The sequence below is a fragment of the Dipodomys merriami genome, unplaced genomic scaffold (genome assembly GCF_024711535.1).
Source record: "Dipodomys merriami isolate MVZ:Mamm:240054 unplaced genomic scaffold, mDipMer1.0.p SCAF_40, whole genome shotgun sequence".
NCBI lineage: Eukaryota > Metazoa > Chordata > Mammalia > Rodentia > Heteromyidae > Dipodomys > Dipodomys merriami.
In genome coordinates this window covers 171,453-237,917 of record NW_027205604.1, presented here as the reverse complement: position 1 = coordinate 237,917, position 66,465 = coordinate 171,453, and positions in this window count along the sequence as shown.

Sequence of the window (66,465 nt, the reverse complement as noted above, 5' to 3'; positions counted from 1 at the left end):
GTTAGGGGGAGGGTTAGGTTCAGGGTTAGGGTTAGGGTTAGGATTAGGGTTAGGGTTAGGGTGAGGGTTAGGTTGAGGTTTAGGTTTAGGTTTAGGATTAGGTTTAGGATTAAGGTTTGGGTGAGGGTGAGTGTGAGGGTTAGGGTTAGGGTTAGGGTTAGGTTGAGGCTGAGGGTGGGTGTGAGGATTAGTGTTTGGGTGATGGTTAGGGTTAGGATTAGGGTGAGGGTTAGGATGAGGGTTAGGGTTAGGATTAGGGTTTGGGTGAGGGCTATGGTGAGGGTGAGTGTTAGGGCTAGGGTTAGGCTTAGGCTTAGGTTTTGGCTGATGGTAAGGTTGAGGGTGAGGGTTAGGGTTAGGGTGATGGTTAGGGGTACGGTTAGCTTGAAGGTTAGGATGAAGTTTTGGGTTGGGGTTAGGGTTAGGGTGAGGGTGATGGTAAGGGTAAATTTGAGGGTTAGACTGAGGGTGAGGGTTAAGATAAGGGTGAGAGTTAAGGTTACGGTGAGGGTTAGTTTAAGGGTGAGGGTTAGGGGTTAGGGTGAGGGTGAGGGTTAGATTGAGGATTAGGGTTATGCTTAGTGTGAGGTATAGGGTGAGGACAATGGTTAGGGTTAGGTGAGGGTAACGGTTAGAATTAGGGTTAGGGTGAGGACTAGGGTGAGTTTGAGGGTTAGGATTAGTGTTAGGGTGAGGTTTAGGGTTAGGGTGAGAGTTACGGTTATTGTGAGGGTGAGTGTTAGGGTTAGATTTAGTGTTAGGGTGAGGGTAAGTGTTAGGGTGATGGTTAGGGTTAGGGTGAGGGTTATTGTTAGAGTGAGGGTTAGGATGAGGGCTCGGGTTAGGATTAGGGTTAGGGTGAGTACTAGCATGAGGGTGAGGGTTAGGGTTAATTTTAGGCTTAGGCTTAGGGTTACGGTGAGGCTGCGGGTGAGGGTGAGGGTTAGGGTTAGGGTTAGGGTAATGGTTGGGGTTACCGTTAGGGGGAGGGTTAGGATGAGTATTAGGGTTAGGTTGAGGGTGACGGTAAGCCTAAAGGTGAGTTTTCGGCTTAGGATGAGGGTTATGGTAAGGGTGATGGTTAGGATTAGGGTGAGGGTGAGGGTTAGATTGAGGATTATTGTTAGGGTTAGTGTGAAATTTAGGGTGAGGATGAGGGTTAGGTTGAGGGTGAGGGTTAGGGTTATGGTGAGATTTAGGGTTAGGGTGATGGTTAGGGTTAGTGTGAGTGTTAGTGTTAGGGATAGGGTTAGTGTTAGGGTGAGGGTAAGTGTTAGGGTGAGGGTTAGGGTTAGGGTGAAGGTTATGGTTAGGATGAGGGTTAGGGTTAGGGTTGGGGTTATTGTTAGGGTTAGGGTTAGGGTTAGGGTTACGTTTACGGTGAGGTTGAGGGTGAGGGTGAGGGTTAGGGTTAGGATGAGGTTTAGGTTTAGGGTAAGGGTTAGAGTTAGGGTTAGGGTGAGGGTGAGGTTTAGGATTAGAGTTAGGGTTAGCGTTAGTGTTAGGGTTAGGGTGAGGGTTAGGGTTAGGTTTAGGCTTGGGCTTTGGCTTAGGCCAAGCATGAGTGTGAGGGTTAGGGTTAGGGTTACGGTGGGGTTTAGGGTTAGGGTTAAGGTGAAGGTAAGGGTGAGAATGAGGGTTAGATATAGGGTTAGGGCGAGGTTTAGGGTGAGGGTTAGGGTTAGGGTTAGTGTTATGGTTAGGGTGAAGGTGAGCGTTAGGTTGAGGTTTAAGGTTAGGGTTAGAGTTTCAGTTAGTGTTAGGTTTAGTGTTAGGGTTAGGGTTTTTGTTAGGTTGAGGGTAAGTGTTAGGGTGAGGGTTTGGGTTAGGGTGAATGTTATGTTTAGGGTGAGGGTTAGGAGTAGGGTTAGGGTTATTGTTACGGTTAGGTTTAGGGTTACAGTTACTGTGAGGGTGGGGATGAGTGTTAGGTTTAGGCTTAGGGTGCGGTTTAGGGTTTGTGTTAGGGTTAGACAGGGTTAGGGTCAGGGTGAGTTTAGGGTTAGAGTTAGTGTTAAGGTGAGGGTTGGTGTGAGGGTTAGTGTTAGGGTTAGTGTTAGGGTTAGGGTTAGGGTGAGGGTGATGCTGAGGGATAGGGTTAGGGATAGGGTTAGGTTTAAGATTAGGGTTTGGGTGAGGGTGAGTGTGAGGGTTAGGGTTAGGGTTAGGGTTAGGCTAAGGGTTAGGGTTAGGGTGACGGTTAGGTTTAGGGTTAGGGTGAGAGTTAGGATGAGGGTTAGGTTTAGGATTAAGGTTAGGATGAGGGCTAGTTTGAGGGTGAGGTTTAGGGTTAGGGTTAGGGTGAGGTTTAGGGTTAGGGTTAGGTTTAGAGACAGGGTGAGGTTTAGGGTTATTGTTATGTTGAGGGTGAGGGGTAGGGTTAGGTTGAGGGTTAGGATTAGGGCTAGGGTTAGGGTGAGGTATAGGGTTAGGTTTAGGGTGAGGGTTAGCATGAGGGTTAGGGTTAGGATTAGGGTTAGGATGAGGTCTATGGTGATGGTGAGGGTTAGGGTTAGGTTTAGGGTGAGGTTTAGGGTTCAGGTTAGGTTTAAGGTTAGGGTTAGGGTTACGGTGAGGGTCAGGGTTAGGGTTAGCTTGAGGGGTAGAATTAGGTTTAGGGTTAGGGTGATGGTTAGGGTTAAGAATACGGTGAGGGTTAGGATGAGGGTTAGGGTTACAATTAGGGTTAAGGTGAGGGCTAGTGTGAGGGTGACGGTTAGTGTTAGTGTTAGGTTGGGTTTAGGATTAGGATTAGGGGTAGGGTTAGGGTGAGGGTTACTGTTAGGGTTATGGTGAGGGTGAGGGTTAGGTTTGGGGTGAGGGTGAGGGTGAGGACGAAGGTGAGGGTGAGGGTTAAGATTAGTGTTGGGGTTAGGGTGTGGATCAGGTTGAGGTTTAGGTTTAGGGTTAGGTTTAAGGTTAGAATTAGGGTTACGGTGAGGGTGAGTGTGAGGGTTAGGGTTAGGGTTAGGCTTAGGCTTAGGGTTAGGCTGAGGGTGAATATGGGGATGAGGATTAGGTTTAGAGTGATGATTCCGGTAATGGTTAGGTTGAGGGTTAGGATGAGGGTTAGGGTTAGGATTAGGGTTAGCGTGAGGGCTAGGGTGAGTGTGAGGTTTAGGGTTAGGGTTAGCCTTAGGCTTCGGGTTAGGCTGAGGCTGAAGGTGAGGGTCAGGGTTAAGATTAGGGTGATGGTTAGGGTTACACTTAGGGTGAGGTTTAGGGTGAGGGTTAGATTTAGGGTGAGGGTTAGGATGAGGGTGACAGTAAGAGTAAAGGTGAGGGATAGGCTGAGGTTGAGGATTATGGTAAGGGTGAGGGTTAGGGTTAGGGTGAGGGTGAGAGTTAGATTGAGGATTAGTGTTAGGGTTAGTGTGAGGTTAAGATGAGGATGAGGATTAAAGTTAGGGTGAGGGCTAGGGTGAAGTTGAGGGTTATGTTTAGGGTTAGGGTGAGGTTTAGGGTTAGGGTTAGGTTTAGGGTTAGGTTGAGGGTTAGGATTAGTGTTATGGTGAGGGTGAGGGTGAGGGTGAGGGTTAGGGTTAAGGTGAGGTCTAGGGTGAGGGTGAGGGTTAGGGTTAGTGTTAGGGTGATGTTTAGGGTTAGGGTTAGGGTGAGGGTTAGGATGAGGGTTAGGGTTATGGTGAGGGTGAGGGTTAGGGTTAGGGTGAGGGTTAGGGTTAGGATGAGGGTTACATGAGGATGAAGCTTAGGATTAGGGTTAGGGATAGGATTATTGTTAGTGTTATCGTTATGGTTATGTTTGCAGTGAGGGTGAGACTGAGGGTGGGGGTTATATATAGGATTAGAATTAGGGTTAGGTTTAGGCTTAGGATTAGTGTTATTGTTAGGGTTAGAGTTACGGTGAGGGTGAGGGTAAGGATGAGGGTTAGTGTTAGTGTCAGGGTGAGGTTTAGGGTTAGGGTTAGGATTAGGGTTAGGGTGAGTGGGAGGTTTAGGGTTAGAGTTAGGGTTAGGGGGAGGGTTAGGGGGAGGTTTAGGGTTAGGGTTAGTTTTAATGTTAGGGTTAGGGTGAGGGTTAGGTTCAGGTTTAGGGTTAGGGTAAGGGTTAGGTTTAGTGTTAGTGTTAGGGTTACTGTTATTCTAAGGCTTAGGGTTAGAGTTACATTGAGGTGGAGGGTGAGGGTGAGGTTGAGGTTGGGTGTGAGGATTAGGGTTCGGGTGATGGTTAGGTTTAGGGTTAGGTTGAGGGTTAGGATGAGGGTTAGGTTTAGGATTAGGGTTAGGGTGAGGGCTAGGGTGAGGTTGAGGGTTAGGGTTAGGGTTAGGCTTAGGGTTAGTCTGAGGGTGAGGCTGAGAGTGAGAGTTAGGGTTAGGGTGATGGTTAGGGTTATGGTTAGGGTGAGGCTTAGGATGAGTGTTAGGGTTAGGGTGAGGGTTAGGGTGAGGGTGATGGTACTGTAAAGGTGAGGGTTAGGCTGAGGGTGAGGGTTAAGATATGGGTAAGTGTTAGGGTTAGGGTTAGGGTGAGAGTTAGGGGGAGGGTTAGGGTTAGGGTTAGGATTACGGTTAGGATTAGGGTTAGGGTGAGGGTGAGGGTTTGTGCTAGGGATAGGTTTGGGGTTAGCCTTAGGGTTAGGCTGAGAGTGAGAGTGAGGGTGAGGGTGAGGGTTAGGGTTAGGGTGAGGGTTAGGATTAAGGTTAGGGTGAGGTTTAGTGTTAGGGTTAGTGTTAGAGTTAGGGTTCGGGTGAGGGAGAGGGTGAGGTTTAGGGTTAGGGTGAGGGTTAGGGTTAGGGTTAGGGTGAGGTTTAGTTTTAGGGTTAGGGTTAGATTTAGGGTTAGGGTGAGGGAGAGCGTGAGGTTTAGTTTTAGGGTTAGGGTTAGATTTAGGGTTAGGGTGAGGGAGAGGGTGAGGTTTAGGGTTAGAGTTAGGGTTAGGGGGAGGGTTATGGGAGGGTTAAGGTTAGGGTTAGTGTAAGGGTTAGGGTTAGGGTGAGGGTTAGTTTGAGGTTTAATGTTAGGGTTAGGGTTAGGTTTAGGATTAGGTTTATATTAAGGGTGAGTGTGAGGATTAGGTTTAGGCTTCGGCTTAGGCTAACGGTTAGGCTGAGGGTATGGGTGGGGATGAGGATTAGGTTTAGAATGATGGTTAGGGTTATAGTTATGTTAAGGTTTAGGATGAGGGTTAGGGTTAGGATTAGGGTTAGGGAGAGGTCTAGGGTGAGGGTGAGGGTTAGGGTTAGGTTAAGGCTTAGGCTTAGGGTTAGGCTGAAACTGAGGGTGAGGGTGAGGGTTAGGGTTAGGGTGATGGTTGGGGTTACCCTTATAGTCAGGGTTAGGATGAGGATTAGTGTTAGGGTGAGTGTTAGTGTGAGGGTGACAGTAAGGGTAAAGGTGAGGTTTAAGCTGAGTGTGAGGGTTATGGTAAGGGTGAGGGTGCTGGTTAGATTGAGAATTAGTGTTAGGGTGAGTTTGAGGTTTAGGGAGAGGATGAGGGTTAGGGTTAGGTTGAGGGCTAGGTTGACGGTGAGGGTTAGGGTTAAGGTGAGGTTTAGGGTTAGGGTGATGGTTAGGGTTAGTGTGAGGGTTAATATTAGGGTAAGGGTTAGTGTTAGGGTGAGGGTAAGTGTTAGGGTGAGGGTTAGGGATAGGTTGAAGGTTGTGGTTAGGATGAGGGTTAGGGTTAGGTTTAGGGTTTTTTTAGTGCTAGGGTTAGGGATAGGGTGAGGTTTAGGGTTAGGGTTAGGGTTAGGGTGAGGGTGAGGGTGAGGGTTTGGGTTAGGGTTAGGGTTACAGTGAGGGTGAGGGTTAGGGTTAGGGTTAGGATTAGTGTTATTTTTAGGGTTAGCATTAGAGTTATGGTGAGTGTGAAGGTGAGGTTTAGGGTTAGGGTTAGGGTGAGGTTGAGGGTGAGGTTTAGGTTTAGAGTTAGTGTTAGTGAGAGGGTTAGGGTGAGGGTTAGTGTTAGGTTTATTGTTAGGTTTAGGGTGTGGGTTAGGATGAGGGTGAGTGTTAGGCTTAGGGTTAGGATTAGGATTAGGGTTACTGTTAGGGTGAGGGTTAGGGTAAGTATGAGGGTTAAGTTTAGGGTTAAGATTAGGATTAGGGTCAGTGTGAGGGTGAGTGTGAGGGTTAGGGTTAGGGTTTTGCTTAGGGATAGGCTGAGGGTGAGGGTGAGGGTGAGGGTTAGGTTTAGGGTGAGGGTGAGGTTTAGGATTATTATTAGCATTAGGGTGAGGGTTATTGTGAGGGTTAGTGTTAGGGTTAGTGTTAGGTTTAGGGTTAGGGTGAGGGTTAGGGTGAGGGTTAGGGTTAGGGATAGGGTTAGGTTTACAATTAGGGTTTGGGTGAGGGTGAGTGTGAGTGTTAGGGTTAGGGTTATGCTTAGGGTTTGGCTGAGGGTGAGTGTGAGGGTTAGGGTTAGGGTGAGGGTTAGGGTTAGAGTTAGGGTTAGGGTTAGGGTTAGGGTGAGGGTTAGGGTTAGGGTTAGGGTGAGGGTTAGGATGAGGGTTAGGTTTCGGTTAGGGTTAGGGTGAGGGCTAGCATGAGGGTGAGGTTTTTGGTTAGGTTTAGGGTGAGGCTTAGGGTTATAATTAGGTTTAGGGATAGGGTGATGTTTCGGGTTAGGGTTATGGTGAGGGTGAGGGTTAGGGTTAGGTTGAGAGATAGGATTAGGGCTAGGTTTAAGGTGAGGGTTAGTGTTAGGCTTAGGGTGAGTGGTTACATGAGGGTTCGGGTTAGGATTAGGTTTAGGATGAGGGATAGGGTGAGGATGAGGGTTAGGGTTAGGGTTAGGTTTAAGGTTCGGATTAGGTTTAGGTTAGGGTGAGGGTTAGGGTTAGGGTTACGGTGAGGGTCAGGTTTAGGGTTAGGTTGAGGGTTAGAATTAGGTGTAGGGTTAGGTTGACGGTTAGGGTTAGGGTTAGGGTGAGTGTTTGGATGAGGGTTAATGTTGCAATTAATGTTAGGGTGAGGGCAACGGTGAGGGTGAGGCTTAGTGTTAGGCTTAGTGTGAGGTTTAGTTTTAGGGTTAGGGGTAGGGTTAGGGTGAGGGTTAGGGTTCGGGTTACGGTGAGGGTGAGTGTTAGCTTTGGGGTGAGGGTTAGGGTGAGGCCTAAGGTGAGGGTGAGGGTTAGGGTTAGGTTTAGGGTGGGGATTACGTTGAGGTTTAGGTTTAGGGTTAGGGTTAGGATTAAGGTTAGGGTGAGGGTGAGTGTGAGGGTTAGGGTTAGGGTTAGGCTTAGGCTTTGGGTTAGGCTGAGGGTGAGTGTGGGGATGAGGATTAGGTTTAGAATAATGGTTCAGGATATGGTTAGCTTGAGGGTTAGGATGAGGGTTAGGGTTAGGATTAGGTTTAGGGTGAGGGCTAGGGTGAGTGTGAGGTTTAGGGTTAGGTTTAGGCTTAGGCTTTGGGTTAGGCTGAAGCTGAAGGTGAGGGTGAGGTTTAGGGTTAGGGTGATGGTAAGGGTTACAGTTAGGGTTTGGGTTAGGATGAGGGTTAGGTTTAGGGTGAGGGTTAGGATGAGGTTGACAGTAAGAGAAAAGGTGAGGGTTAGGCTGCGGGTGAGGGTTATGGTAAGGGTGAGCATTCGGGTTAGGGTTAGGGTGAGGGTGAGTGTTAGATTGAGGATTAGTGTTAGTGTAACTGTGAGGTTTAGGGTTAGGATGAGGGTTAGAGATAGGGTGAGGGCTAGGGTGAAGTTGAGGGTTAGGGTTAGGGTTACGGTGAGGTTTAGGTTTAGGGTGAGGTTTAGGATTAATGTTAGGGTTACGGATAGGGTGAGGGTGAGTTTTAGGGTTAGAGTTAGGTTTAGGGTGAGGGTTAGGGTTAGGGTTAGTGTTAGGGTGATGTTTAGTTTGGGGGTGAGGGTTGGTGTTATGGTTAGGATTAGGATTAAGGTTAAGGTGAGGGTGTGTGTTAGGGTTAGGGTTAGGATTAGAGTTAGGGTGAGGTTGAGGGTGAGGGTTAAGGTTAGTGTGAGTGTTGGGGTTAGGGTTAGAGTGAGGGTTATGGTGAGGGTTAGGCTTAAGCTTATGGTTTGGGTATGGGCTAGGGTGAGGGTGAGGGTTAGGGTTAGGGTTTGGGTGAGCGTTAGGGTGAGGGTTAGGTTTAGTGTTAGTGTTAGGGTTGGGGTTAGAGTTAGGCTTAATGTTAGGCTGAGGCTGAGGATGAGGGTGAGGGTTAGGGTTAGGGTGATGGTTGGGATTACCGTTAAGGTGAGTGTTCAGATGAGGATTAGGATTAGGCTGAGGGTTCGGGTGAGGGTGAGGGTAAGGGTAAAGGTGAGGGTTAGGCTGAGCGTTCCGGTAAGTGTGAGGGTTAGTGTTAGGGTGAGGGTGAGGGTTAGATTGAGGATTAGTGTTAGGGTTAGTGTGAGGTTTAAGGAGAGGATGAGGGTTAGTGTTAGGTTGAGGGCTAGGTTGAGGTTTAGGGTTAGGGTTAGTGTGAGGTTTAGGGTGAGGATGAAGGTTAGGGTTAGGTTGAGGGTGATGGTTAGAATTAGGTTGAGGGTGAGGGCTAGGGTGAGGTTGAGGTTTAGGGTTAGGGTTGGGGTTAGGGTGAGGTTTAGGATTAGGGTGAGGGTTAGGGTTAGTGTGAGGGTTAGTGTTAGTGTTAGGGTTGGTGTGAGGGTTAGGGTAAGTGTTAGGGTGAGGGTTAGGGTTAGGGTGAGTGTTATGGTGAGGGTGAGGGTTAGAGTTAGGGTTAGGGTTTTTGTTAGGGTTAGGGTTAGGGTGACCCTTACAGTGAGAGTGAGGGTTAGGGTTAGGTTTAGGGTGAGGTTTAGGGTTTGGGTTATGATTAGAGTTTGGGTTAGGGTTAGGATTAAGGTGAGGGTGATGATGAGTGTGTGGGTTAGGGTTAGGTTTAGGGTTAGGCTTAGGGTTAGGGTAAGGGTGAGGTTGAGGGTGAGGGTGAGGGTCAGGTTTAGGGTGAGGGTTAGGGTTAGGTTTAGGTTGAGGGTGAGTGTGTGGGTTAGGGTTAGTGTTAGGGTTAGGCTGAGGGTGAGGGTGAGGGTTAGAGTTAGGGTGAGTGTTAGATTTAGTGTTAGGGTGAGGTTTAGTGTTAGGGTTAGGGTTAGAGTTTGGTTTAGGGTGAGGGTGAGGTTTAGGGTTAGAGTTAGGGTTAGGGTTAGGGTGAATATTAGGATGAGGATTAGGGTTAGGATTAGGGATACTGTTAGGTTTAGGATTAGGGTTAGGGTAGAGTGAGTGTGAAGGTTAGGGTTAGGGTTAGGGTTAGGCTTAGGTTTAGGGTGAGGTTTCTGGTTAGGGTTTGGGTTAGGGTGAGGGTGAAGCTGAGGATTAGGGTTAGGTTTAGGGTTAGGCTTAGGTTTAGGGTTAGGGTTAGGTATAGGGTTAGGGTTAGGGTTAGGGTTTCGGTGAGGATTAGTCTTAGGGTTAGGTTTAGGCTTAGAGTTAGGCTGAGGATGAGGGTGGGGCTGAGGATTATTGTTAGGGTTAGGGTTAGGGTTAATGTTAGTGTTATGGTTAGGGTTAAGTTTGCAGTAAGGGTGAGGCTGAGGGTGGGGTGAGGAATAGGGTTAGGGTGATGGTTAGGGTTAGGGTTAGTGTTATTGTTAGGGTTAGGGTTAGAGTTACAGTGAGGTTGAGGGTGCGGGTGAGTGTTAGGGTTAGGGTTAGGTTGGGGTTTAGGTTTAGGGTGAGGGTGAGGTTTACGTTTAGATATAGGGTTAGGGGGAGGTTGAGGGTGAGGTTTAGGGTGAGGGTTAGGATGAGATTTAGGGTTAGGATTAGGGTTACGGTGAGGGCTAGCGTGAGGGTGAGATTTAGGGTTAGGGTTAGGATGAGGTTTAGGTTTAGGGTGAGGGTTAGGATGAGGGTGAGGTTTAGGGTTAGAGTTAGGGTTAGGATGAGACTGAGGGTGAGGTTTAGGGTTAGGGTCCGTGTCACAGTTAGGGTTAAAGTGAGGGTTAGGGTGAGTGTGAGGGTTAGGTTTAGGGTTAGAATGAGGGTTAGGGTTAGGGTTTGGGTTAAGTTTAGGGTTAGGGTGAGGGTTAGGGTAAGAGTTATGGTGATGGTGACGGTTAGGGTTAGGTTGAGGGTTAGGGTTATGTTTAGGGTTAGGGTGAGGCTGAAGATGAGGTTTAGGGTTAGTGTTAGAATGAGGGTTAGGATGAGGGTTAGGTTTGGATTCGGGTTAGGGTGAGGGCTAGGGTGAGGGTGAGGTTTAGGTTTAGGGTTAGGCTGAGGTTTAGAGTTAGGGTTAGGGTTAGGGTTAGAGGGAAGGGGAGGTTTAGGGTTAGAGTTAGGGTTAGGGGGTAGCTGAGGGTGAGGGTTAGGGGTAGGGTTAGTGTTAGCGTTAGGGTTAGGGTGAAGGTAAGTGTTAGGGTGAGGGTTAGGGTTAGGGTGAAGGGTATGGTTAAGATGAGGGATAGGGTTAGGGTTAGTGTTATTGTAAGGGTTAGGTTAGGGTTATGGTTACAGTGAGGGTGAGGGTGAGGGTTAGGATTAGGGTAAGGGTCAGTTTTAGTTTTAGGGTTGGGGTTAAGTTAGGGTTAGGTTTAGGTTTAGGGTTAGGGTGAGGGTTAGGGTTATTGTTAGTGTTATGATTTGGGTTAAGTTTGCGGTGAAGGTGAGGTTGAGGGTGAGGGTTATGATTATGGTTAGGGTTAGGTTTAGTGTTAGGGTTAGGGTTAGGGTGAGGTTGAGGTTTATGTTTAGGGTTAGGGTTAGGGATACGGTTAGGATTAGGGTTAGGGTGAGAGTTAGTGTTAGGGTGAGGGCTAGGGTGAGTGTGAGGTTTAGGTTTAGGGTTAGGCTTAGGCTTAGGGTTAGGCTGAGGCTAAAGCTGAGGATGAGGTTTAGGGTTAGGGTGATGTTTAGGGTTACGGTTAGGGTGAGGGTTAGGATGAGTGTTAGGTTTAGGGTGAGGGTTTGGATGAGGGTGACAGTAAGTAAAAGTGAGGTTTAGGCTGAGGGTGAAGGTTATGGTAAGGGTGAGGGTTCACATTAGTGTTAAGGTGAGTGTGAGGGTTAGATTAAGGATTAGTGTTAGGATTAGTGTGAGGTTTTGGGTGAAGATGATTAGGGTTAGTGTGAGGGTTAGGGTGAAGTTGATGGTTAGGTTTAGGGTTATGGTGAGGTTTAGGGTTAGGTTTAGGGTTAGGGTTAGGGTTAGGGTTAGGGTTAGGGTGAGTGTGAGGGTTAGATTAGAGTTAGGCTTAGGGTTACTGTTAGTGTTATGGTTAGGGTTAAGTTTACAGTGATGGTGGGGCTGAGGGTGAGAGTTAGGGTTAGGGTTAGGGTGAGTTTTAGGGTTAGGCTTAGGGTTAGGGTTAGGGTGAGGGTTTGGGTTAGCGTTAGGGTTAAGATGAGGGTGAGGGTTAGGGTTAGGGTTAGGGTTAGGATTAGTGTTATTGTTAGGGTTAGGATTAGAGTTATGGTGAGGGTGAGGGTGAGGGTGTGTATTAGGGTTAGGGTGAGGTTTAGGGTTAGGGTTAGGGTTAGGGTGAGGTTGAGGGTGAAGTTTAGGATTAGGTTGGGAGTGAGGATTAGGCAAGGTTTAGGGTTCGAGTTAGGTTTAGAGTTATGGTTAGGGTTATTGTTAGTGATATGGTTAGGGCTAATTTTGCCATGAGGATGAGGCTGAGGGTGAGGGTTATGGTTAGGGTTAAGGTTAGGGTTAGGGTTAGGATTAGGGTTAGTCTTATTGTTAGGTTTTGGGTTAGAGTTACAGTGAGGTTGAGGGTAATGTTGAGGGTGAGGGTTAGGTTGAAGTTTATGGTGAGGGTTAGGGTTAGGGTGAGGGTAAGTTTTAGGGTTAGAATTAGCGTTAGGTGGAGGTTTAGGGTGAGGGTTAGGGTTAGGTTTATTGTTAGGGTTAGGGTGAGGGTGAGGTTTAAGTTGATGTTTAGGGATATGGTTACAGTAGAATTAGGGTTAGCGTGAGGGTGAGTGTGAGGGTTAGGTTTAGGGTAAGGCTTAGTTTAAGGGTAAGGCTGAGGGTGAGTTTGGGGGTTAGGATTAGGTTTATGGTGATGGTTAGGGTTTGGGTTAGTGTTATTCTTAGGGTTAGGGTTAGATTTGCGGTAAAGGTGAGGGTGCGGGTGAGGGTTAGGGTTAGGTTGAGGTTTAGGGTTTGGGTTTGGGTTGGGGTTAGGGTGAGGGTGAGGGTGAGGTTTAGGGTTAGTGTTAGGGCTAGGGTTATGGTGAGGTTTAGGATTAGGGTTAGGGTTATTGTTAGGGTAAGGTTTATGTTTATGGTTACAGAGAGGGTGTGGGTTAGGGTTAGGGTTACGGTGAGGTTTAGGGATTGGTTTAGGGTTAGAGTTAGTGTTAGAGTGAGGGTGAGTTTTAGGTTTAGAGTCAGGGTTAGGGCGAGGGTTAGGATGAAGTTTAGGGTTAGTGTTAGTGTTAGTGTTAGGGTTAGGGTGAGAGTTAGGGGTAGGGATAGGGTTAGGATTAGGGTTAGGGTGAGGGTGACTGTGTGGGTTAGGGTTAGGTTTAGGGTTATGCTGAGGGTTAGGTTGAGGGTGAGAAAGTTAGGGTTAGGGTGAGGGTTAAGCATAGGGTTAGGGGGAGGGTTAGGATGAGGTTTAGGGTTGGGAATAAGTTTTGGGTGATTGCTCAGGTGAAGGTGAGGGTTACGGTTTGGCTGAGGGTGAGGTTTAGGGTTAGGGTTAGGGTTCGGGTAAGAGTGACGTTTAGGGTTAGAGTTAGGGTTAGGTTGAGGCTGAGGGTGTGTGTTAAGTGTAGGGTAAATGTTAGGTTTAGGGTTAAGGTGAGGTTAGGGTGAGGGTGAGGGTTAGGTTTAGGGTTAGGATTAGGGTTAAGGTTAGGGTGAGTGTGAGTGTTAGGGTTAGGGTTAGGCTTAGCCTTAGGATTAGGCTGAGGGTGAGGGTGAAGGTGAGGGTTGGGTTTAGGGTGAGGTTTAGGGTTAGGTTTAGGGTGAGAGTTAGGTTTCAGGTTAAGTTTAGTGTTAGGGAGAGGGTTAGGGTAAGGGTTACTCTGAGGATGAGGGTTAGGGTTAGGGTTAGGCTTAGTCTTAGGGTGGGGATGAGGATTAGGTTTAGAGTGATGGTTCTGGTTATAGGTTGAGGTTTAGGATGAGGGTTAGGGTTAGGATTAGGGTTCGGGTGAGGTCTAGGGTGAGTGTGAGGTTTAGGGTTAGGTTTAGGCTTAGGTTAAGGATTAGCCTGAGGCTGAAGGTGAGGGTGAGGGTTAGGGTTAGGGTGATGTTTAGGGTTACGGTTAGGGTGAGGGTTAGGATGAGGGTTAGGTTTAGGGTGAGGGTTAGGATGAGGGTGATAGTAAGAGTAAAGGTAAGGGTTAGAGAGAGTGTGAGGGTTAGGGTTAGGATTAGGGTTAGGGTTAAGGTTAGGGTGAGTGTGAGGGTTAGGGTTAGCCTTAGGCTTAGGCTTAGGCTGAGGGTGAGCGTGAGGGTGTGGGTTAGGTTTAGGGTGAGGGTTAGGGTTAAGTTTAGGGTAAGAGTTAGGGTTTGGGTTAAATTTAGGGTTAGGGTTAGGGTGAGGGTTATGTTGAGGTTTAGGTTTAGGGTTAGGGTTAGCATTAGGATTAGGGTTCTGGTGAGGGTGAGTGTGAGGGTTAGGGTTAGGGTTCCGCTTAGGTTTAGGATTAGGCTGAGGGTGAGTGTGGGGATGAGGATTAGGTTTAGAGTGATGGTTCATATGGTTAGGTTGAGGTTTAGGATGAGGTTTAGAGTTAGGATTACTGTTAGGGTGAGGGTTAGGGTGAGTGTGAGGTTTAGGGTTAGGGTTAGGCTTAGTCTTAGGGCTAGGCTGAGGCTGAAGGTGAGGCTGAGGGTTAGGGTTAGGGTGATGTTTAGGGTTAAGGTTAGGGTGAGGGTTAGGATGAGGGTGAGGTTTAGGATGAGGGTGACAGTAAGAGTAAAGGTGAGGGTTATGCTGAGGGTGAGGGTTATGGTAAGGGTGACGGTTCGGGTTCGGGTTAGGGTGAGGGTTAGATTGAGGATTAGTGTTAGGGTTAGTGTGAGGTTTAGGGTGAGGATGATTAGGGTTGGGGTGAGAGCTAGGGTGAAGTTGAGGGTTAGTGTTTGGGTTAGGGTGAGATTTAGGGTTAGGGTTAGGTTTAGGGTTAGGGTGAGGTTTAGGGTTAGGGTTACAGTGAGGGTGATTGTTATGGTTCGGGTGAGGGTTATGGTTAGGGTTAGGGTGAGTGTGAGGGTTAGATTAGGGATAGGGTTAGGTTTATGGTTTGTGTTATGGTTAGGGTTAAGTTTACGGTGAAGGTGAGGCTGAAGGTGAGGTTTAGGTTTAGGGTTAAGGTGAGGTTTAGGGTGAGCGTTAGGGTTAGGGTTAGTGTTTGGATTAGTATTATTGTTAGGTTAGGATTAGAGTTATGCTGAGGGTGAGGGTGAGGGTGAGGGTTAGGGTTAGGGTGAGATTTAGGGTTAGGGTTAAGTTTAGGGTGAGGGTGAGGGTGAGGTTTAGGGTTAGAGTTAGGGTTAGGGTGAGGCTTAGGGTGAGGTTTAGGGTTAGGATTAGTGTTAGGGTTAGGGTGAGGGTTAGGATGAGGGTGAGGGTTAGGGTTAGGATTAGTATTAGGTTTAATTTTAGGATGAATGTTTGGGTTAGGTTTAGGTTTAGGGTTAGGCTAACGGTTAAGCTGAGGGTGAGGATAAGGGTGAGGGTTAGGGTTAGGGTTCGGGTTAGGGTTAGCGTTAGGGTGTGAATTAGCGTTCGGGTTAATTTTAGGGTTTGGTTGAGGTTTAGGGTTCAGGTTACAGTGAGGGTGAGGGTTAGGGTTAGTTTGAGGGTTAGGGTTAGGATTAGGGTTAGGGTGAGGGTTAGGGTTAGGGTTAGGGTGAGTGTTAGGATGAGGATTAGGCTTAGTATTAGGGTTAAGGTGAGGGCTAGGGTGAGGGTGAGGGTTAGGGTTAGTGTTAGGGTGAGGTTTAGGGTTAGGGTTAGGGTGAGGGTTAGGATGAGGGTTAGGATTATGGTGAGGGTTAGGATTAGGGTTAGGGTGAGGGTTAGGGTTAGGATAAGGGTTAGGGTGAGGGTGAGGGTGAGGGTTAGGGTTAGGGTTAGGATTATTGTTAGTGTTATGGTTATGGTTTCGTTTGCAGTGAGGGTGAGGCTGAGGGTGAGGGTTAGATATATGATTAGGGTTATTGTTAGGTTTAGGGTTAGGATTAGTGTTATTGTTAGGGTTATGGTTAGAGTTACGGTGAGGTTGAGGGTGAGGGTTAGGGTGAGGTTGGGTGTGAGGATTTCAGTTGGAGTGTTGGTTAGTGTTAGGGTTAGGTTGAGGGTTAGGAGGAGGGTTAGGGTTAGGATTAGGGTTAGGGTGAGGGCTAGGGTTTGGTTGAGGGTTAGGGTTAGGTTTAGGCTTAGGGTTAGTCCGAGGGTGAGGTTGAGGGTAAGGGTTCAGGTTAGGATGATGGTTAGGGTTACGGTTAGGGTGAGGGTTAGGATGAGGTTTAGGGTTAGGGTGAGGGTTAGGGTGAGGGTGACAGTACCATAAAGGTGAGGGTTAGGCTGAGGGTGAGGGTTAAGATAAGGATGAGGATTAGGGTTAGGGTGAGGGTTAGGGTTAGGGTTACGCTTAGGGTTAGGTTGAGGGTGAGGGTTAAATTAAGAATTAGGTTTAGGGTTAGTGTGAGGTTTATGGTGAGGGTTAGGATTAGGGTGAGGGTTAGGGTGACAATTAGGGTTATGGTGAGGGTGTGGGTTAGGGTTAGGGTTAGGGTGAGTTTTAGGGTGAGGTTAAGGTTTAAGATTAGTATGAGGGTTAGTGTTAGGGTTAGGCTTAGTGTAAGGGTGAGGGTAAGTGTTAGGGTGAGGGTTAGGGTTAGGTTGAGTGTTATGGTTAGGGTGAGGGTTAGAGTTAGGGTTAGGGTTATTGTTAGGGTTAGGGTTAGGGTTACCCTTACAGTGAGGGTGAGCGTTAGGGTTAGGTTTAGAGTGAGATTTAGGGTTAGGGTTAGGGTTAGAGTTTGGGTTAGGTTAGGATTAGGGTTAGGGTGAAGGCTAGGGTGAGGGTGAGGGTTAGGGCTGGGGTTAGTGTTGGGAATAGTGTTAGGGTGAGAGTTATTGTGTGGGTTAGGCTTAGTTTTAGGGTTAGGCTTAGGGTTAGGCTAAAGGTGAGGTTGGGGGAGAGAGTTTGGGTTAGGGTGAGGGTTAGGGTTAGGCTTAGGTTGAGGGTGAGTGTGTGGGTTAGGGTTAGGTTTAGGGTTAGGCTTAGGTTTAGGCTAAGGGTGAGGTTAAGTGTGAGGGTTCGGGTTAGGGTGAGGGTTAGGTTTAGGGTTAGGGTGAGGGTTTGCATGAAGGTTAAGTTTAGGATTAGGGTTAGGGTTACGGCTAGGCTGAGGGTGAGGGTGAGGGTGAGGGTTAGTGTTAGGATGAGGGTGAGATTTAGGGTTAGAGTTAGCGTTAGGGTGACGGTTAGTGTGAGGGTTAGTGTTAGGGTTAGTGTTAGTGTTAGGGTTAGTGTGAGGGTTAGAGTGAGGGTTAGGGTTAGGGATAGGGTTAAGTTTAGGATTAGAGTTTGGGTGAGGGTGAGTGTGAGGGTCAGAGTTAGGGTTAGGATTAGGCTTATGGTTAGGCTGAGGGTGAGGGTAAGGGTTAGGTTTAGGGTGAGGGTTAGTGTTAGGGTTAGAATGAGGGTTAGGATGAGTGTTAGGTTTAGGATTATGGTTAGGGTGAGGGCTAGGGTGAGGGTGTGGGTTAGGGTTACGGTTAGGGTGAGGTTTAGGGTTAGGTTAAGGTTTAAGATTAGTGTGAGGGTTAGTGTTAGGGTTAGGTTAGTGTAAGGGTGAGGGTAAGTGTTAGGGTGAGGGTTAGGGTTAGGGTGAGTGTTATGGTTAGGGTGAGGGTTAGAGTTAGGTTTAGGGTTATTGTTAGGTTAAGGGTTAGAGTTACCCTTACAGTGAGGGTGAGGGTTAGGGTTAGGTTTAGGGTGAGGGTTATGGTTAGAGTTTGGTTAGGGTTAGGATTAGGGTTAGGGTGAAGGCTAGGGTGAGGGTGAGGGTTAGGGTTGGTGTTAGGGTTAGGAATAGAGTTAGGGTGAGGGTGAGTGTGTGGGTTAGGTTTAGGTTTAGGATTAGGCTTAGGGTTAGGCTAAAGGTGAGGTTGGGGGTGAGAGTTTGGGTTAGGTTGAGGGTTAGGATTAGGGTTAGGTTGAGGGTGATTGTGTGGGTTAGGGTTAGGTTTAGGGTTAGGCTTAGTTTTAGGCTAAGGGTGAGGTTAAGTGTGAGGGTTAGTGTTAGGGTGAGGGTTAGGTTTAGGGTTATGGTGAGGGTTAAGATGAGGGTTAATGTTAGGATTAGGGTTAGAGTTACGGCTAGGCTGAGGGTGAGAGTGAGGGTGAGGGTTAGGTTTAGGGTGAGGTTTAGGGTTATGGTTAGGTTCAGGGTTCGTGTGCGTTTTCGCCTTAGGGTTATGGTTAGGGTTAGGTTGAGGATTAGGATTAGTGCTAGGTTTAGGGTGAGGGTTAGGGTTAGGGTTAGGGTGAGGGTTAGCATTAGGGTTAGGGTTAGGATTAGGGTTATGACGAGGGATAGGGTGAGGGTTATGGTTCTGGTTAGTGTTAGGGTAAGGTTTAGGGTTCGGTTTAGGTTTAGGATTATGGAGAGGGTTAGGGTTAGGGTTACGGTGAGGGTCAGGGTTATGGTTAGGTTGAGGGTTAGAATTAGGTTTAGGGTTAGGTTATGGGTTAGGGTTAGTGTTTGGATGAGGGTTAGGGTTGCAATTAGGGTTAGGGTGGGGGCTCAGGTGAGGGTGAGGGTTAGTTTTAGGCTTAGGGTGAGGTTTAGGTTTAGGGTTAAGATTCGGGTTAGGGTGAGGGTTAGGGTTCGGGTTATGGTGAGGGTGAGGGTTAGGTTTGTGGTGAGGGTTAGGGTGAGGACTAAGGTAAGGATGAGGGTTAGGGTTAGGGTTAGGGTGAGGATTAGGTTGAGGTTTAGGTTTAGGGTTAGGGTTATGATTAAGGTTAGGGTGAGCGTGAGTGTGAGTGTGAGGGTTAGGGTTAGGGTTAGGCTTCGGCTTTGGGTTAGCCTGAGGGTGAATGTGGGAATTAGAATTAGGTTTAGAGTGATGGTTCAGGTTATGGTTGGGTTGAGGGTTAGGATGAGGGTTAGGGTTAGGATTAGTTTTAGGGTGAGGGCTTGGGTGAGTGTGAGGTTTAGGGTTAGTTTTAGGCTTAGGCTTAGGTTTAGGCTGAGGCTGAATGTAAGCGTGTGGGTTAGGGTTAGTGTGATGGTTAGTTTATGGTTAGGGGGAGGGATAGCATGAGAGTTAGGTTTAGGGTGTGGGTTAGGATGAGGGTGACAGTAAGAGAAAAGATGAGGGTTAGGCTGAGGGTGAGGGTTATGTTAAGGGTTCAGGTTCAGGTTAGGTTTAGGGTGAGGGTGAGGGTTAGATTGAAGATTAGTGTTAGGGTTAGTGTGAGGTTTGGGGTTAGGATGAGGGCTATGGTGAAGTTGAGGGCTAGGGTTAGGGTGAGGTTTAGGTTTAGGTTGATGGTTAGCCTTAGTGTGAGTGTTAGTGTTAGGGTTAGTGTTAGTGTTAAGGTGAGGGTAAGTATTAGGGTAAGGTTTAGGTTTAGGGTGAGGTTTAGGATTAGGGTTAGCTTTATGGTTAGGGTGAGGGTGAGGTTTAGGGTTAGAGTTAGGGTTAGGGTTAGGGTTAGGGTTAGTGTGAGGTTTAGTGTGGGGGTGAGCATTGGTATTAGGGTTAGGATTAGGATTAGGGTTAAGGTGAGGGTGAGTGTTAGGGTTAGGGTTAGGATTAGAGTGAGGGTTAGGGTGATGGTTAGGCTTAGGCTTAGAGTTTGGGTATGGGCTAGGGTGAGGTTGAGGTTTAAGCTTAGGGTTAGGGTGAGTGTTAGAATGAGGGTTAGGGTTAGTGTTAGGGTTAGGGTTGGGGTTAGGGTTATGCTTAATGTTAGGCTGAAGCTGAGGGTGATGGTGAGGGTTAGGGTTAGGGTGATGTTTGGGGTTACCGTTAGTGGAAGGCTTAGTATGAGGACTAGGGTTAGGTTGAGGGTTAGGGTGAGGGTGATGGTAAGGGTAAAGTTGAGGGTTAGGCTGAGCATGAGGGTTACGGTAAGTGTGAGGGTTAGGGTTAGCGTGAGGGTGAGGGTTAGATTGAGGATTAGTGTTAGGGTTGGTGTGAGGTTTAGGGTGAAGATGAGGGTTAGGGATAGGTTGAGGGCAAGGTTGAGGGTGAGGGTTAGGGTTAAGGTGAGGTTTACGGTTAGGGTGATGGTTTGGGTTAGTGATAGGGTTAGGGTTAGTGTTAGGGTGAGGGTAAGTGTTAGTGTGAGGGTTAGGGTTAGGGTGTGTGTTATGGTTAGGATGAGGGTTAGAGTTAGGTTTAGGGTTATTGTTAGGTTTAGGGTTAGGGTTACCCTTACAGTGAGGGTGAGGGTTAGGGTTAGGTTTAGGGTGAGGTTTAGGTTTAGGGTTATGGTTAGAATTTGGGTTAGGTTTAGGATTAGGGTTAAGGTGAAGGCTAGGTTGACGGTGAGGTTTAGGGTTAGGGTTAGGGTTAGGATTAGGGTTAGGGTGAGGGTGAGTGTGTGGGTTAGGGTTAGGTTTTGGGTTAGGCTTATTTTTAGGCTCAGGGTGAGGTTAAGCTTGAGGGTTAGGGTGAGGGTGAGGGTTAGGTTTAGGATTAAGCTGAGGGTTAGGATCAGGTTTAAAGTTAGGATTAGCCTTAGTGTGAGGGCTAGGGTGAGGGTGAGGTTCAGGGTTAGGGTTAGGGTTAGGGTGAGGGTCAGGTTTAGGGTTAGAGTTAGGGTTAGGGTGAGGGATAGGTTGAGGTTTAGGGTTAGGGTTAGTGTTAGGGTTAGGGTGAGTGTTAGGGTTAGGATGAGGCTTAGGTTTAGGGTCAGGATTAGGGTTAAGGTGAGGATGAGTGTGAGAGTTAGGGTTAGGGTTAGGCTTAGGGATAAGCTGCGGGTGAGAGTGACGGTGAGGGTTAGCGTTAGGGTGAGGGTGAGGTTTAGGGTTAGAGTTAGTGTTAAGGTGAGGGATAGTGTGAGGGTTAGTGTTAGGGTTAGAGTGAGGGTTAGGGTTAGGGATAGGGTTAGTTTTAGGATTAGGGTTTGGGTGAGGGTGAGTGTGAATGTTAGGGTTAGGGTTGGGGTTTGCTTAGGGTTAGAGGTAGGTTTATCGTGAGGGTGAGGGTTAGGGTTAGGGTTTTAGGGTTAGGGTGAGGGTTAGGATAAGGTTTAGGCATAGCATTAGGGTTAGGGTGAGGGTTAGAGTGAGGGTGAGGGTTAGGGTTAGCGTTAGGGTGAGGTTTAGGGTTAGGGTTCGGATTAGGATTATGGTGAGTGTGAGAGTTAGGGTTAGGGTGAGTGTTATGGTTAGGGTTAGGGTGAGGGTGAGGGTTAGGATTAGGGATAGGGTTAGAGTTACAGTGAGGGTGAGGATGAGGGTTAGGATCAGGGTTAGGGTGAGGTTTATGGTTAGTGTTATGGTTAGGGTTAGGGTGTGATTTATTGTTAAGTTAGAGGTATGGGGAGGGTTAGGGTGAGGGTTAGGGTTAGGGTTAGTGTTAAGGTTAGGTTTAGGGTGATGTTAGGTTGAGGTTTAATGTTAGGGTTAGGGTTAGGTTTAGGATTAGGTTTACGGTGAGAGTGAGTTTGAGTGTTAGGGTTAGGGTTCGCCTTAGGCTTAGGGTTAGGCTGAGGGTATGGGTGGGGATGAGGGTTAGGTTTAGAAAGATGTTTAGGGTTATGGTTAGTTTAAGGGTTAGGATGAGGGCTAGGTTTAGGATTAGGGTTAGGATGAGGGCTAGGTTGAGTTTGAGGGTTTGGGTTAGGGTTAGGCTTAGGGTTAGGGTTAGGCTGAGGCTGAGTGTGAGGGTGAGGGTTAGGGTTAGGGTGAGGGTTGGGGTTAACATTAGGGTGAGTGTTAGGATTAGGGTTAGGGTGAGGGTTAGTGTGAGGGTGATGGTAAGGGTAAAGGTGAGGGATAGGCTGAGGGTGAGGGTTACGTTAAGGGTGGGGGTTAGGGTTAGGTTGAGGGTGAGGGTTAGATTGTGGATTAGTGTTAGGGTTAGTGTGAGGTTTAGGGTGAGGTTGAGAGTTAGGGTTAGGTTGAGGGCTAGGTTGAGGGTGAGGGTTAGGGTTAGGGTGAGGTTTAGGATTAGGGTGATGGTTAGGGTTAGTGTTCCTGTTAAGTTTAGGGTTAGGGTGAGAGTTATGGGGAGGGTTAGGGTTAGGGTAAGGATTAGTGTTAGGGTGAGGGTGAGTGTGTTTGTTAGGGATAGGTTTAGGCTTAGGCTTAGGGGTAGGCTGAGGGTGAGGGTGAGGGTGTGGGTTAGGGTTAGGGTTAGGGTGAGGTTTAGTGTTAGGGTTAGAGTTAGGGTTAGGGTGAGGGTGAGGTTTAAGGGTAGAGTTAGGGTTAGGGTGAGGGTTAGTGTTAGGATAGGGTTAGGGTGAGGGCTAGGGTGAGGGTTACGGTGAGTGTTAGGTTTAGGGATACTGTTAGGTTTAGGATTAGGGTTAGGGTAGAGTGAGTGTGAAGGTTAGAGTTAGGGTTAGGATTAGGCTTAGGGTTAGGGTTCAGGTTCAGGTTCGGGTTTGGTTTAGGGTGAGGGTGAAGGTGAGGATTAGGGTTAGGTTTAGGGTTAGGGTTAGGTTTAGGGTTAGGGTTAGGGTTAAGGTTAGGGTTAGGGTTTCGGTGAGGGTTAGCCTTAGGGTTAGGGTTATGCTTAATGTTAGGCTGAGAATGAGGGTGGAGGTGAGGATTAGGGTTAGGGTTAGGTTTAGGTTTAATGTTAGTGTTATGGTTAGGGTTAAGTTTGCTGTGAGGTTGAAGCTGAGGGTGGGAGTGAGGATTAGGGTTAGGGTGATGGTTAGGGTTAGGGTTAGTGTTATTGTTAATGTTAGGGTTAGGGTTACGGTGAGGTTGAGGGTTTGAGTGATGGTTAGGGTTAGGGTGGGGTTTACGGTTAGGGTTAGGGTTAGGGTGAGGGTGAGGTTTACGGTTAGATATAGGTTTATGGGGAGGGTGAGGGTGAGGTTTAGGGTAGGGTTAGTGTTAGTGTTAGCATGAGGGTGAGGGTTACGTTGAGGTTTAGGGTTAGTGTTAGGGTTAGGGTTAGTGTGAGGGTTAGTTTTAGGGTTAGGGTTAGTGTTAGTGTGAGGGTAAGTGTTTGGGTGAGGGTTTGGGTTAGGGTGAGGGTTATGGTTAGGGTGAGGGTTAGGATTAGAGTTAGGGTTATTGTTAGGGTTAGGTTTAGGGTTACATTTACGGTGAGGGTGAGGGTTAGGGTTAGGGTTAGGGTGAGGTTTAGGGTTTGGGTTAGGGTTAGAGTTAGGTTTAGGGTGAGGGTGAGGTTTAGGGTTAGAGTTAGGGTTAGGGTGAGTGTTAGGTTGAGGATTAGATTGAGGGTTAGGGTTAGGGTTAGTGTTAGGGTTAGGGTTAGGGTGAGAGTTAAGGGGAGGCTTAGGGTTAGGGTTAGGTTTAGGGTTAGGATTAGGTTAAAGGTGAGGGTGCATGTGTGTGTTAGGTTTAGGTTTTGGGTTATGCTTAGGGTTAAGCTGAGGGTGAGGTTGAGGGTGAGGATTAGCGTTAGGGTAAGGGTTTGGTTTAGGGTTAGAGGGAGGGTGAGGATGAGGGTTAGGGTTAGGATTAGGGTTAGTGTGAGGGCTAGGGTGAGGGTGAGGTTTAGTGTTAGGGTTAGGATGAGGTTTAGGGTTAGGGTTAGGGTTAGGAAGAGGGTGAGGTTTAGGGTTACAATTAGGGTTAGTTTTGAGGTTGAGGGTTAGGATTAGGGTTAATGTTAGAGTTAGGGTTAAGTTGAGGATTACTGTGAGGGTGAGAGTTAGGGTTAGGATTAGGATTAAGTTTAAGGTTAGGGTGAGATTTAGGGTTAATATTAGGGTTAGGGTTAGGGTTTGGGTTAAGTTTAGGGTTAGGGTGAGGGTTAGGGTGATGGTGATGGTTGTGGTTAGGTTGAGGGTTAGGGTTAGGTTTAGGGTTAGGGTGAGTGTTAGTGTTAGGGTTAGTGTTAGTGTGAGGGTTAGGATGAGGGTAAGGTTTAGAATTCGGGTTAGCATGAGGGCTAGGGTGAGGGTTATGTTTAGGGTTAGGATTAGGGTGAGGTTTACGGTTGGGGTTAGGGTTAGTGGGAGCGTGAGGTTTAGGGTTAGAGTTAGGGTTAGGGGGAAGCTGAGGGTGAGGTTTAGGGTTAGCGTTAGTGTTATAGTTAGGGTTAGGGTGAGGATTAGGGTGATGGTGAGGGTTAGTCTTAGGGTTAGAATTTGGATTAGGGTAAGGGTTAGGGTGAGTGTGAGGGTTAATGTTAGGGTTAGGGTGAGGGTTAATGTTACTGTGAGGGTTAGGTTTAGGTTGAAGTATATGTTTACGATGAGGGATAGGGTTAGGGTTAGGGTTATTGTAAGGGTTAGGATTAGGGTTATGTGTACTGTGAAGGTGAGGGTGAGGGTTAGGATTAGTGTTAGGGTCAGATTTAGGTTTAGGTTTAAGGTTAGCGTTAGGTTTATGGTTAGAGTGAGGGTTTGGGTGAGGGTTAGGGTTATTGTTAGTGTTATAGTTTGGGTTGTTTGCGCTGAGGGTAAGGCTCATGGTGAGGGTTACGGTTAGGGTTAAAGTTAGGGTTAATGTTAGGGTTAGGGTTAGGCTGAGGTTTAGGGCGAGGGTGAGAGTTAGCATTAAGTTTAGGATTAGGTCTAGGGTTAAGGTGAGGGTGAGTGTGAGGATTAGGGTTAGGGTTAGGATTAGAGTTAAGGTGAGGGTTGGGGTTAGGGTTAGAGTGAGAATTAGGGTGAGGCTTAGGCTTAGGCTTAGGTTTAGGATGTGGGCTTGGGTGAGTTTGAGGGTTAGGGTGAGGGTAAGGGTGAGGGTTAGGGTTAAGGTTAATGTTAGGGTTAGGGTTGGAGTTAGGGTTAGGCTTAGTGTTAGGCGGAGGGTGAGGGTGAGGGTGAGGTTGAGGGTTAGGGTTAAATGAGGGTGAGGTTTAGGGTTATATTTAGCTAGTGTGATGGTTAGGCTTTTAGGGTTAGAGTGAGGGTTAGGATGAGGTTTAGGGTTAGGATTAGTGTTAGGGTGAGGGCTAGAGTGAGGGTGAAGTTTATGGTTAGCATTAGGATGAGGTTTAGTGTTACGGTTAGGGTTAGAGTACGGTGAGTGTGAGGATTAGGGTTAGGTTTATGGTTAGGGTTATTGTTAGGCTTAGGGTTAGAGTTAAGTTGGGGTTAAGGGTGAGGGTGAGGATTAGGTTTAGGGTTAGGGTGAGGTTTAAGATAAAGTTTAGGGTTAGGATTAGGGTTTGTTTGAGGGCTAGGGTGAGGGTTAGGTTTAGGGACAGTGTTAGGTTTAGGATTAGGGTTAGGGTGAGGTTTAGGGTTTGGGTTAGGGTTAGAGTTAGGGTTAGGGTGAGGGTGAGGTTTAGGGTTAGAGTCAGGGTTAGGGTGAGTGTTAGGTTGAGATTTAGGGTTAGGGATAGTGTTAGTGTTAGGGTTAGGGTGAGAGTTAGGGGGAGTTATAGTGTAAGGGTTAGGGTTAGGATTAGGGTTAGGGTGAGGGTGAGTGTGTGGGTTAATGTTAGTTTTAGGTTTAGGCTTAAGGTTATGCTGAGGGTGAGTGTGTTAGCGTCAGGTTTAGTAGTTTAGGCTTAGGGTTAGGCTGAGGGTGAGGTTGAGGGTGTGAAAGTTAGCGTTAGGGTGAGGGTTAGTCATAGGGTTAGGAGGAGGGTTAGGATGAGGTTTAGGGTTAGGATTAGGGTTTGGGTGAGCGCTAGGGTGAGGGTCACGGTTAGGGTTAGGGTGAGGGTGAGGTTTAGGGTTAGGGTTAGGGTTAGGGTGAGGCTGAGGGTGTGCGTTAGGGTTAGGGTTAATGTTAGCGTTAGGGTTAAGGTGAGAGTTAGGGTGAGCGTGAGGGTTAGGGTTAGGTTTAGGGTTAGGATTAGGGTAAACGTGAGGGTGAGTATGTGTGTTAAGGTTAGGTTTAGGGTTAGGCTTAGGGTTAGAATGAGGGTGAGGTTGAGGGTGAGGGTTAGCATTAGGGTGAGGGTTAGGGTTAGGGTTAGGGGGAGGGTTAGGATGAGGGTTAGGGTTAGGATTAGGGTTAGGGTGAGGGCTAGGGTGAGGGTGAGTTTTAGGGCTAGGGTTAGGATGAGGTTTAGGTTTCGGGTGAGGGTTAGGGTTAGGGTTAGGGTGAGGTTTAGTGTTAGGATTAGAGTTATGGTTATGGTGATGGTTAGGGTGAGGGTAGTGTTTAGGGTTAGTGTTAGGCTTAGGCTTAGGGTTAGGCTGAGGGTGAGGGTGAGGGTGAGGGTTAGGGTGAGGGTTAGGGTTAGGGTTAAGGTGAGAGTTAGGGTTTGGGTTAAGTTTAGGGTTAGAGTGATGGTTAGGGTAAGGGTTTTTTGAAGGTGACGGTTAGGGTTAGTTTGAGGGTTAGGGTGAGGGTTAGGATAAGGGTTAGGATTAGGGTTAGGGTGAGGGCTAGGGTGAGGGTGAGGTGTAGGGGTAGGGTTAGGGTGAGGTTTAGGGTTAGGGTTAGGGTTAGGGTTAGGGGGAGTGGGAGGTTTAGGGTTACAATTAGGGTTAGGGGGTGGCTGAAGGAGAGGGTTAGGGGTAAGGTTAGTGTTAGGGTTAGGGTGAGGGTTAGGGTGAGGGTGAAGGTTAGGCTTAGGGTTAGAATTAGGATTAGGGTAAGGGTTAGGGTGAGTGTGAGGGTTAGGGTTAGGGTTAGGGTTGAGGGTAAGTGTAAGGGTGAGGGTTAGGGTTAGGGTGAAGGATTTGGTTAAGATGAGGGATAGGTTTAGGGTTAGGGTTATTGTAAGGGTTAGGGTTAGGGTTATGGTTACTTTGAGGGTGTGGCTGAGGGTTAGGATTAGGGTTAGGTTTAGGTTTAGGTTTAGGATTAGGGTTCGGGTTAGGGTTAGTTTTAGGGTTAGGGTTTGGGTTAGGGTGAGGGTTAGGGTTATTGTTAGTGTTATGTTTCGGGTTAAGTTTGCAGTGAGTGTTAGGCTGAGGGTGAGGCAGATGATGAGGGTGAGGGTGAGGGTTAGGGTTAAGGTTAGGATTAGGTCTAGGGTTAAGGTGAGGGTGAGTGTGAGGGTTATGGTTAGGGTTAGGGTTAGGATCAGAGTTAGGGTGAGGGCTAGGGTGAGGTTGAGAGTTAGGGTGAGGGTTAGGGTAAGGGTTAGTGTTAGGGTTAGGGTTGGAGTTAGGGTTAGGCTTAGTGTTAGGCAGATGATGAGGGTGAGGGTGAGGGTTAGGGTTAGGGGAGGGGGAGGTTTAGGGTTAGATTTAGTGTTAGGTGGAGGGCTAGTGTGAGGGTTATTGTTTTAGGGTTAGGGTGAGGGTTAGGATGAAGTTTAGGGTTATGATTAGGGTTAGTATTAGGATTAGGGTAAGGGCCAGAGTGAGGGTGAGGCTTATGGTTAGCGTTAGGGTCAGGTTTAGTGTTAGGGTTAGGGTTAGAGTTTCTGTGAGTGTGAGGGTTAGGGTTAGGTTTAGGGTTAGGGCTATTGTTAGGGTTAGGGTTAGAGTTAAGTTGAGGGTAAGGGTTAGGGTTAGGTTTAGGGTTTGGGTTTCTTGTTAGGGTTAGGGTTAGAGTTAAGTTGAGGGTAAGGTTGAGGGTGAGGTTTAGGTTTAGGGTTAGGGTGAGGGTTAGGGTGAGGGTTAGTGTTATTAGTGTTATGGTTTGGGTTAAGTTTGCGGTGATGTTGAGGCTGAGGGTGAGGGTTATGATTTTGGTTAGGGTTAGGGTTAGTGTTAGGGTTAGGGTTAGGGTGAGGTTTAGGGTTTGGGTTAGGGTTAGCCTTAGGGCTAGGCTGAGGGTGAGGTTGAGGGTGAGAAAGTTAGGGTTAGGGTGAGGGTTAGTCATAAGTTTAGGTGGAGGTTTAGGATGAGGTTTAGGGTTAGGATTAGGGTTTGGGTGAGGGCTAGGGGGAGGGTGAGTGTTATGGTTCGGGTGAGGGTGAGGTTTAGGGTTAGGGTTAGGTTGAGGGTTAGGGTGAGGGTTAGGGTTAGCGTTAGGGTGAGGGTGAAGTTTAGGGTTAGAGTTAGGGTTATAGGGTGAGGCTGATTGTGAGGGTTAGGGTTAAGGGTTAGTGTTAGAGGTAGGGATAGGTTGAGGGTTAGGGTGTGGGTGAGGGTTAGGCTTAGGGTTAGGATTAGGTTTAGGGTAAGGTTTAGGGTGAGTGTGAGGTTTAGGGTTAGGGTTAGGGTTAGGTTTAGGGTAGGATGAGGGTGAGGGTGAGGGTTAGGGTTAGGGTGAGTGCTAGGGTTAGGGTTAGGGTGAGAGTTAGGGTTCAGGTTAAGTTTAGGGTTAGGATGAGGGTTATGGTTAGTGTTAGGGTGAGGGTTAGGGTTAGGTTTAGGGTGAGGGTGAGGATTAGGATGAGGATTAGGGTTAGGATTAGGGTTAGGGTGAGGGCTATGATGAGGGTGAGGGTTAGGGTTAGTGTTAGCATGAGGTTTAGGTTTAGGGTTACGGTGAGTGTTAGGATGAGGGTTAGGGTTACAGTGAGGGTGAGGGTTAGGTTTAGGTTTAGGGTTAGGATTAGGGTAAGGGTTAGGGTGAGTGTTTGGATTAAGGTTAGGGTTAGGGTTATATTTAGGGTTAGGATTATTGTTATTTATATTGTTAGGGTTAGAGTTAAGATGAGGGTGAGGGTGAGGGTGATGGTGTGGGTTAGGGTGAGGTTTAGGTTTAGGGTTAAGATTAGGGTTAGGGTGAGGGTGAGGTTCAGGGTCAGATTTAGGATTAGGGGGAGGGTTAGATCGAGGGTTAGGGTTAGGGTTAGTGTTAGGGTTAAGGTTAGGGTGAGGGTTAGCTTGAGGTTTAGGGGTAGCGTTAGGTTTAGGATTAGGGTTAGGGTGAGTGTGAGTGTGAGGGTTAGGGTTAGGGTTAGGCTGAGGGTGAGGCTGGGGGTGAGGATTAGGGTTAGGCTAATGGTTAGGGTTAGGGTGAGGGTGAGGGTTAGTTTGAGGGTTAGAGTTAGGATTAGTGTTAGGGTGAGGGCTAGGGTGAGGGTGAGGGTTAGGGTAAGGCTTAGGCTTAGGCTTAGGCTTAGGCTGAGTGTGAGGTTGAGGTTGAGGGTTAGGGTTAGGGTGATGGTTAGGTTTACGGTTAGGGTATTGGTTAGGATGAAGTTTAGGTTTAGGGTGAGGGTTAGTGTGACGATGATGGTAAGGGTAAACGTGAGGTTCAGGCTGAGGGTGAGGGTTAAGATAAAGGTGAGTGTTAAGGTTAGGTTTAGGGTTAGGGTAAGGGTTAGGTTTAGGGTTAGGGTGAGGTTTAGATTAACGATTAGGGTTAGGGTTAGTGTGAGGTTTAGGGTGAGAATGAGGGTTAGGGTTAGGGTGAGGGTGAGGGTTAGAACTAGGGTTTAGGTGAGGGCTAGGGTGAGGGTGAGGGTTAGTGTTATGCTTAGTGTTAGTGTTAGGGTGAGTGGAAGTGTTAGAGTGAGGGTTAGGGTTACAGTGAGGGTTATGGTTAGGGTTAGGGTTAGAGTTTGGGTTAGGGTTATTGTTAGGGTTAGGGTTACGGTTACGGTTAAGGTGAAAGTGAGGGTGAGGTTTAGGGTTAGTTATAGTGTTAGGGTTAGGGTGAGGGTTACGTTGAGGGTTGGGTTTAGGGTTAGTGTTAGTTTTAGATTTAGGGTGAGAGTTAGGGGGAGGTTGAGGGTTAGGGTTAGGGTTAGGGTTAGGATTAGTGTTAGGGTGAGGATGAGTGTATGTGTTAGGGTTAGATTTAGGGTTAGGGTTAGATTTAGGTTAGGGTTAGGCTTAGGGTTAGACTGAGTGTGCGGTTCAGGGTGAGGGTAAGGGTTAAGGTGAGGGTTAGGTTTAGGTTTAGGTTGATGGTTTGGATGAGGGTTAGGGTTACAGTGAGGGTGAGGTTTAGGGTTAGTGTGAGGGTTAGGGTTAGGATTAGGGTTAGGTTGAGGGTAGGTTTTAGGATTAGTGTTAGGTTTAGGGTTAGGGTTTGGTTTAGGGTTAGGATTAGTGTTATTGTTAGGGTTACATTTAGAGTTATTGTGAGGGTGATGGTGAGGGTGAGCGTTAGGGTTAGGTTTAGGGTGAGGTTTTGGGTTAGGGTTAGGATTAGGGCTAGGGTAAGGGTTAGGTTTATGGTTAGACTTAGGGTTAGGGGGAGGGTTATGATGCGTGTTAGGGTTAGGGTTATTGTTAGGGTTAGGGTTAAGGTGAGGGTTAGGTTGAGGTTTAGGGTTAGGGTTAGGGTGAGGTTTAGGGTTAGGGTTAGGGTTAGGGTGAGGGTTGGGTTTAGGGTTAGAGTTAGGGTTAGGGTGAGGCTGAGGGTGAGGGTTAGGGTTAGGGTTAGTGTTAGAGTTAGGGATAGGGTGAGGATTAGGTTGAGGGTGAGGGATAGGCTTAGGGTTAGGATTTGGTTTAGGATAAGGATTAGGGTGAGGGTTAGGGTGAGGGTTAGGGTTAGGGATAGGGATAGGTTTAGGATTAGGGTTAGGGTGAGGGTGAGTGTGAGGGTTGGTTTAGGGTTAGTGTTAGGTTTTGGGTTAGGGTTAGTGTTAGTGTTACGGTGAGGGTTAGGGTTAGGTTTATGTTTAGGATTAGGCTTAGGTTTAGGCTGAGGGTGACAGTGGGGGTGAGGATTAGGTTTAGGGTTATGGTTAGGGGTAGGGATAAGGTTATTGTTAGTGTTATGGTTTTGGTTAAGTTTGTGGTGAGGGTGATGCTGAGGGTGAGGGTTATGTTTAGGTTTAAGGTTAGGGTTAGGATTATGGTTAGGCTTAGGCTTAGGCTGAGGGTAATGGTGGGGGTGAGGATTAGAGTTAGGGTTAGGGTTATTTTTAGTGTTATGGTTAGGGTTAAGTTTGCGGTGAGGGTGAGGCTGAGGGTGAGGGTTATGTTTAGGGTTAGGGTTAAATTTAGACTTAGTGTTATTGTTAGGGTAAGGGTTAGAGTTATGGTGAGTTTGAGGGTGAAGGTGAGGGTTAGGTTTAGGGTGAGGTGTAGGGTGAGGTTTAGGGTTAGTGTTAGGGTTAGGGTGAGGGTGAGGTTTAGGGTTAAACTTAGGGTTAGGGGGAGGGTTAGGGTGAGGTTTAGGGCTAGGGTTAGTGTTAGGGTTAGAGTGAGGGAAAGGGTTAGGTTCAGGTTTAGGGATAGGGTTAGGTTTAGGAGTAGGCTTAGGGTGAGGGTGAGTGTGAGGGTTAGAGTGAGGGTTAGGTTTAGGGTTATGGTGAGGGTTTGGATGAGGGTTAGGGTTAGAGTGAGGGTGAGGTTTAGGGTTAGTGTGAGGGTTAGGGTTAGGATTAGGGTTAGGGTGATGTAGGTGTTAGGATTAGGGTTAGGCTTAGGGTTAGGGTTAAGTTAAGGGTTAGGATTAGTGTTATTGTTAGGGTTAGGATTAGTTACTGTGAGGTTGAGGCTGAGGGTGAGGGTTAGGGTTAGGTTTAGGGTGAGGTTTAGGATTAGGGTTAGCATAAGGCTGAGGTTTATGGTTAGACTTAGGTTTAGGGGGAGGGTTAGGGTTTGGGTTACTGTTAGGGTTAGGGTTAAGGTGACGGTTAGGTTGAGGTTTAGGGTTCGGGTTAGAGTGAGGGTTAGGGTTAGGGTGATGGTTAGGGTGAGGGTGCGGTTTAGGGTTAGAATTAGGCTGAGGGTGAGGGTTAGGGTTAGGGTTAGTGTTAGTTAGGGATAGGGTGAGGGTTAGGGTGAGGGTGAGGGTTAGGCTTAGGGTTAGGATTAGGTTTAGGATAAGGGTTAGGGTGAGGGTTAGGGAGATGGTGAGGGTTAGGGATAGGGTTAGGTTTAGGATTTGGGTTAGGGTGAAGGTGAGTGTGAGGATTAGGGTTAGGTTTAGGTTTAGGCTTAGGGTTAGGGTGAGGGTTAGGGTTAGGGTTTGGGTTAGGGTGAGGGTGAGGCTGAGGATTATGGTTATGTTTAGGGTTATGGTTATGTTTAGGGTTAGGGTTAGGTTTAGTGATAGTGTTACGGTGAAGTTTAGGGTTAGGTTTAGGGTTTGGATTAGGCTCTAGGTTTAGGCTGAGGGTGAGAGTGGGGGTGAAGATTAGGGTTAGGGTTAGGGTTAGGGATAGGGTTATTGTTAGTGTTATGGTTAGGATTAAGTTTGCAGTGAGGGTGACCCTGAGGGTAAGGGTTATGTTTAGGGTTAAGGTTAGGGTTAGGATTAGGGATAGGCTTAGGGTTAGACTGAGGGTGATGGTGGAGGAGAGGATGAGAGTTAGGGTTAGGGTTATTGTTAGTGTTATGGTTAGGGTTAAGTTTGCGGTGAGGGTGAGGCTGAGGGTGAGGGTTATGTTTAGGGTTACGGTTAAGTTTAGGGTTAGTGTTATTGTTAGGGAAAGGTTTAGATTTACGGTGAGTTTGAGGGTGAGGGTGAGGGTTAGGGTTAGGGTGAGGTGTAGGGTGAGGTTTAGGGTTAGGGTTAGGGTGAGGGTGAGGTTTAGGGTTAGACTTAGGGTTAGGGGGAGGGTTAGGGTGAGGTTTAGGGCTAGGGTTAATGTTAGGGTTAGGGTGAAGGAAAAGGTTAGGTTGAGGTTTAGGGATAGGGTTAGGTTTAGGATTAGGCTTAGGGTGAGGGTGAGTGTGACGTTTAGGGTGAGGGTTAGGCTTAGGCTTAGGTTGAGGCTGAAGCTGAGGGTGGGGGTTAGGATTATGGTTACGGTGATGGTTAGGTTTAGGGTTAGGTTGAGTGTTAGGATGAGAGTTAGGGTTAGGATTGGGATTAGGGTGATGGCTAGGGTGAGGGTGAGGGTTAGGGTAAGGCTTAGGCTTAGGCTTAGGGTTAGGCTGAGTGTGAGGTTGAGGGTGAGGGTTAGGGTTAGGGTGATGATTAGGTTTATGGTTAGGGTGAGAATTAGGACGAGGTTTACTGTTAGGTTGAGGGTTGGTTGAGGATGATGATAAAGGTAAAGGTGAGGTTTTGGCTGAGAGAGAGGGTTTCGTTAAGGGTGAGTGATAGGGTTAGGTTTAGGGTTAGGATAAGGGTTAGGGTTAGGGTTAGGGTAAGGGTTAAATTGAGGATTAGGTTTAGGGTTAGTGTGAGGTTTAGGGTGACGATGAGGGTTGGGGTTAGGGTCAGGGTGAGGGTTAGAATTAGCGTTTGGGTGAGGGCTAGGGTGAGGGTGAGGGTGAGGGTTAGGGTTTTGGTTAGGCTGAGGTTTAGGGTTTGGGTTAGGGTTAGAGTTAGGTTTACTGTGAATTGTGAGGTTTAGGGTTAGAGTAAGGGTTAGGGTTATGGTTAGGGTTAGAGATAGGGTGAGGTTTAGGATTAGGATGAGGGTTAGGGTTAGTGTGAGGGCGAGTGTTAGTGTTAGGGTTAGTGTTACGGTGAGGGTAAGCGTTTTGGTGAGGCTTAGGGTTAGGGTGAGGGTGTTGGTTAGGGTGAGGGTTAGGGTTAGGGTTAGCGTAAGGGTGTGGTTGAGGTTTAGGGTTAGATATAGGGTTAGAGGGAGGGTTAGGGTGAGGGTGAGTGTTAGGGTTAGTGTGAGGGTGAGGTTTAGGTTGAGGTTTAGGGTTAGGGTTAGGGTTAGGGTTAGTGTGACAGATAGTGTTAGGTTCAGGGTAAGTGTTAGTGTGAGGGTTAGGGTTAGGTTGAGTGTGATGGTTAGGATGAGGGTTAGTATTAGGGTTAGTGTTATTGTTAGGGTTAGGTTTAGGGTTACGTTTACAGTGAGGGTGAGTGTTAGGGTTAGGGATAGGTTGAGGTTTAGGTTTGGGGTTAGAGTTAGATTTAGGTTTAGGGTAAGGGTTAGGGTGAAGGTTAGTTTGAGGGTTAGCGTTAGGGTTAGTGTTAGGGTTAGGGTCAGGGTGAGATTTAGGGGGAACGTTAGGGTTAGTGATAGGGTTAGGATTAGGGTTAGGGTGAGGGTGAGTGTGTATGTTACGGTTAGGTTTAGTGTTAGGCTTAGGGTGTGGGTGAGGGTGAGGTTGAAGGTGAGGGTTAGGTTTAAGGTGAGGGTTAGGGTTAGGGTGAGAGTTAGGGTTCGTGTTAAGTTTAGGGTGAGGGTGAGGGTTAGTGTAAGATTTAGGGTGAGGTTGAGGGTTAGGTTTAGGGTTAGTGTTAGGGTGAGGTTTAGGATGAGGGTTAGGGTTAGGATTAGGGTTAGGGTGAGGGCTAGGATGAAGGTGAGATTTAGGGTTAGGGTTAGGGTGAGGTTTAGGGTTAGGGTTAGGGAGAGGGTGAGGGTGAGGTTTAGGGTTAGAGTTAGGGTTAGGGTGAGGTTGATTGTGAGGTTTAGCGTTAGGGTTTGTGTTGGAGTTAGGGTTAGGGTGAGGGTGAGTGTTAGGCTTAGCATTAGGATTAGGATTAGGATTAGGGGTAAGGTGAGTGTGAGGGTTAGGGTTAGGGTTAAGCATAGGGTTAGGCTGAGGGTGAGGGTGAGGTTTAGGGTTAGGGTTAGGGTGAGGGTTAGGGTTAGGGTTAGGGTAAGTGTTAGGGTTCGGGTTAAGTTTAGGGTTAGGATGAAGGTTAGGGATAGGTTGAGGGTTAGTGTTAGGGTTAGGGTTAAGGTGAGCGTTAGGGTTAGGGTTAGTGTTATTGTTAGGGTTATGGTTAGATTTTCGGTGAGGGTGAGGGTGAGGGTTAGGGTTAGGGTTAGGGTGAGGTGTAGGTTTATGGTTAGGATTAGGATTAGGATGAGGGTGAGATTTAGGGTTAGGGGGAGGGTTAGTTCTTGGGTTAGGGTTAGGGTTAGTGTTAGGGTTAAGGTTAGGGTGAGGGTTAGGTTGAGGTTAAGGGTTAGAGTTAGGGTTAGGTTTAGGATTAGGGTTAGGATGAGGGTGAGTGTGAGGGTTAGGGTTAGGGTTCGGTTTAGGCTTAGGGTTAGGCTGAGGGTGAGGGTGGGGTTGAGGATTAAGGATGATGGTTAGGGTTAGGGTTAGGTTAAGTGTTAGGATGAGGGTTTGGGTTAGGATTAGGGTTAGGGTGAGGGCTAGGGTGAGGGTGAGGGTTAGGATAAGGGTTAGGCTTAGGCTTAGGGTTAGGCTGAGCATAAGGTTGAGGATGAGGTTTAGGGTTAGGGTGATGTTTTGGTTTTCGGTTAGGGTGAGGGTTAGGATGAGGTTTAGGGTTAGGGGGAGTGTTAGGGTGAGTATGATGGTAAGGGTAATGGTGAGATTTAGGCTGAGGCTGAGGATTAAAATAAGGGTGAGTGTTAGGGTTAGGTTTAGGGTTAGGGTAAGGGTTAGGGTTAGGGTTAGGGTGAGGGTTAAATTGAGGATTAGGGTTAAGGTTAGTGTGAGGTTTAGGGTGAGGATGAGGGTTAGGGTTAGGGTGAGCATGAGGGATAGAATTAGGGTTAAGGTGAGGGCCAAGGTGAGGGTGAGGGTTAGGGTTAGTGTTAGGGTTAGGGTAAGTGTTAGGATGAGGGTGAGGGTTAGGGTTAGTGTGAGGGTGAGTGTTTGGTTTAAGGTTAGTTTTAGAGTGAGGGGAAGTGTAATGGTGAGGGTTAGGTTTAGGGTGAGGTTAGTTTTTAAGTTGAGGCTTAGGGTTAGTGCTAGTGTGAGGGTGAGGGTGAGGTTTAGGGTTAGATTTAGGGTTAGGGGAGGGTTAGGGTGAGGTTTAGTGTTAGGGTTATTGTTAGGGTTAGGGTGAGGGTGAGGTTTAGGTTGAGGTTTAGGATTAGGGTTAGGGTTAGTGTGAGGGTTTGTGTTAGGATTAGGGTTATGCTTAAGATTAGGCTGAGGGTGAGGGTGAGGGTGAATGTTAGAGTTAGGGTGAGGGTTAGGGTTAGGGTTATGGGGAGGTTTAGGATGAGGGTTAGGGTTAGGATTAGGGTTAGGGTGAGGGCTAGGGTGAGGATGAGGTTTAGATTTAGGGTTCAGGTGAGGGTGAGGTTCAGGGTTAGAGTTAGGTTTACATTGAGGCTGATTGTGAGGGTTAGGGATAGAGTTAGTGTTAAAGTTAGGGTTAGGGTGAGGGTTAGGTTGAGGGTGAGGGTTAGGCTTAGGGTTAATATTAGAATTATGGTAAGGTTTAGGGTGAGTGTGAGGGTTAGGGTTATGGTTAGGCTTAGGGTTATGTTGAGGGTAAGGGGGAGGTTTAGTGTTAGGGTGAGTGTTAGTGTTAGGTTTAGTTTGAGAGTTAGGGTTCGGGTTAAGTTTAGGGTTAGCGTGAGGGTTAGGGTTAGACTTACGGTGAGCATGAGGGTTAGGGTTAGGCTGAGGGTTAGAGTTAGGTTTACGGTTAGGATGAGGGTTAGGGTTAGGGTTAGGCTGAGGGTTAGGATGAGGATTAGGGTTAGGATTAGGGTTAGGGTGAGGGCTAGGGTGAGGGTGAGGTTTAGGGTTAGTGTTAGGTTGAGGTTTAGGGTTAGGGTAAGGGTAAGGGTTTGAATGAGGGTTAGTGTTATAGTGAGGGTGAGGGTGAGGGTTAGGGTTCGGGTGAGGGTTAGGGTTAGGATTAGGGTTAGGGTGAGGGTGAGTTTTAGGATTAGGGTTAGGGTTAGGTTTAGGTTTAGGGTTAGGATTAGTGTTATTGTTATGGTTGTGGTTTCATTCATGCTGAAGGTAAGGGTGAGGGTGAGGGTTAGGGTGAGGGTTAGGGTATGGATTAGGGTTAGGGTTAGGATTAGGGTTAGGGTGAGGGGGAATTTTAGGGTTAGATTTAGAGTTAGGGGGAGGGTTAGTTCGTGGGTTAGTGTTAGTGTTAGTGTTAGGGTTAAGGTTAGGGTGAGGGTTAGATTGAGGTTAAGGTTTAGGTTTAGGATAAGGCTAGGTTGAGGGTGAGTGTGAGGGTTAGAGTTAGGGTTAGGTTGAGGCTGATTTTGAGGGTTAGGGTTCGTGTTAGATTTAGTGTTAGAATGAGGTTTAGGGTGAGTGTGAGGCTTAGGCTTAGGGTTAGGATTGAGATTAGGATAAGGCTTAGGGTTATTGTGAGCTTTAGTGTTAGGGTTAGGGTGAGGGTGAGGGTGAGGGTGAGGGTTAGGGTGAGGGTTAGGCTTAGGGTTAGGGTGAGAGTTAGGGTTCAGGTGAAGTTTAGAGTTTGGATGAGGAGTAGGGTTAAGGTTATGGTGAGTGTGAGGGCTAGGGTTAGGTTGAGGGTTAGGGTTAGGTTTAGGGTTAGGGTGTGGGTTTGTGTTAGGTTTAGTGTGAGGGTTAGGGTTAGGGTGAGGGTTTGGATGAGGGTTAAGTTTATGGTGAGAGTGAGGGTTAGTGTTATGGTTAGGATTAGGGTTAGGGTGAGGGTGTGTGTTAGGATTAGGGTTATGGTTAGGGTTAGGGTTAGGTTTAGGGTTAGGATTAGTGTTATTGTTAGGGTTAGAGTTAGAGTTCAAGTGAGGGTGAGGGTGAGGGTTAGGGTTCGGGTTAGGGTGAGGTTTGGTTAGGGGTAGGATTAGGGCTAGGGTGAGGGTGAGGTTTATGGTTAGATTTAGGGTTAGGGAGAGGGTTAGTTCGTGGGTTAGGGTTAGAGTTAGAGTTAGGGTTAAGGTTACGGTGATGGTTAGGTTGAGGTTAAGGTTTAGGGGTAGGGGTAGGTTTATGATTAGGGTTAGGGTGAGGATGAGTGTGAGTGTTAGGCTTAGGGTTAGGCCTCGGCTTAGGTTTAGGCTGAGGGTGAGTGTGGGCGTGAGGATTAGGGTTAGGGTGAGGGTTAGGTTTAAGGTTAGGGTGACGGTTAAGATGAGGGTTAGGGTTAGGATTAGGGTTAGGGTGAGGGCTAGGGAGAGGGTGAGGGTTAGGGTAAGGGTTAGGCTTAGGCTTAGGGTTAGGCTGAGTTTGAGTTTGAGGGTGAGGATTAGGGTTAAGGTGATGTTTAGGTTTATGGTTAGGGTGAGGGTTAGGATAAGGTTTAGGGTTAGGGGGAGGTTTAGGGTGAGGATGATCATAAGGGTAAAGGTGAGGTTTAGGCTGAGGGTGAGGGTTAGGATAAGATTGTGGGTTAGGGTTGTTTAGTGTTAGGGGAAGGGTTAGGGTTAGGGTTAGGGTGAGGGCTAGATTGAGGTTTAGGGTTAGGGTTAGTGTGAGGTTTAGGGTGAGGATGAGGGTTAGGGTTAGGGTGAGGGTGATGGTTAGAATTAGGGTTAGGGTGAGGGCTAGGGTGAGGGTGAGGTTTTGGGTTAGGGTGTGGCTTAGGATTAGGGTGAGGGTTAGGGTTAGTGTGAGGGTTAGTGTTAGGGTTAGTGTTAATGTTAGGGTGAGGGTAAGTGTTAGGGTAAGGGTTAGGGTTAGGGTGAGGGTTATGGTTAGGGTGAGGGTTATGGTTAGGTTTGTTGTTAGGGTTAGGGTTACTTTATCAATGAGCGTGACGGTTAGGGTTAGGGGGAGGGGGAGGCTTATTATTAGAGTTAGGGTTAGGGTGAGGCTGAGGGTGAGGGTTAGGGTTAGGGTGAGGGATAGGGTTAGGGTTAGGGTGAGGGTTTGGATAAGTTTTAGGGTTAGGATTAGTGTTAGGGTGAGGGCTATGCTGAGGGTTAATGTGAGGGTTAGGTTTAGGGATAGGGTTAGGTTTAGGATTAGGGTTAGGGTGAGGGTGATTGTGAGGGTTAGGGTTAGGGTTAGGCTTAGGGTTAGGGTGAGGGTAAGGGTTAGGTTTTGGGTTAGGGTGAGGGTGAGGCTGAGGATTAGGGTTTGGTTCAGGTTTTGGGTTAGGGTTAGGGTTAGGTTTAAGGTGATGGTTAGGGTTAGGGTTAGGGTTAGGCTTAGGGTTAGGCTGAGGGTGAGGGTGTGGGATAGGGTTAGGGTTTGGGTTAGGGTGAGGGTGAGGCTGTGGATTAGTGTTACATTTAGGCTTAGGGTTAGGGTTAGGGTTATGCTTAGGCTTAGGGTTAGGGTTACCGTGAGGTTTATGTTTAGATATAGGGTTAGGCAAGGGTTAGGAATAGGGTTATTGTTAGGGTTAGGGTGAGGGTGAGGGTTAGGTTGAGGTTTAGGGTTAGGGTTAGTGTTAGGGTTAGTGTGAGGGTTAGTGTTAGGGTTAAGGTTAGTGTTAGTGTGAGGGTAATTGTTAAGGTGAGGGTTTTGTTTAGGGTGAGGGTTATGGTTAGGGTGAGGGTTAGGATTAGCTTTAGGGTTATTGTTAGGGTTAGGTTTAGGGTTATGGTTACAGTGAGGGTGAGTGTGAGGGTTAGGGTTAAGTTTAGGGTGATGTTTAGTGTTTGGGTTAGGATTAGAGTGAGGGTTAGGGTGAGGGTGAGGTTTAGGGATAGAGTTAGGGTTAGGCTGAGGGTTAGGTTGAGGTTTAGGGTTAGGGTTAGTGTTAGAATTAGGGTTAGGGTGAGGCTGAGTGTGAGGGTTAGTGTTAGGGTTAGTGTTAGGCTTAGGGTGAGGGTTAGGGTGAGGGTGAGGTTTAGGTCTAGGGTTAAGATTAGGATTAGCTTTAGGGTTAGGGTGAGTGTGATGGTTAGGGTTAGGGTTTGGGTTAGCCTTAGGTTTAGGCTGAGGGTGAGGTTGAGGTTTAGGTTTAGGGTGAGGGTTAGGGTTAGGGTTAGGGTAAGGTTTAGTGTTAGGTTTAGAGTTAGGATGATGGTGAGGTTTAGGGGTAGAGTTAGGATTAGGGTGAGGTTGAGTATGAGTGTTAGGGTTAGGGTTAATGTTAGGCTTAGTTTAGGCTGAGGGTGAGGGTGAGTTTTTGGGTTAAGTTTTGGATGAGGTTTAGGTTTTGTCTTAAGGTTAGAATTAGTGTTATGGTGAGATTTAGTTTTAGGGTTAGAGTTAGGGTCAGTGTTAGGGTTAGGGTTAGGGTGAGTGTTAGGGTTAGGCTTAGGCTTAGGCTTAGTCCGAACATGAGGGTGAGGGTTAGGGTTAGGGTTAGGGTGGGGTTTACGGGTAGGGTTAGGGTTAGGGTTAGGGTGAGGGTTATGGTTAGGATTATGGTTAGGGTGAGGGCTAGGGTGAGGTTGAGGGTTTGGGTTAAGTTTAGGCTTAGGCTTAGGGTTAGTCTGAGGGTGAGGGATAGGTTTAGGGTAATGGTTAGGGTTAAGGTTAGGGTGAGGGTAAGGATGAGGGTTAGGGTTAGGGTGAGGGTTAGAGTGAGGGTGATGGTAAGTGTAAAGGTGAGGATTAGGCTGCGGATTAGGGTTAAGATAAGGGTGAGGGTAATTGTTAGGGTGAGGGTTAGAGTTAGGGTGAGTTTTATGGTTAGGGTGACGGTTAGAGTTAGGGTTACGGTTATTGTTAGGGTTAGGATTAGAGTTACCCTTACAGTGAGGGTGAGTGTAAGGGTTAGGTTTAGGGTGAGGTTATGGTTAGGGTTATGGTTAGAATTTGGGTTAGGTTTAAGGTTAGGGTTAGGGTGAAGGCTAGGGTGAGGATGAGGGTTAGGGTTAGGGTTAGAGTTAGGGTTAGAATTAGCTTTAGGGTGAGGGTGAGTGTGTGGGTTAGGGTTAGGGTTAGGGTTAGGCTTAGGGTTAGACTAAGGGTGAGGTTAGGGGTGACTGTTAGGGCTGGTTAGGTTTAGGGTTAGGGTGAGGGGTAGAATGAGGATTAAGGTTAGGATTAGGGTTAGGGTGAAGACTAGGGTGAGGGTGAGGTTGAGGGTCAGGGTGAGGGTTACCATGAGTGTCAGGTTTAGGGTTAGAGTTAGGGTTAGGGTGAGGTTTAGGGTTAGGATTAGTGTTAGGGTTAGGGTGAGGGTGAGGGCTAGTTTTAGGATGAGGGTTAGGTTTAGGGTGAGGGTTAGGGTTAGGGTTACAGTGGGGTCGGGGTTAGGGTTATTTTGAGGGTTAGAATTAGGTTTAGGGTTAGGTTGAGGGTTAGGGTTAGGATTAGGGTGAGGGTTTGGATGGGGGTTAAGGTTGCAATTAGTTTTAGGGTGAGTCCTAGGGTGAGGGTGAGGGTGATTGTTAGGGTTAGGGTGAGGATTAGGGTTAGGTTTAGGGTTAGGTTTACAGTGATGGTGAGGGTTAGGGTTAGGGTTAGAGTTACATTGAAGGTGAGGGTAAGGATCAGGGTTAGTGTGAGGTTTAGGGTTAGGGTTATGGTTAGGGTGAGGGTGAGGTTTAGGGTTAGAGTTAGGGTTCGGGGGAGGGTTAGGGTGAGCGTTAGAGTTAGGGTTAGTGTTAGGGTTAGGGTTATCGTGAGTGTTAGATTGAGGTTTAATGTTAGGGTTTGGGTTATGTTTAGGATTGGGTTTACGGTGAGGGTGAGTGTGAGGGTTAGGGTGAGGTTAAGGGTTATGGTTAGGGTTACAGTGAGGGTGAGGGTTAGGGTAAGGGTGAGAGTTAGGGTTAGGGTCAGGGTGAAGGTGAGAGTTAGGATTAGGGTTAGGTTTAGAGTTACAGTGAGGGTGAGGGTGAGGGTAAGGATCAGGGTTAGGGTGAGGTTTAGGGTTAGGGTTATGGTTAGGGTGAGGGTGAGGTTTAGGGTTAGAGTTAGGGTTAGGGGGAGGGTTAGGGTGAGGGTTAGGGTTAGGGTTAGTGTTAGGCTGAGAGTTAGATTGAGGTTTAATATTAGGGTTAGGGTTACGTTTAGGATTAGGATTACGGTGAGGGTGAGTGTGAGGGTTAGGGTTAGGGTTCAGCTTAGGCTTAGGGTTAGGCTGAGGATATGGTTGGGGATGAGGATTAGGTTTAGAAAGATGGTTAGGTTTATGGTTACGTTAAGGGTTAGGATGAGGGTTAGGGTTAGCATTAGGGTTAGGGTGAGGGCTAGGGTGAGGGTGAGGGTTAGGGTTAGGTTTAGGCTTAGGCTTAGGTTTAGGCTGAGGCTGAGGGTGAGAGTGAGTGTACGATTAGGGTGATGGTTGGGATTACCATTAGGGTGAGGGTTAGGATGAGATTAGGGTTAGGGTGAGGGTTAGTGTGAGGGTGACGGTAAGGTTAAAAGTTATTGTTAGGCTGAGGGTGAGGGTTATGATAAGTGTGAGGGTTAGGGTTAGGGTGAGGTTGAGGGTTAGGGTTAGCATGATGGTTAGGGTTAGTGTGAGGGTTAGTGTTAAGGTGAGTGTTAGTGTTAGGGTGAGGGTAAGTGTTAGGGTGAGGGTTAGGGTTAGGGTGAAGGTTATCCTTAGGATGAGGATTCGGGTTAGGGTTAGGGTTATTGTTAGGGTTAGGGTTAGGTTTACGGTTAAGTTGAGGGTGAGGGTGAGGGTGAGGTTTAGGGTTAGGATGAGGTTCAGGTTTAGGGTTAGGGTTAGAGTTAGGGTTAGGGTGTTGTTTAGGGTTTGAGTTAGGATTAGTGTTATTGTTGGGGTTAGGGTGATGTTTAGGGTTAGTGTTAGGATTAGGCTTAGGCTTAGGCTTAGGCTGAGCATGAGGGTGAGGGTTAGGGTTAGGGTTAGGGTGGGGTTTAGGGTTAGGGTTAGGGTGAGGGTGAGGTTGAGGGTTGGATATAGGGTTAGGGGGAGGGTTAGGGGGAGGGTTAGGGTTAGTGTTAGGGTGAGGGTAAGTGTTAGGGTGTGGGTTAGGAATAGGGTTAAGGTTATTCTTAGGGTTAGGTTTAGGGTTACGGTTACCTTGAGGATGAGGATGAGGGTTAGGGTTAGGGTTAGGGTGAGGTTTAGGGTTTGGGTTAGTGTTAGAGTTAGTTTTAGGGTGAGGGTGAGGTTTAGGTTAGAGTTAGGGTTAGGGTGAGGGTTAGGTTGAGGGTTAGGGTTAGTGTTCCTTTTTAGGTTAGGGTTAGGGTGAGAGTTAAGGGGAGGGTTAGACTTAGGGTTAGGATTAGGAATAGAGTTAGGGTGAGGGTGAGTGTTATGTTTAAGGTGAGTATTGGTGTTAGGTTTCAGAGTGAGGGTTAGGGTGAGGGTTAGGCTTAGGCTTAGGGTTTGGTTCTGGGCTATGGTGAGGGTGAGGGTTAGGGTTAGTGTTAAGGTGAGGGTTAGGGTGAGGGTTTGTCTTAGTGTTAGGGTGGGGGTTGGGGTTAGGTTTAAGTTTAATATTAGGTAGAGGGTGAGGGTGACTGTGAGGGTTAGGGATAGGGTGAGGGTGAGGTTTAGAGTTAGAGTTAGCGTTAGGGTGAGGGTTAGTGTGAGGGTTAGGGTTAGGGTAAGTGTTACAGTTAGGGTTAGGGTGAGGGTGAGTGTGACGGTCAGTGTTAGTCTTAGGCTTAGGCTTAGGCTTAGGCCGAGCATGAGGGTGAGGGTCAGGTTTAGGGTTAGCATTACGGTTAGGGTGAGGGTTAGAGTGAATGTGAGGGTTAGGGTTAGCGTTAGGGTGAGGTTTAGGGTTAGGGTTAGGGTTATGGTGAGGGTGAGAGTTAGGGTTAGGGTTAGGGTGAGGGTGAGGGTGAGGGTTAGGATTAGGGAAAGGGTTAGAGTTACAGTGAGGGTGAAGGTGAGGGTGAGGTTAGGATCAGGGTTAGGGTGAGGTTATGGTTTAGGGTTATTTTTAGGGTTATGGTTAGGGTGAGGGTGTTGTTTAGGGTTAGATTTATGGTTAGGGGGTGTGTTAGGGTGAGGGTTAGGGTTAGGGTTAGTGTTAGGGTTAGGGTTAGGGTGAGGGTTAGGTTGAGGTATAATGCTAGGATTAGTGTTAGGTTTAGGATTAGGTTTACGGTGAGGGTGAGTGTGAGGGTTAGGGTTAGGGTTTGGCTTAGGCTGAGGGTATGGGTGGGGATGAGGATTAGGTTTAGAAAGATGGTTAGGGCTATGGTTAGGTTAAGGGTTAGGATGAGGGTTAAGAGTTAGGATTAGGGTTAGGGTGAGGGCTAGGGTGAGGGTGAGGGTTTGGTTTAGAGTTAGGCTTAGGCTTAGGGTTAGGTTGAGGCTGAGGATGAGGGTGAGGGTTAGGATTAGAGTGATGGTTGGGGTTACCGTTAGGGTGAGGGTTAGGATGAGGATTAGGGTTAGGGTGAGGGTTAGGTTGAGGCTGAAGGTAAGGGTAAAGGTGAGGGTTAGGCTGAGGGTGAGGGTTAGGGTAAGGGTGAGGGTTAGGGTGATGGTGAGGGTTAGATTGAGGATTAGTATTAGGGTTAGTGTGAGGTTTAGGGTGAGGATGAGGGTTAGGGTTAGGTTGAGGGCTAGGTTGAGGTTGAGGGTTAGGGTTAGGGTAAGGTTTATGTTTAGGGTGAGGTTTAGGGTTAGTGTGAGAGTTAGTGTTAGGTTTAGGGTTAGTGTTAAGGTGAGGGTAAGTGTTAGGGTGAGGGTTAGGTTTAGGGTGAAATTTATGGTTAGGATGAGGGTTAGGGTTAAGGTTAGGTTTATTGTTTGCTTTAGGGTTACGGTTACGGTTACGGTGAGGGTAAGGGTGAGGGTGAGGGTTAGGGTTAGAATGAGGCTTAGGTTTAGGGTTAGGGTTAGAGTTAGGTTTAGGGTGAGGGTGAGGTTTAGGTTTAGAGTTAGGGTTTGTGTTAGTGTTGGGGTTATGGTGAGGGTTAGGGTTAGGGTTAAGCTTAGGCTTAGGCTTAGGCTGAGCATGAGGGTGAGGGTTAGGGTCAGGGTTAGGGTGGGGTTTAGGGTTAGGGTTAGGGTGAGGGTAAAGTTGAGGTTGAGGGTTAAGTATAGTTTGAGGGGGAGGGTTATGGTGAGGGTTATGTTTAGGGTTATTGTTAGGGTTAGTGTGAGGGCGAGGGTTAGGTTGAGGTTTAGGGTTAGGGTTAGGGCTTCGCTTAGTGTGAGGGTTAGTGTTAGGTTTAGGGTTAGTGTTAGGGTGAGGGTAAGTGATAGGGTGATGGTTTGGGTTAGGGTGAGGGTTATGGTTAGGGTGAGGGTTAGGAATAGGGTTAGGGTTATTGTTAGGGTTAGGTTTAGGGTTAGGGTTAATGTGAGGGTGAGGGTGAGGGTTAAGTTTAGGGTAAGGGTGAGGTTTAGGTTTTGGCTTAGGGTAGAGTAAGGGTTAGGGTTATGGTTAGGTTGAGGGTTAGGGTTAGTGTTCCTGTTAAGGTTAGGGTTAGGGTGAGAGTTAGGGGGAGGGTTAGGGTTAGGGTGAGGGTTAGGGTTAGTGTAAGTGTGAGGATTAGGATGAGGGTTAGGTTTAGGATTAGGGTTAGGGTGAGGTTTAGGTTTAGGGTGAGGGTAAGTGTGTGTTAGGGATAGGTTTAGGGTTAGGCTTAGGGTTAGGCTGAGGGTGGGTTTGAGGGTGAGGTTTAGGGTTAGGGTGAGGGTTAGGGTTAGGATTAGGGTGAGGTTTAGTGTTAGTGTTAGGGTTAGAGTTAGGGTTAGGGTGAGGTTGAGGTTTAGGGGTAGGTTTAGGTTTAGGGTGAGGTTTAGCGTTAGTATTACGGTTAGGGTGAGGGCTAGGGTGAGGGTTACGGTGAAGGTTAGGTTTAGGGGTACTGATAGGTGTACGGGTAGGGTTAGTGTTATGGTGAGGGTTCAGGTGAGGGTTCGGGTGAGTGTGATGGTAAGCCTAAAGGTGAGGATTAGGCTGAGGCTGAGGGTTAAGATAAAGGTGAGTGTAAGTGTAAGGGTGAGGGTTAGGGTTAGGGTGAGTGTTATGGTTATGGTGAGGTTTAGAGTTAGGGTTACGGTCATTGTTAGGGTTAGGGTTAGGGTTACCCTTACAGTGAGGGTGAGGTTTAGGGTTAGGTTTAGGGTTAGAATTTGGGTTAGGGTTAGGATTAGGGTTAGGGTGAAGGCTAGGGTGAGGGTGAGGGTTAGGGTTAGGGTTAGGGTTTGGATTAGGATTAGGGTTAGGGTGAGGGTGAGTGTGTGGGTTCGGGTTAGGTTTAGGGTTAAGCTTAGGGTTAGGCTAAGGGTGAGGTTGAGGGTGAGGTTTAGGGTTAGGGTGAGGGTTAGGTTTAGGGTTAGATTGAGGGTGAGTGTGTTGGTTAGGGTTAGGTTTAAGATTAGGCTTAGGGTTAGACTAAGGGTGAGGTTAACGGTGAGGATTAGGGTTAGGGTGAGGGTTCGGTTTATGGTTAGGGTTCGGGTTACGATGAGGGTTAAGTTTAGGATTACGGTTAGGTTGAAGGGTAGGGTGAGGGTGATGTTTAGGGTTAGGGTTACGGTTAAGGTGAGGGTCAGGTTTAGGGTTAGAGTTATGGTTAGGGTGAGGGATAGGGTGAGGTTTAGGGTTAGGATTAATGTTAGGGTTAGGGTGACTGTGAGGGTTAGGGTTAGGAGAGTGTTAGGTTTAGGGTTAGGGTTAGGGTTAGGGTTACGTTGGTGTTTGGGTTAGGGTTAGGTTGAGGGTTAGAATTAGGTTTAGGGTTAGGTTGAGGGTTAGGTTTAGGGTTAGGGTGAGGTTTAGGGTTAGATATAGGGTTAGGGGAGGGTTAGGGTAAGGGTTAGGAATAGGGTTAGTGTTAGGGATTGGGTGAGGGTGAGGGTTAGGTTGAGGTTTAGGGTTAGGGTTAGTGTGAGGGTTAGTGTTAGGGTGAGGGTAAGTGTTAGGGTGAGGGTTTGGGTTAGGGTGAGGGTTATGGTTAGGGTGAGGGTTAGCATTAGCTTTAGGGTTATTGTTAGGGTTAGGTTTAGGGTTACGGTTACTGTGAGGGTGAGTGTTAGGGTTAGGGTTAGGGTTAGGGTGAGGTTTAGTGTTAGGTTTAGGGTTAGGTTGAGTGTGAGGTTTAGGGGTAGAGTTAGGTTTAGGGTGAGGGTGAGTGTGAGGGTTAGGGTTAGGGTTAATGTTCAGCTTAGGTTTAGGCTGAGGGTGAGGGTGAGTGTTAGGGTTAGGGTTAGGGTGAGGTTTAGGTTTAGGGTTATGGTTAGAATTAGTGTTAGGGTGAGAGTGAGGTTTAGGGTTAGAGTTAGGGTTAATGTTAGGGTTAGGGTTAGGGTGAGGGTTTGGGTTATGGTTAGGCTCAGGCTTAGTCTTAGTCCGAGCATGATGGTGAGGTTTAGGGTTAGGGTGAGGGTGCTGGTTCAGGTTAGGGTTAGTGTTATTGATAGGTTTAGGGTTAGAGTTACCGTGAGGGTGAGGGTGCGGGTCACTGTTAGGGTTAGGGTTACGGTGGGGTTTATGGGTAGGGTTAGGGTTAGGGTTAGGGTGAGGGTTAGGGTGAGGGTTCGGGTGAGTGTGATGGTAAGCCTAAAGGTGAGGATTAGGCTGAGGCTGAGTGTTAAGATAAGGGTGAGTGTAAGTGTTAGGGTTAGGGTTAGGGTGAGTGTTTGGATGAGGGTTAGGGTTACAATTAGGTTTAGGGTGATTGCTAGGGTGAGGGTGAGGGTTATCCTTAGGGTTAGTGTGAGGTTTAGGATTAGTGTTAGGGTTAGGGTTAGAGTTACAGTGAGGGTGAGGGTGAGTGTAAGGATCAGGGTTAGGGTGAGGTTTAGGGTTAGGGTTATGGTTAGGGTTAGTGTGAGGGTTAGTGTTAGGGGGAGGGTTAGTGTTAGGGTGAGTGTAAGTGTTGGGTGAGGGTTAGGTTTAGGGTGAAGATTATGGTTAGGATGAGGGTTAGGGTTAGGGTTCGGGTTATTGTTAAGTTTAGGATTAGAGTTACAGTGAGGGTGAGGGTGAGGGTGAGGGTGAGGGTTAGGTTGAGGTTTAGGGTTTCAGTTAGGGTTACAGTTAAGTTTAGGGTGAGGGTGAGGTTTAGGATTAGAGTTATGGTTAAGGTGAGGGTTAGGTTGAGGGTTAGGGTTAGGGTTAGTGTTAGGTTAATTTTTAGGGTGAGAGTTAGGGGGAGGCTTAGGGTTAGGGTTAGGTTTAGGGTTAGGATTAGGGTACAGCTGAAGGTGATTGTGTGTGTTAGGGTTAGGGTTAGGGTTAGGCTTAGGTTTAGGCTGAGTGTGAGGTTGAGAGTGAGGGTTAGGGTTAGCTTGCGGGTTAGGTTAGGGTTAGGGGGAGGGTTAGGATGAGGGTTAGGATTAGGATTAGGGTTAGGGTGAGGGCTACGATAAGGGTGAGGTTTAGGGTTAGGGTTAGGATGAGGTTTAGGTTTGGATTAGCGTTAGGATGATGGTGAGGTTTAGGTTTAGAGTTAGGTTTAGGATGAGGCTGAGGGTGAGGGTTAGGGTTAGGGTTAGTGTTAGGGTTAGGGTTAAGGTGAGGGTTAGGGTGAGGTTGAGGGTTAGGGTTAGGGTTAGGATTAGGATTAAGAATAGGGTTAGGGTGAGGTTTAGGGTTAGGGTTAGGGTTAGGGTGAGGGAAATGTTTAGGGTTAGGTTTAGGGTTAGGGTTAGGCTGAGGGTGAAGGTGAAGGTGAGGTTTAGGGTTAGGGTGAGGTTTAGGGTTAGGGTTAGGGTGAGAGTTAGGGTTCGGGTGAATTGTAGGGTTAGGGTGAGGGTTAGGGTAAGGGTTATGGTGAGGGTGACAGTTAGGGTTACGGTTAGGTTTAGGGTTAGTGTGAGGGTGAGAATGAGGGTTAGGGTTAGTGTTAGGATGAGATTTAGGATGAGTGTTAGGTTGAGGATTCGGGTTAGGGTGAGGGCTCGGGTGAGGGTGAGGTTTATGGTTAGTGTTAGGGTGAGTTTTAGAGTTATGGTTAGGTTTACGGTTGTGGTGAGGGTGAGGTTTAGGGTTAGAGTTAGGGTTAGGTTGAGGCTGAGAGCTAGCGTTAGGGTTAGGGTTAGTGTTAGAGTTCGGGTTAGGGTGAGGGTTAGGGTGAGGGTGAGGGTTAGGCTTAGGGTTAGGATTAGGATTAGGGTAAAGGTTAGGGTGAGTGTGAGGTTTAGGGTTCGTGTTAGTGTGAGGGTAAGTGTTAGGGTGAGGGTTAGGGTTAGGGTGAAGGATATGGTTAGGATGAGGGTTAGGGTTAGTGTTAGGGTTATTGTAAGGGTTAGGGCTAGAGTTATGGTTACGGTGAGGGTGAGGGTTAGGATTAGGGTTAAGGTGAGGTTTAAGTTTAGGGTTAGTGTTAGTGTTAGGTTTAGGGTTAGGGTTAGGGTGTGGGTTACAGTTATTTTTAGTGTTATGGTTAGGGTTAAGTTTGCGGTGAGGTGAGGCTGGGGGTGAGGGTTATGGTTAGGTTTAGGGTTAGGATTAGGGTTAGTGTTAGGGTTAGGGTTAGGGTGAGTTTTAGGGTGAGGGTGAGGGTTAAGAGGAGAATTAGGGTTACCATTATGGTGAGGTTGAGGGTTAGGGTTAGTGTTAGGGTGAGCTTTAGGGTTAGGGTTAGGTTTAGTTTGAGGGTTTGGTTGAGGGTTAAGGTTAAGTTGAGGGTGAGGGTTAAGGTTAGGGTGAGGTTGAGGGTTAGACTGAGGATTAGTGTTAGGGTTAGTGTGAGGTTTAGGGTGAGGATGAGGGTTAGGGTTAGTGTGAGGGCTAGGGTGAAGTTGAGGGTTAGGGTTAGGTTTAGGGTGAAGTTTAGGTTTAGGGTGATGGTTACCATTAGTGTGAGGGTTAGTGTTAGGGTTAGTGTTAGTTTTAAGGTGAGTGTTAGTGTTAGGGTAAGGTTTAGATTTTGGGTTAGGTTTGGATTACGGTTAGGGTTAGGGTTAGGGTGAGGGTGAGGTTTAGGGTTAGAGTTAGGGTTTGGGTGAGGGTTAGGGTTAGGGTTAGTGTTAGGCTTAGGGTGAGATTTAGTGTGGGGTTGAGGGTTGGAGTTAGGGTTAGGATTAGGATAAGTGTTAAGGTGAGGGTGAGTGTTATGGTTAGGGTTAGAGTTAGGATTAGAGTTTGGGTGAGCTTGAGGGTGAGGGTTATGATTAGGGTGAGCGTTGGGGTTAGGGTTAGAAGAGGGTTAGGGTGAAGGATAGGCTTAGGCTTAGGGTTTGGGTATGGGCTATGGTGAGGGTGAGGGTTAGGGTTAGGTTTAGGGTGAGCGTTAGGGTCGGGGTTAGGGTTAGTATTAGGGTTAGGGTTGGGGTTAGGGTTAGGCTTAATGTTAGGCAGAGGGTGAGGGTGAGGGTGAGGTTTAGGTTTAGAGTTAGCGTTCGTGTGAGGGTTAGTGTGAGGGTTAAGGTTAGGTTTAGGGTTACGGTTAGGATTAGGGTGAGGGTGAGTGTGAGGGTCAGGGTTATTCTTAGGCTTAGCCTTAGGCTTAGGCTGAGCATGAAGGTTTAGGGTTAGCATTAGGTTTAGGGAGAGGGCTAGAGTGAGGATGAGGATTAGGGTTAGCGTTAGGGTGAGGTTTAGGGTTAGGGTTACAGTGAGGGTGAGGATTAGGTTTAGGGTTAGGTTTAGGATTAAGGTGAGGGTTTGGGTTAGGGTTAGGGTTAGGGTGAGGGTAAGGGTTAGGGTTAGGGTTAGGGTTAGTGTAATATTTAGGGTTAGGGTTAGAGTTACAGTGAGGGTGAGGGTGAGGGTGAGGATTAGGATCAGGGTTAGGGTGAGGTTTAGGGATAGGGTTATGGTTAGAGTGAGGGTGAGGTTTAGGGTTAGATTTAGGGTTTCCGGGAGGGTTAGGGTGAAGGTTAGGATTATGGTTAGTGTTAGGCTTGGGGTTAGGGTGAAGGTTCGGTTGAGGTTTAATATTAGGGTTAGGGTTAGTTTTAGAATTAGGTTTACGGTGATGATGTGTGTGAGGGTTAGGGTTAGGGTTCGTTTAGGCATAGGTTTAGGCTGAGTGTATGGGTGGGGATGAGGATTAGGTTTAGAATGATGGTTAGTGTTCTGGTTAGGTTAAGGGTTAGGATGAGGGTTAGGGTTAGGATTAGGGTTAAGGTGAGGGCTAGGGTGAGGGCTAGTGTGAGGGTGAGGGTTAGGGTTAGGGTTAAACTTAGGCTTAGGGTTAGGCTGAGGCTGAGGGAGAGGTTGAGGTTTAGGGTTAGGGTGATGGTTGGGTTTACCTTTAGGGTGAGGGTTAGGATGTGGATTAGGGTTAGGGTGAGTTTTAGGGTGAGGGTGACAGTAAGGGTAAAGGTGAGGGTTGGGCTGAGGGTGAGGGTTATGGTCAGGGTGAGGCTTAGGGTTAGGGTGAGGGTGAAGGTTAGATTGAGGATTAGTGTTAGGGTTAGTGTGAGGTTTAGGGTGAAGATGAGGTCTAGGGTTAGGTTGAGGGCTAAGTTGAGGTTGAGGGTTAGGGTTAGGGTGAGGTTTAGGGTTAGGGTGAGGGTTAGGGTTAGTGTTAGGATAAGGGTGAGGGTTAGGGTTAGGGTGAGGGTGAGGGTTAGATTGAGGATTAGTGTTAGGGTTAGTGTGAGGTTTAGGGTGAGGGTTAGTGTTATGGTTAGGATTATTGTTAGGGTGAGGGTGTGTGTTAGGATTAGGTTTAGGGTTAGTGTTAGGGTTAGGTTTACGTTTAGGATTAGAGTTATTGTTAGGGTTGAGTTAGAGTTAAAGTGAGGTTGAGGGTGAGGGTGAGGGTTAGGGTTAGGGTTAGGGTTACTATTAGGACAACTTTTAGGGTTAGGGTTAGGGTGAGGGTGAGGGCTAGGCTGAAGGTTAATGTGAGGGTTAGGTTTAGGGATAGGGTTAGGTTTAGGATTATGGGTAGAATGAGGGTGAGTGTGAGGGTTAAGGTTAGGGTTAGGCTTAGGGTTAGGGTGAGGGTTAGGGTTAGGGTTTGGGTTAGGGTAAGGGTGAGGCTGAGGTTTAGGGTTTGGTTCAGGGTTAGAGTTAATGTTAGGGTTAGGTTTAAGGTGATGGTTAGGGTTAGGGTGAGTGTTAGGCTTAGTGTTAGGCTGAGGGTGAGGGTGTGGGCTAGGATTAGGGTTTCGGTTAGGGTGAGGGTGAGGCTGAGGATTAGGGTTACGTTTGGGGTTAAGGTTAGGGTTAGTGTGAGGTTTAGGGTGAGGATGAGGTTTAGGGTTAGGTTAAGGACTAGGTTGAGGGTGAGGGTTAGGGTTAGAGTGAGGTTTAGGGTTAGGGTTATGGTTAGGGTTAGTGTGAGGGTAAGTGTTAGGGTGAGGGTTAGGTTTAGGGTGAAGGTTATGGTTAGGATGAGGGTTAGGGTTAGGGTTCGGGTTATTGTTAGGTTTAGGGTTAGGGTTACAGTGAGGGTGAGGGTGAGGGTGAGGGTGAGGGTTAGGTTTAGGTTGAGGTTTAGGGTTTCAGTTAGGGTTAGAGTTAGGTTTAGGGTGAGGGTGAGGTTTAGGATTAGAGTTATGGTTAAGGTGAGGGTTAGGTTGAGGGTTAGGGTAAGGGTTAGTGTTAGGTTTATGGTTAGGGTGAGAGTTAGGGGGAGGCTTAGGGTTAGGGTTAGGTTTAGGGTTAGGATTAGGGTACAGCTGAAGGTGATTGTGTGTGTTAGGGTTAGGTTTAGGGTTAGGCTTAGGGTTAGGCTGAGTGTGAGGTTGAGGGTGAGGGTTAGGGTTAGGTTGAGGGTTAGGGGGAGGGTTAGGATGAGAGTTAGGATTAGGATTAGGTTTAGGTTGAAGGCTACAGTGAGGGTGAGGTTTAGGGTTAGGGTTAGGATGAGGTTTAGGTTTGGATTAGCTTTAGGATGAGGGTGAGGTTTAGGGTTAGAGTTAGGGTTATGATGAGGCTGAGGGTGAGGGTTATGGTTAGGGTTAGTGTTAGGGTTAGGAGTAAGGTGAGAGTTAGGGTGAGGTTGAGGGTTAGGCTTAGGGTTAGGATTAGGATTAAGTTTAGCGTTAGGGTGAGGTTTAGGGTTAGGGTTAGGCTTAGTGTGAGGGTAATATTTAGGGTTAGGGTTAGAGTGAGGGTTAGGGTGTGAATTAGTGTTCGGGTGAAGTGTAGGGTTAGGGTGAGGTTTAGGGTAAGGGTTTTGGTGAGGGTGACAGTTAGGGTTAGGTTTAGTGTTAGGTTTAGGGTGAGGGTGAGAATGAGGGTTAGGGTTAGTGTGAGGGTGAGGTTTTGGATGAGGGTTAGGGTGAGGATTCGGGTTAGGGTGAGGGCTAGGGAGAGTGTGAGGTTTATGATTTGTGTTACGGTGAGTTTTAGAGTTATGGTTAGGTTTACGGTTATGGTGAGGGTGAGGTTTAGGGTTAGAGTTAGGGTTAGGTTGAGGCTGAGAGCTAGCGTTAGGGTTAGGGTTAGTGTTAGAGTTCGGGTTAGGGTGAGGGTTAGGCTTAGGTTTAGGATTAGGATTAGTGTAACGGTTAGGGTGAGTGTGAGGTTTAGGGTTCGGGTTAGTGTGAGGGTAAGTGTTAGGGTGAGGGTTAGGGTTAGGGTGAAGGGTATGGTTAGGATGAGGGTTAGGGTTAGGGTTAGGGTTATTGTAAGGGTTAGGGCTAGAGTTATGGTTACGGTGAGGGTGAGGGTTAGGATTAGGGTTAAGGTGAGGTTTAGGTTTAGGGTTAGGGTTAGGGTTAGTGTTAGTGTTAGGTTTAGGGTTAGGGTTAGGGTGTGGGTTACAGTTATTTTTAGTGTTATGGTTAGGGTTAAGTTTGCGGTGAGGTGAGGCTAGGGGTGAGGGTTATGGTTAGGTTTAGGTTTAGGGTTAAGTTTAGTTTTAGGGTTAGGGTTAGGGTGAGGTTCAAGGTGAGGGTGAGGATAGGGTTAAGGTTAGGATTGGGACTAGTGTTAAGGTGAGGGTGAGTGTGAGGGTTAGGTTTAGGGTTAGGGTTAGGATTAGAGTTAGGGTGAGGGTGAGGGTGAGGGTGAGGGTTAGGGTTAGGATTAGGGTTAGGGTGAGGTCTAGCATGAGGGTGAGGGTTAGGGTTAGGGTTAGGTGAGGTTTAGGGTTAGGGTTAGGTTTAGGGATAGGGTTTAGGTTTAGGGTTATGGTGAGGGTGAGGGTTAGGGTGAGGTTGAGGGTTAGGATTAGGGCTAGGTTTAGGGTAAGGTTTAGGGTTAGGGTGAGGGTTAGCATGAGGGTTAGGGTTAGGATTAGGGTTAGGATGAGGGATAGGTTGAGGATGAACGTTACTGTTATACTTAGGGTGAGATTTAGGGTTCGGGTTAGGTTTAGGGTTAGGTTGAGGTTTAGGGTAGGTTACGGTGAGGTTAGGGTTAGGGTTAGGTTGAGCATTAGAATTAGGTTTAGGGTTAGGTTGAGGATTAGGTTTAGGGTTAGTGTGAGGGTTAGGATGAGGTTTAGGGTTACAATTAGGGTTAGGGTGAGGGCTAGGTTTAGGGTGAGTGTTAGTGTTAGGGTTAGGGTGTGCTTTAGGGTTAGGATTAGGGTTAGGGTGAGGGCTAGAGTGAGGGTGAGGCTTAAGTTTAGCGTTAGGGTGTGGTTTACTGTTAGGATTAGGGTTAGAGTTACAGTGAGTTTGAGGGTTAGGCTTAGGTTTAGGGTTAGGTTTATGATTAGGGTTAGGGTTAGAGTTAAGTTGAGGTTAAGGGTGAGTGTGAGGATTAGGTTTAGGGTAAGGGTGAGGTTTAGATTTAGGGTCAGGGTTAGTTTGAGTGTTACGGTTAGGGTTAGGGTGAGGTTTAGGATGAGGTTTAGGATTAGGATTAGGGTTAGTTTGAGGGGTAGGGTGAGGGTTAGGGTTAGGGATAGGGTAAGGTTTACGATTAGGGTTAGGGTGAGGGTGAGTGTGAGGGTTAGTGTTAGGCTTAGGCTTAGGGTTTGGCTTAGGCTTAGGGTTAGGGTGAGGGTTAGGGTTAGGGTTATTGATTGGGTAAGCATGAGGTTGAGGGTCAGGATTAGTGTTAGGGTTAGGGTTAGGGTTAGGTTTGGGGTTAGGGTTAGTGTTTTGGTTAGGGTTAGGGTTACGGTTAGGGTTTGGGTTACAGTGAGGGTTAGGGTTATGGTTAGGGTTAGGCTTCGGTTTAGGCTGAGGGTGAAGTTGGTCGTGACGAGTAGGTAAGGGTTAGGGTTAGGGTTAGGTTTATAGTTACGGTTAGGTTTATTGTTAGTGTTATGGTAAGGGTTAAGTTTGCAGTCAGGGTGAGGATAAGGGTGAGGGTTATGGTTAGTGTTAGGTTTAGGGTTAGGATTAGTGTTAGTATTATTGTTAGGGTTTGGGTTAGAGTTACAGTGAGATTGAAGGTGAGGGTGAGGGTGAGGGTTAGGGTGAGGTTTATGGTGAGGTTTAGGGTTAGGGTTGGGCTTAGGGTGAGTGTAAGGTTTAGGGTTAGAGTTAGGGTTAGAGGGAGGGTTAGGGTGAGGGTTAGGGTTAGGTTTAGTTTTAGGGTTAGGGTGAGGGTGAGGGTTAGGTTGACGTTTAGGGACAGGGTTAGGGTTAGGGTGACGGTGAGTGTGAGGGTTAGGGTTAGGCTTAGGCTTAGGCTTAGGGTAAGGCTGAGGGTTAGTTTGGTGGTTAGGATTAGGGCTAGGGTGATGGTTAGGGTTAGGGTTAGGGTTAATGTTAGGGTTAGGGTTAGAGTTACAGTGAGGGTGAGGGTGCAGGTGAGGGTTAGGGGTAGGGTGAGGTTTAGGGTTATGGTTAGGGTTAGGATGAGGGTGAGGTTTAGGTTTAGAGTTAGGGTTAGGGGAGGGTTAGGGGGGGGTTTACGGTTAGGGTTAATGTAAGGGTTATGGTGAGGCTTAGGATTAGAGTTAGGGTTATTGTTAGGGTAAGGTTTATGTTTACGGTTACGGTGAGGGTGTGGGTTAAGGTTAGGGTTAGGGTGAGGTATAGGTTTTGGGTTAGGGTTAGAATTAGGGTTGGGGTGAGCGTGAGGTTTAGGGTTACAGTGAGGGTTAGGTTGATGGTTAGGGTTAGGGTTAGTGTTAGGTTTAAGGTTAGGGTGAGAGTTAGGGGGAGGGATAGGGTTTGGGTTAGGGTTAGGATTAGGGTTAGGGTGAGGGTGAGTGTGTGGGTTAGGGTTAGGTTTAGGTTTAGGCTTAGGGTTAGGCTGAGTTTGAGTGTGTGTGTTAGGCTTAGGTTTATGGTTAGGCTTAGGGTTAGGCTGAGGGTGAGGTTGAGGGTGAGAAAGTTAGGGTTCGGGTGAGGGTTAGGCTTAGGGTTAGGAGGAGGGTTAGGATGAGGTTTAGGGTTAGGATTAGGGTTAGGGTGAGGGCTAGGGTGAGGGTGAGTGTTAGTGTTAGGGTTAGGGTGAAGTGTAGGGTTAGGGTGATGGCTAAGGTGAGGGTGAGTGATAGTGTTAGGGTTAGGGTGAAGTTTAGGGTTAGGGTTTGGGTGAGGGTGAGATTTAGGTTTAGAGTTTGGTTTAGGGTGATGCTGAGGGTGAGTGTTAGGGTTAGGGTTAAGGTGAGGGTTAGGGTGAGGGTGAGGTTTAGTGTTAGTGTTAGGATTAGGATTAGGGTAATAATTAGGGTGAGTGTGAGGGTTTGGGTTAGGGTTAGGTTTAGGCTTAGGGTTAGGCTGAGTCTGAGGATGAGGGTGAGTGTTAGGGTTAGGGTGAAGGTTAGGATTAGGGTTAGGGTGAGAGTTAGGGTTCGGGGTCAGTTTAGGTTTAGGATGAGAGTTAGGGTTACAGTTACGGTGAGCGTGAGAGTTAGGGTTAGGTTGAGGGTTAGGGTTAGGGTGAGGGTTAGGGTTAGGGTTAGGGTGAAGGTTAGGATGAGGATTCGGGTTAGGATTAGGGTTAGGGTGGGGGCTAGGGTGAGGTTGATGGTTAGTTTTAGTGTTAGGGTGAGGTTTAGGTATAGGGTTAGGGTTAAGGTGAGGGTTTGGTTGAGGTTTAGGGTTAGGCTTAGGCTTAAGCTTAGGTTGAGGGTGAGGGTGAGGGTTAGGCTTAGAGTGAGGGTGAGGGTTAGGGTTAGGGTGAGGGTTAGGCTTAGGGTTAGGGTGTGAGTTAGGGTTCAGGTTAAGTTTAGGGTTAGGGTGTGTGTTAGGTTAAGTGTTACGGTGAGGTTGAGTGTTAGGGTTCGGTTGAGCGTTAGGGTTAGGGTTACGGTTAGGGTGATGGTGAGGGTTAGGTTTAGTGTTAGAGTGAGGGTTAGGATGAGGCTTAGGTTTAGGATTAGGGTAAGGGTGAGGGCTACGTTTAGGGTGAGGTTTAGGGTTAGGGTTGGGGTGAGGTTTAGGGTTAGGGTTAGGGTTAGAGTTAAGGTTAGGGTGAGGGTTAGGGTTAGTGTTAGATTTAGGGATAGGGTGAGGGCTAGGGTGAGGGTGAGGGTTACACTTAGCCTTATGATTATTATTAGGGTAAGCGTTAGGGTGAGTGTGAAGGTTAGGATTAGGGTTAGGGTTAGGGTTAGGCTGAGGGTGAGGTTGAGGTTGAGGGTTAGGATTATGATGAGGTTTAGGGATAGGGTTATTGTGTGAGTTAGGTTTTGGGGAAGTTTAAGATTAGGGTGAGGGTAAGGGTTAGGGTTACGGTGAGCATGAGGGTTAGGGTTAGGTTGAGAGTTAGGGTTAGTGTTAGGGTTAGGGGGTGGGTTAGTGTTTGGTTTAGGGTGAGGGTTAAGAGGAGAATTAGGGTTACCATTATGGTTAGGGTGAGGTTGAGGGTTAGGGTTAGTGTTAAGGTGAACTTTAGGGTTAGGGTTAGGTTTAGTGTGAGGGTTTGGTTGAGGGTTAAGGTTAAGTTGAGGGTGAGGTTTCGGGGTAGGTTGAGGGTGAGGGTTAGATTGAGGATTAGTGTTAGGGTTAGTGTGAGGTTTAGGGTGAGGATGAGGATTAGGGTTAGGGTGAGGGATAGGGTGAAGTTGAAGGTTAGGCTTAGGTTTAGGGTGAAGTTTAGGTTTAGGGTGATGGTTACCGTTAGTGTGAGGGTTAGTGTTAGGGTTAGTGTTAGTTTTAAGGTGAGGGTAAGTGTGAGGGTAAGGTTTAGGTTTAGGGTTAGGTTTAGGATTAGGGTTAGGGTTAGGGTTAGGGTGAGGGTGAGGTTTAGGGTTAGAGTTAGGGTTAGGGTGAGGGTTAGGGTTAGGGTTAGGGTTAGGTTTAGGGTGAGATTTAGTGTGGGAGTGAGGGTTGGAGTTAGGGTTAGGATTAGGATGAGTTTTAAGGTGAGGGTGAGTGTTAGGGTTAGGGTTAGGGTTAGGATTAGAGTTAGGGTGAGCATGTGGGTGAGGGTTATGGTTAGGGTGAGCGTTGGGGTTAGGGTTAGAGCAAGGGTTAGGGTGAAGGTTAGGCTTAGGCTTAGGGTTTGTGTATGGGCTATGGTGAGGGTTAGGGTTAGGGTTAGGGTTAGGGTGAGCGTTAGGGTTGGGGTTATGTTTAGTATTATGGTTAGGGTTGGGGTTAGGGTTAGGCTTAATGTTAGGCAGAGGGTGAGGGTGAGGGTGAGGTTTAGGGTTAGGGTGAGGGTGAGGTTTAGGTTTAGAGTTAGCGTTCCTGTGAGGGTTAGTGTGAGGGTAAGGTTAGGGTTAGGGTTACGGTTAGTGTTAGGGTGAGGGTGAGTGTGAGGGTCAGGGTTATTCTTAGGCTTAGGCTTAGGCTTAGGCCGAGCATGAAGGTTTAGGGTTAGCATTAGGTTTAGGGTGAGGGCTAGAGTGAGGATGAGGGTTAGGGCTAGCGTTAGGGTGAGGTTTATGGTTAGGGTTACGGTGAGGGTGAGGGTTAGGGTTAGGGTTAGGGTTAGGTTTAGGGTTAAGGTGAGGATTTAGGTTAGGGTTAGGGTTAGGGTTAGCGTGAGGGTCAGGGTTAGGGCTAGGGTTAGTGTTAGTGTAATAGTTAGGGTTAGGGTTAGAGTTACATTGAGGGTGAGGGTGAGGGTGAGGATTAGGATCAGGGTTAGGGTGAGGTTTAGGGATAGGGTTATGTTTAGGGTGAGGGTGAGGTGTAGGGTTAGATTTAGGTTTTCCGGGAGGGTTAGGGTTAGGGTTAGGTTTAGGGTTAGTCTTAGGCTTGGGGTTAGGTTGAAGGTTCGGTTGGGGTTTAATATTATGGTTAGGGTTAGTTTTAGAATTAGGTTTACGGTGAGGAAGTGTATGAGGGTTAAGTTTAGGGTTCGTTTAGGCATAGGGTTAGGCTGAGTGTATGAGTGGGGATGAGGATTAGGTTTAGAATGATGGTTAGTGTTCTGGTTAGGTTAAGGGTTAGGATGAGGGTTAGGGTTAGGATTAGGATTAGGGTGAGGGCTAGGGTGAGGGCTAGTGTGAGGGTGAGGTTTAGGGTTAGGCTTAGGCTTAGGCTTAGGGTTAGGCTGAGGCTGAGGGAGAGGGTGAAGTTTAGGGTTAGGGTGATGGTTGGGTTTACCCTTAGGGTGAGGGTTAGGATGAGGATTAGTGTTAGGGTTATCGGGAGGGTTAGGATGAGGGTTAGGATTAGGATTAGGTTTAGGCTGAGGGCTACAGTGAGGGTGAGGTTTAGGGTTAGGGTTAGGATGAGGTTTAGGTTTGGATTAGCGTTAGGATGAGGGTGAGGTTTAGGGTTAGTTTTAGGGTTAGGATGAGGCTGAGGGTGAGGGTTAGGGTTAGGGTTAGTGTTAGGGTTAGTGTTAAGGTGAGGGTTAGGGTTAGGGTGAGAGTTAGGTTGAGGGTGAGGATTAGGGATAGGGTTAGGATTAGTGTTAGGTTGAGCCTGAGTGTGTGTGTTAGGGTTAATTTTAGGGTTAGGCTTAGGGTTAGGCTGAGGGTGAGGTTGAGGTTGAGGCTTAGGGTTAGGGTTAGGGGGAGGGTTAGAATGAGGGTTAGGATTAGGATTAGGGTTAGGTGGAGGGTTATGGTGAGGGTAAGGGTGAGGTTTAGGGTTAGGGTTAGGGTGAGGTTTAGTGTTAGGGTTAGGGTGAGGGTGAGATTTAGGTTTAGAGTTTGTTTTAGGGTGAGGCTGAGGGTGAGTGTTATGGTTAGGTTTTGTGTTAGAGTTAGGGTTAAGGTGAGGGTTAGGGTGAAGGTGAGGGTTAGGATTAGGGTTAGGATTAGGATTAGGGTAATAGGGTGAGTGTGAGTGTTTGGGTTAGGGTTAGGCTGACTGTGAGGGTGAGGATGAGGGTTAGGGTAAGGGTGAGGGTTAGAGTTAGGGTTAGGGTTAGGGTGAGAGTTTGGGTTCAGGGTCAGTTTAGGGTTAGGATGAGAGTTAGGGTTACAGTTATGGTCAGCGTGAGGGTTAGGGTTAGGTTGAGGGTTAGGGTTAGGGTGAGGGTTAGGGTGAGGTTAGGATGAGGATTAGGGTTAGGATTAGCGTTAGGATGAGGGCTAGGGTGAGGATGAGGTTTATTGTCAGTGTTAGTGTGAGGTTTAGGTTTAGAGTTTGGGTTAGGGTGAGGTTTTGGATGAGGGTTAGGGTTACGATGAGGGTCAGGTTTAGGGTGAGGGTGAAGGTTAGGGTTAGGATTAGGTTTAGGGTGAGGGTGAGTGTTAGGATTAGGGTTAGGGTTAGGTTTAGGGTTACCATTAGTGTTATTGTTAAGGTTATGGTTAGAGTTACGGTGAGGGTGAGGGTCAGGGTCAGGGTGAGGTTTAGAGTTAGGGTGAGGTTTAGGGTTAGTGTTAGGGTGAGGGTGAGGTTTAGGGTTAGATTTAGGGTTAGAGGGAGGGTTAGTTCGTGGGTTAGTGTTAGGGTAAAGGTTAGGTTGAGGTAAAGGGCTAGGGTTAGGATTAGGCTTAGGGTGAGGGTGAGTGTGAGGTTTAGTATTTGGGTTAGGTTTAGGCTTAGGGTGAGGCTCAGGGTGATTGTGGGGCTGAGGATTAGGGTTAAGGTGATGGGTATTGTTTGGGTTAGTGTTAGAGTTAGGTTTAGGGTGAGGTTGAGGTTTATTGTTAGAGTTACGGTTAGGGTGAGGGTTAGGTTGAGGGTTAGGGTTAGGGTTATTTTTAGGGTTATGTTTAGGGTGAGATTTAGGGGTAGGGTTAGGGTTAGGGATAGGGTTAGGATTAGGGTTACAGTGAGGGTGAGTGTGTATATTTGGGTTAGGTTTAGGGTTAGGCTTAAGGTTAGGCTGAGGTTGAGGTTGAGGGTGAGGGTTAGGGATAGAGTGAGGGTTAGGGGGAGGGGGAGGTTTAGGGTTAGAGTTGGGGTTAGGGTGAGGGTGAGCGTGAGGGTTAGGGTTAGTGATAGAATTAGGGTTAAGATGAGGGTTAGGGTGAGTGTCCTATTTAGTGTTAGGATTAGGATTAGGATTAGGCTTAGGGTTAGTGAGAGGATTAGGTTTAGGGTTAGGCTTAGGCTTAAGCTTAGGCTGAGGGTGAGGTTGAGGGAGAGGGTTAGGGTTAGGGTGAGGGTTAGGGTTAGGGTTAGGGTGTGAGTTAGGGTTCAGGTTAAGTTTAGGGTTAGGGTGAGGGTTGGGGTAAGGGTTATGGTGAGGTTGAGGGTTAGGGTTCGGTTGAACGTTAGGGTTAGGGTTAGGGTTAGGGTGACGGTGAGGGTTAGGTTTAGGATTAGGGTTAGGGTGAGGGTGTGTGCTAGGATCAGGATTAGGGTTGTGGTTAGGGTTAGGTTTATGGTTAGGATTAATGTTATTCTTAGGGTTAGAATTAGAGTTAAGGTGAGGGTGATGGTCAGGGTTAGGTTTAGGTTTAAGTTGAGGTTTAGTTGTAGGGGTAGGATTAGGGTTAGGGTGAGGGTAAGGTTATGGTTAGATTTAGGGTTAGGGGGAGGGTTAGTTAGTGGATTAGGTTTAGAGTTAGTGTTAGGGTTAAGGTTAGGGTGAGAATTAGGTTGAGGTTAAGGGATAGGGGTAGGGGTAGGGTTAGGATTAGGGTTAGGGTGGGGGTGAGTGTGAGGGTTAGGGTTAGGGTTAGGATTATGCTTAGGGTTAGGCTGAGGGTGAGGGTGGGAATGAGGATTAGGGTTAGGGTGATGGTTAGGGTTTGGGTTAGGGTTAGTGTTAGGATGAGGGTTAGGGTTAGGATTAGGGTTAGGGTTAGGGCTAGGGAGAGGGTGAGGTTTAGGGTTAGGGTTAGGCTTTGGCTTAGGGTTAGGCTGAGCTTGAGGTTGAGGGAGAGGGTTAGGGTTAGAGTGATCGTTAGGTTTATGGTTAGGGTGAGGGTTAGGTTGATGTTTAGGATTAGGGGGAGGGTTAGGGTTAGGATGATGGTAAGGGTAAAGGTGAGGTTTAGGCTGAGGGTGAGGGTTAAGTTAAGGGTGAGAGTTAGGGTTAGGTTTAGGCTTAGAGTAAGGGTTAGGGTTAGGGTTAGGGTGAGGGTTAGATTGAGGATTAGGGTTAGGGTTAGGGTTAGTGTGAGGTTTAGAGTGAGGATGCCGGTTAGGATTATGGTGAGGGTGAGGGTTAGAATTAGTGTTAGTGTGAGGGCTAGGGTGAGGGTGATGTTTAGCATTAGGGTGAGGTTTAGGATTAGTGTGAGGGTTAGGGTTAGTGTGAGGATTAGGGTTAGGTTTAGTGTTAGTGTTAGAGTGAGGGTAAGTGTTAGGGTGAGGGTTAGGGTTAGGGTGAGGGTTATGGTAAGGGTGAGGGTTAGGGTTAGGTTTAGGGTTATTGTTAGGGTTAGGGTTAGGGTTAGGGTTATGGTTAAGTTGCGGGTGAAGGGTAGGATTAGGGTAAGGGTTAGGATGAGGTTTAGGTTTAGAGTTAGGGTTAGGGTGAGAATAAGGTTTAGGGTTAGATTTTGGGTTAGTGTTAGGGTTAGTGTTAGGGTGATGGTTAGGGTTAGGTTTCGGCTTAGGCTTAGACTTAGGCTTAGGCCTAGCATGAGGGTGAGGGTTAGGGTTAGGGTGAGGGTTACAATGAGGTTTAGGGTTAGGATTAGTGTTAGGGTGAGGGCTAGGGTGAGGGTTAGGGTGAGCATTAGGGTTAGGGATAAGGTTAGGTTTAGGATTAAGGTTAGGCTGAGGGTTAGGTTTAAGGTTTTGGTTAGGGTGTGGGTGAGGCTGAGGATTATGGTTAGGTTTAGGGTTAGGGTTATGGTTAGGGTTAAGATGAGGTTTAGGGTTAGGGTTAGGGTTAGGATTAGGCTTAAGGTTAGGCTGAGGTTGACAGTGGGGGTGAGGATTCGGGTTAGGTTTAGGGTTAGGGTTATTGTTAGTGTTATGGTTAGGGTTAAGTTTGCTGTGAGGGTGTGGCTGATGGTGAGGTTTATGGTTAGGTTTAAGGTTAGGGTTAGGGTTAGGGTGAGGCTTAGGGTTAGGCTGAGGGTGAGGGTGGGGGTGAGGATTTGGGTTAGGATTAGTGTTAGGGTTATTGTTAGTGTTATGGTTAGGGTTAAGTTTGCGGTGAGGGTGAGGCTGAGGGTGACGATTATGGTTAGGGTTAGGGTTTGGGTTAGATTTAGGGTTATTTTTAGGTATAGGGTTAGAGTTACAGTGAGGTTGAGGGTGAGTGTGAGGGATAGGGTTACGGTGAGTTTTAGGGTGAGGTTTAGGGTTAGGGTTAGGGTGAGGGTGAGGGTGAGGTTTAGGGTTAGACTAGGGTTAGGGGAAGGGTTAGGGGGAGGTTTAGGGCTTTGGTTAGTGTTAGGGTTAGGGTGAGGGAGAAGTTTAGGATGAGGTTTAGGGTTAGGGTTAGGGTGAAGTTTAGGGTTTGGGTTACTTTAGAGTTAGGTTTAGGGTGAGAGTGTGGTTTAGGGTGAGAGTGTGGTTTAGGGTTAGATTTAGGGTTAGGGTGAGGGTTATGGTGGGGATTAGGGTGAGGGTTAGGATTAGGGTGAGGGTTAAGTTGGGGGTGAGGTAAGGGTAAAGGTGAGGGTTAGCCCTAGGGTGAGGGTTACGGTAAGAGTAAGGTTTAGCTTTAGGGTGAGGGTTAGGGTTAGGCTTAAGCTGAGGCTGAGGTTTAGATTTAGGATTAGTTTTAGGATTAGTGTGAGATTTAGGGTGAGGATGAGGGTTAGGGTTAGGGTGAGGGCTAGGGTGAGGGTGAGGATTAGGGTTAGTGTTAGGGTGATTTTAGGGTTTGGGTGGGAGTTATGGTTAGGGTGAAATTTAGTGTGTATGTTAGGATTAGGTTTACGGTTAGGCTTAGGGTTAGGCTGAGGGTGAGGTTGAGGGTGAGGGTTAGGGTAAGGGTGAGTGTTAGGGTTAGGGTTGGGGGGGTTAGGATGAAGGTTAGGGTTAGGATTAGGGTTAGGGTAAGGGGTAGGGTGAGGGTGAGGTTTAGAGTTACAGTTAGGGTGAGGTTTAGGGTTAGGGTTAGGGTAAGGGTTATGGTGAGGATGAGGTTTAGGGTTAGAGTTAGGGTTAGGGTGAGGCTGTGGGTGAGGGTTAGGGTTAGGCTTAGTGTTAGGTTTAGGGTTAGGGTGAGGGTGAGGGTTAAGGTGAGATTGAGGGTTAGGTTTAGGGTTAAGATTACGATTATGGTTAAGGTTAGGGTGAGTGTGAGGGTTAGGGTTAGGGTTAGGATTAGGGCTAGGGTGAGGGCTAGGGTAAGGATGAGGTTTAGGGTTAGGTTTAGGGTGAGGTTTAGGGTTAGGGTTAGGGTGAGAGTTAGGATGAGGGTTAGGTTTAGGATTAGGGTTAGGGTGAGTCCTCGGGTGAGGGTGAGGGTTAGAGTAAGCTTTAGGCTTAGGCTTAGGTTTAGGCTGAGCATGCGGTTGAGGTTGAGATTTAGCGTTAGTGTTAGGCTGAGGTTTAGTGTTAGGGTTAGGGATAGAGTTCGGGTTAGGGTGAGGGTGAGGTTTAGGGGTAGAGTTAGGGTTAGGATGAGGGTTAGGTTTAGGGTGAGGGTTAGGGTGAGGGTGACGGTAAGGGTTAAGTTGAAGGTTAGGCTGAGGGTGAGGGTTATGGTAAGGGTGAGGATTAGGGTTAGGGTTAGGGTTAGGGTTAGGGTTAGGTTGAGAGTGAGGTTTGGATTGAGGATTAGTGTTAGGGTTAGTGTAGGTTTTAGGGTGAGGATGAGGGTTAGGGTTAGGGTAAGGGTTGGGTGAATGTGAAGGTTAGGGGTAGTGTTAGGGTGAGGTTTAGGGTTAGGGTGTTGGTTAGGGTTAGTGTTAGGGTGAGGTTTAGGGTTAGGGTTAGGGTTAGGATTAATGTTGGGGTTAGGCTTAAGGTGAGGGTTATGGTTAGGGTGAGAGTCAGGGTTAGGGTTTGATTAGGATTAGGGTTAGGGTGAGTGTGAGAGTTAGGGTTAGGGATAGGGATAGGCTTAGGGTTTGGCTGAGGGTGAGGGTGAGCGTGAGGGTGAGGGTTAGGGTTAGGTTGAAGGATAGGGTTAGGGTTAGGGTGAGATTTAGGGTTTGGGTTAGGTTTAGGGTTAGGCTGAGGGTTAGGGTAGGGGTTACAGTGAGGGTGAGGGTTAGGGTTAGGTTGTGGGTTAGGGTGAGGGTGAGCATGAGGGTTAGGGTTATTGTTAGGGTGAGGGTTAGGATGAGTGTTAGGGTTAAGATTAGGGTTAGGATGAGGGCTAGCGTGATTGTGAGGTTTAGGGTTAAGTTTAGGGTGAGGTGTAGTGTTAGGGTTAAGGTTAGGGTTAGGGTCAGGGTGAGGTTTAGGGTTAGTGTCAAGGTAAGGGTGAGGCTGAGGGTGAGGGTTGGGTTAGGGTTAGGTTGAGGGTGAGTGTTAGGATTAGTGTTAGGTTAGGGTTAGGTTTAAGGTTAGGATTAGTGTTATTGTTAGGGTTAGGGTTAGAGTTAACTTGAGGTTGAGGGTGAGGGTGAGGGTTAGGTTTAGTGGTAGGGTGAGGTTTATGGTTAGGGTTAGTTTTAGGGTGAGGGTTAGGATAAGGGTTAAGGTTATGGTAAGCGTGAGGGTTAGGGATAGTGTGAGGGTTAGGGTTAGGATTAGGGTTAATGTGAGGGTGAGGGTTAGGATTAGGGTTAGGGTTAGGTTTATTGTTAGGGTTAGGGTGCGGTTACAGTGAGGTTGAGGGTTAGGGTTAGAGTTAGGGTGAGGTTTTTAGTGTTTAGCTTAGGGTTAGAGATAGGGTTAGGGTGAGGGTGAGATTTAGGGGTAGAGTTAGGATTTGGGTGAGGGTTAGGGTGAGGGTTAGGGTTAGGGTGAGGGTTAAGGTGCGGGTGACGGTAAGGGTAAAGTTGAGGGTTAGGCCTAGGGTGAGGGTTACAGTAGGGTGAGGGTTAGGTTATGGGTGGGGGTTAGGGTTAGGGTGAGAGTCAGGGTGAGGGTTAGATTGAGGATTAGTGTTAGTGTTAGTGTGAGGTTTAGGGTGAGGATGAGGGTTAGGGTTAGGGTGAGGGCTAGGGTGAGGGTGAGGATTAGGTTTAGTGTTAGGGTGAGGTTAGGGTTAGGGTGAGGGTTGTGGTTAGGGTAAGGGTTAGGGTTAGGGTTAGGTTTAGTGTTAGTGTTAGGGTTAGGGTTAGGTTAGGGTTAGGGTTATGCTTATTGTTAGGGTTAAGGTTAGGATGAGGTTTAGGTTTAGGTTTAGGTTTAGAGTTAGGGTTAGTGTGAGGGTGAGGTTTAGGGTTAGAGTTAGGGTTAGTGTTAGGGTTAGGGTTAGGGTGAGAGTTAGGTTTAGGGGTAGGCTTAGGCTTTGGCTTAGGCTTAGTTAGGCCCAGCATGTGGATGAGGGATAGGGTTAGGGTTAGGGTGAGGGTTAAGGTTAGGGTTAGAGTGAGGATTAGGATGAGGTTTAGGGTTAAGATCAGGGTTAGGCTGAGGGTTAGGGTGAGGGTTAGGATTAGGGATAGTGTTAGGTTTAGGATTAGGTTTAGGGTGAGGGTGAATGTGAGGGTTAGAATTAGGGTTAGGGTTAGGCTTAGGGTTAGGGTGAAGTTTAGGGTTAGGGTTTGGTTAGGGTGAGTGTGGGCTGAGGATTAGGGTTAGGTTCTGGTTTAGGGTTAGTGTTAGGGTTAGGGTTACAGTTAGGGTTAGGCTTAGGTTTAAGGTTATTGTTAGGGTTAGGGTTAGGGTTACAGTTACAGTGAGAGTGAGGGTGAGGGTTAGCGTTAGGATTATGGTGAGATTTAGTGTTAGGGTTAGGGTTAGAGTTAGGCTTAAGGTGAGGGTGAAGTTTAGGGGTAGAGTCAGTGTTAGGGTGAGGGTTAGGGTGAGGGTTAGTGTTAGGGTGAGGGTTAGCGTGGCGGTGACGGTACGGGTAAACGTGAGGATTAGGCTGAGGGTGGGGTTTTTCGTAAGGGTGAGGGTTAGGGTTAGGGTGAGAGTTAGGGTTAGAGGTAGGGTGAGGGTGAGGGTTAGATTGAGGATTAGTGTTAATGTTAATGTGAGGTTTAGGGTGAGAATGAGTGTTAGGGTTAGGGTGAGGGCTAGGGTGAGGGTGAGGTTTAGGGTTAGGTTTAGGGTAAGGTTTAGGGTTAGGGTGATGGTTAGGCTTAGTGTGAGGGTTAGTCTTAGGGTTAGGGTGAGGGTTAGGATGAGGTTTATGGTTAGGATTAGGGTTAGTGTGAGGGCTAGGATGAGGCTTAGGGTGAGGGTTAGGGTAAGGTATAGGGTTATGTTTAGGATTAGGGTTAGGGTGAAGGTGAGTGTGAGGGTTAGGGTTAGGGTTAGGGTGAGGGTTAGGGTTAGGGTTGCAGTGAGGGTTAGGCTTAGGGGTAGGGTTAAGCTTAAGGTTAGGCTGAGTGTGAGGGTGGGGGTGAGGATTAGGTTTCGGTTTAGGGTTAGGTTTAGGGTTATGGTTAGTGTTATGGTTAGGGATAATTTGCAGTGAGGGTGAGGCTGAGGGTGAGGGTTATGGTTGGGTTAGTTTTAGCGTTAGGTTTAGTGGTATTGTTAGGTTTAGGGTTAGAGTTACGGTGAGGTTGAGGTGAGGGTGAGGGTTAGGGTAAGGGTGAGGTTTAGGGTGAGGTTTAGGGTGAGTGTTAGGGTGGGTTAGGGTGAGTGTAAGGGTTAGGTTGAAGGTTAGGCTTAGGTTTAGGGTTAGGATGAGGGTGAGGGTGGGGGTGAGGTTTAGGGTAAGGGTTATGGTTCGGGTTAGTGTTAGTGTTATTGTTAGGGTTAGGGTTAGAGTTCCGGTGAGGGTGAGGGTGCAGGTGAGGGTTGGGGTTAGGGTTTGGGTGGGGTTTAGGATTAGGGTTAGGGTTAGTGTTAGTTTGAGGGTGAGGTTTAGGTTTAGATATACGGTTCGGGAGAGGGTTAGGTATAGGGTTAGTGTTAGGGTTAGTGTTAGGGTTAGGTTGAGGGTGAGGGTTAGGTTGAGGTTTAGAGTTAGTTTTAGGGTTAGTGTGAGGGTTAGTGTTAGGGTTAGGATTAGTATTAGGGTCAGGGTAAGTGTTAGGGTGAGGGTTTGGGTTAGTGTGAAGGTTATGGTTAGGGTTAGGGTGAGGTTTAGGGTTTGGGTTAGAGTTAGGTTTAGGGGGAGTGGTAGGTTGAGGGTTAGGGTTAGGGTTAATGTTAAGGTTAGGGTTATGGTGAGAGT